We start from the raw sequence: 58,577 nt of genomic DNA on the forward strand, positions 1-58,577 counted from the left end.
ATATAGAAGGTAAAAAGCACATACACAGAAGAAGATGAGACAGAAATGGATTGAGCAGCAGTAAAAGGAAGAAGGGAACCCCAGGACAGGGGGCAGCGGTGGTTTTACAGTAGGCTGTAGATAGAGAGAGAGAGTAAGGAAAATCCTCAAATTCCTGGGGGAATTGTCTCAGTGCCTGAATTTGCGACTACAGACAATTATAATAATAGGGTTGTGGCAGGGAGGCTCCGTCATTCCAATAAGTGGTTCAGTGGCTGCCTTCCAAGCTTGAGACCCGAGGTCGATTCACAGTAAATACTCTTGACTAAAATCTTAGTCTTTCACTGTAATTAAACCATTTGTATTATTTTGCCTAGAAAGATACGGTCGCTAGGGTTTGTGTAAGATTGTTTAGGTTAAATTGAGAGACTAATTCATTCAAAAATAATAGCGAAGCGAATTTCGATGCAAGACGGTGGCTGTTGCCTAAATGATCTGCTTGAATAACGTATTGGGAATGGAGTCGTATTTAACCATGCTGGATCATAGAAGAGACAGTTACCTAAATCGAATGAATTCCAAATAACAACGAAGAGACAGATTTGTGTCCATTGAAATGTTCTTATAAATTTAGCAAAGTACATGGTACGTTTAAATTTTGTAATAGGGAAAGTTTGATTTTACTTTTACGATAGAATTAAAGCAAAACTCAATCCAAATAAGGGATATATCTTTACCAAGAGGTAGGTTGAAATGTTGCGTGATAACGTAAAACTGCGTCATTACGTTGGATATACAATAACGTTACTCAACTCAACTCTTTCAACTCTTTTCTGTACTTCTGGCAGTACAATTTTGATTGAGAGATGTTGAATGATGTTGTAAGTTCTATTCAAGATCCAACATTTGTGATAAATTGGCTTTGGTTTATCGAACCCAACTCGTTGAAAGTCGCTGCGGCTTGGGCACGGGTTGAGCGCCTGTTACTGACATCACTCACAGTGCACTCTTCCCGCCAGGCAATGATGTTGTGACTGAGGGTGACAGAGAAAATAGTTTGTGTTATTTAGAGGGAAAATGCATGCATTATAGCTTTGAGTCACTTTTTAGAAGTTGTTAAAAGTTCCAAATACATTTTTAAATGTAGCTGAATATCGTCAGGGTAGTCTGAAAAGATGCTAAAACTAGCAACAAAATTGCTAGGTGGCCATCATGGATTGGTGGTGTTCACTGGGCTATATTTGGCTTTACGAGAGGGAGGTCTGAATAGTTGAATCGTAAAAAGTTGTGGTAGTTCCCGGTTATTGATTTTTGGTTAGATTGTTTAGGTAACACCAGTGAATTTGAACAAGAAGTTGACGTATTCTAAACATTATCTGTTCTCATTACGGGGAACAATGAAAGGTCCGCAAAGTGGATTGCAGGCTGAGTTTATTTTATTTTAAAAGGGACAGTGCACGTTTATCACAGTTGTGTGGGTCTAATGGCAAGGTATTCCTATAAATCATTTTGGGGGAGACTATTTGGAGAAAGACTGAATGAAACATTGAGGAAATTTAAAACAAATGATTTGAAGGAGTACAATAGGATTATCATAATTATTAGGTTTTGTTTGTAGTAAACGTTTGGGTTTAAGGGGATTTCCATGTTTCCCAGAGACAATAAATCTTAAAGGGGTACACATATGTAATATTAGGAGTTTTATTTTATGAGTTTTAATTGAACAAGTGAATTCTTTAGATAAAGGGTTCTTTAATATGTCTAATATGATATGGAACATGACTATAAAAGGGTGGTAAAACATCTGACCTCTATCATGGCTTTCCCTTGTGGTCTGATCAGCCACAGGGGAGGGCCATTTGGACAATGAATTTGTGGTCATTTGGGATACTAGTTTTAAGGTAAATGAATTATAATGGAGTTTATAGCTCTTGGACATAATTATAGTTTGACCCACAGAGGAGAAAGTGGAATTGAGGCAGGACAAATTATGGGGAGCGGGGGAATAACCTCTTGAAACTCTAGGGGCGCTATATCATTTTTGGATAAAAAGACGTTCCCGTTTTAAGCGCAATATTTTGTCACAAAAAGATGCTCGACTATGCATATAATTGGTAGCTTTGGAAAGAAAACACTCTGACGTTTCCAGAACTGCAAAGATATTTTCTGTGCGTGCCCTAGAACGTGAGCTACAGGCAAAACCAAGATGAAACGGCATCCAGGAAATGAGCAGGATTTTTGAGGCTCCGTTTTCCATTGTCTCCTTATATGGCTATGAATGCGAGAGGAATGAGTCTGCCCTTTCTGTCGTTTCCCCAAGGTGTCTGCAGCATTGTGACGTATTTGTAGGCATATCATTGGAAGATTGACTATAAGAGACCACATTTACCAGGTGTCCGCCAGGTGTCCTGCGCCGAAATTGGTGCGCAAACCTCAGCTGCAAGTATTTTTCCATGGAATTCAGAGAAGAAAGCAGGCTTCCACGAACGATATATCAATGAAGAGATATGTGAAAAAACACCTTGAGGATTGATTCCAAACAACGTTTGCCATGTTTCGGTCGATATTATGGAGTTAATTCGGAAAAAGTTTGACGTTGTTGGTGACTGAATTTTCGGTTTGTTTCGGTAGCCAAATGTGATGTACAAAACGGAGCGATTTCTCCTAAACAAAGATGCTTTCAGGAAAAACTGAACATTTGCTATGTAACTGAGTCTCCTCATTGAAAACATCCGAAGCTCTTCAAAGGTAAATGATTTTATTTATTTGGTTATCTGGTTTTTGTGAAAATGTTGCGTGCTAAATGCTACTCAAAATGCTAAGCTAGCTTAGCATACTCTTACACAAATTAGTGAATAGCGATGGTTCAAAAGCATATTTTGAAAATCTGAGATGACAGTGTTGTTAAGAAAAGGCTAAGCTTTAGAGCAGGCGCATTATTTTCATTTTATTTGCGATTTTCAGAAATCGTTAACGTTACATTATGCTAATGAGCTTGAGGCTATAACTGTACACATGTTTTTTTCATAGCCAAACGTGAACAAAACGGAGCGATTTGTCCTACACAAATAATATTTTTTTGAAAAACTGAACATTTGCTATCTAACTGAGAGTCTCCTCATTGAAAACATCTGAAGTTCTTCAAAGGTAAATGATTTTATTTGAATTATTTTCTTGTTTTTGTGAAAATGTTGCTGGCTGAATTCTAGGCTTATAGCTATGTTAGCAATCAATACTCTTACACAAATGCTTGTTTAGCTATGGTTGAAAAGCATATTTTGAAAATCTGAGATGACAGTGTTGTTAACAAAAGTCTAAGCTTGAGAGCAAATATATTTATTTCATTTCATTTGCGATTTTCATGAATAGTTAACGTTGCGTTATGCTAATGAGCTTGAGGCTATAAATAGAATCCCGGATCCGGGATTGCAAGACGCAACAGGATAAACTCTAGTGAGGGAGAGGAAGAGGTTCAGGATTCTGTTCTTAAACATTGGCTGTGAAGGTTTCGAATAGGCTATTATTGATTTGGTATTACAACAGGAAAAAATCATATTTATTATCAATAAAAAATAGGGGAAGATATGGTACATTGAGGTTTGGACAGGAAATAGTTTAAGCCAATAGGGCTGGAAAATATATAGAAAAATAGTGATTTTATAAGCATTACAATTATTAATGAAAATAAATAAGTTTCAGTTCTTAGGGATGGTAAATTACTGTAGATAAGGTATCCCACACTATGCAACATATATTAAATTATTGATGAGACTGAGTTTAAGGTTAACCCATGTTATTGTCAGATGAAATACAGTGGACCCCTGAAGGAGAGAGCTTATTAGTACAGAAAGGATTTGATATGGTTAGCATTTGTTTTGGCTTTATTTGACCATTAGACATTTTTATTTTAAATAGTATTAAAGTCGATAAGGTTATATGAGATCTGTGGTGATTCAGGATTATTGATAGGATTGAGAAAGGTTGATTAAGGTTATGTAAGGACTTTAGAGATTGCCACCATAGACATGTTTTTTCTCAAATCCATGATTTTGGATAAAGCCAAACAGTGGGACACTGAGTTAATATTTGGAAACAATACATAATTGTTACTGACTGTTATGAGAAAAAGAGCTACAGACAGAGAGGGGAAAGGTAGACAGAGAAGCCCTCCCCGCACTGCTGAGACCTTGAAGGTTTAAGAAAAGAGAGGAGAAGGGGAGCCAGGAAATGAGCAAGATAGGATTTAAATAGATAAACATATATATATTTAAATGGAGCAATGGGAGGCTATGGAACATGGAGTTTTCAAAATAGAAGCCACTTCCTGGTTTGATTTTTCTCAGGGTTCCGCCTGCAATATCAGTTCTGTTATACTCACAGACAATATTTTGACAGTTTTGGAAACTTTAGAGTGTTTCCTATCATAATCTGTCAATTATATGCATATTCTAGAATCTGGTCCTGAGAAATAGGCTGTTTACTTTGGGAGCGTTATTTTTCCAAACATAAAAATAGTGCCCCCTAGCTTCGAGAGGTTAATTACATCTGGACCCATCCGAGAATTCAGCAGGTGGTAACTTGACACATTGTTAGACAATGAGCATTTTGTATTAACCAAGCATAAGAGATCACTTGATCTGGATAAACAGGAAGTGAGAGTGGGATTGGGAAGGATGTCTCAGTGGAGTTTTATGTAGACCAAATGGGGTCTCGGACTCCTTGGCAGTATAGGACTAAGAGCCATTATGGAAGACATCTGTGCAAGTCCCTGTGTAGTTCATGGAAACAGGTTATAGCTCACATCGAGAGTGAGGGCTACATAAATCCACATACCCAGTATGGAAGAAGATGGAGTGTAGTGAAAGTAAGGTTTCAGTTGATAACCTAGTGTCATTCCGGGTAGAAGAAGTTAGAGCAGATGATAGCTCTATAGTCAGCCAGAATACAAGCAGAGCCCCTACAAAGCAGATACTGACCATGGAGTTGTCCAGAGCCAAGGGCCGGTGTGGATAGTTCAGATGAAAGATCTCGAGGAAGTGATTGAGGAGGAAACTGGTTATGGGGATTCTAACCTATATGGTTAGAATGGATTCAGTATAAAGCCAGATCAGTAGCGAAAGATGAATGTTAGGCCTGCGTCTCAGCAAAACCTCAGTTGACAACCATTCTCTTTCCATTTGATGGAATTGATTTACCCAGGGGAATGGCCTGTATGTTAAAGCTGTTCATGAAGGCAGGGAAACCAGACAATGACAGTTACATAATCTGTATTCCCATGTGTTCATCCCATTCAGATTTCCCCCTTTCACAGTTACAGGAGGACATTATTATTGTATGGCTCACTATATCACACACGGAGGGGACGTAGGGGAGGTAAGGACATGCAATAGGACGGAGAATGTTACTACTGATGAGTGATCTGACAGGCTGGTTGAGCTCTGGGCATTTCAGTAAGAAGAAGTGGCCCAGGGCTGACATCTGGTGGTTGTGTAGGGGACTGACGTTATGGCCAAATGTACCTTCTAATTGGACAGGCCTATGTGCTCTAGTGCATTTGGGAATGCCTTTCACACTCATTCAACACCATGACATGAAGTTGGCCAAACGGGAGAAAATAGTTACTCCGTGTGGGTCTTTTGATGATAGAATATATGTTGATAACATTGGTGTTCCATGGGGGGGTGCCAGACGAGTTCAAAGCATGAAATCAGATCTTAGCAGGATTAGAGTCAAGTATTTTCTGGTGGTCCACTCTCAATAAGAATGTTGACTGGATCAATTATAATCAACAGCGTTTCATCAATGATATCAGAGATGCAATAAAAGGATTGGCAGAGCAAAATAAGCGACCAGCCCGATGTCTTGGCAGAATAGAATAGAATAGCCTTGGATATATTACTAGCTGAAAAGGGTGGGGGGGTGTATGAGGGTAATTTAATACCCGATGACACTGCTCCAGACGAATCAGTGACCAAGGCCCTGGCAGAGAACTCTCTTATTAACCTCTTATGGCTGCATCCCTTGTTCTCAATTTCCGCCTGAAGACATACCCTAATCTAACTGGATATGCATATTCTTGGTATCATTTGAATGGCAACATTCTGAAGTTTGTGGAAATGTTAATTGAATGTAGGAGAATATAAGACAGTAGATCTGGTGGAAGACAAGAGAAAGAAAGAGCATACGTTTTCTGTTTTTTATTGTTGTAGCATAATCTTTCACATGTACTAGAATAGCCACACAGTCAGAAAGGATGCTGGAGATCATTTTGATGGATAACACAAGAGGGCAACTGTAGGTGTGCAAAGTTTCAGACTGATACTTCAGGAATGGGTGAGCTACATGACATTTAGCATGTCATGTCCCACACAAGTTGCCCAAATGTACCCAAGTGGCTGAATTGGTGAAATGACCTATAACTATATACAACAGTGCAAATAACTATATACAACATATCAAAAAGCAATTCTAACACACACACACACACACACACACACACACACACACACACACACACACACACACACAAAAATATATATATATATTAGAAAAAAACTGTACACCCTTTGGAAGTCCTCTACACAATATTTTGCTACCTGTGCCATGTCCCATAGCAGTCTCTTTCTGATGTAAGGGAATACCCCCCCCCCCCTGAAATGGACAAAAATGAATGGGAAAACATTGGCATAGGACAAACCATATGCACGGTGTCCAATACCACCCAATTCGGCGTTGATTCATGCAAAATGTATTGCAAATGCCATATGGCAAATGCCATTTGTAACACTTTAAAAATCCAACAGGTGGCGTGTGCGCTCCACCTTGGTTTTTCATATTGGAAATGTACCCCAAGTCAACATCCAAAAGCAACATTTTTTAAAAATGATTTTTTTGTCAAAAACTTATCACCCCTTAAAAAAGTGCTTTCTGGACCGTTTTTCGAAATTCTTTCGCTTTTTTTTGTCAATTACACATGTGTAAGAACTGTATGAATATACTTTTGTCCAATTTTATTATCATAATTTTTTTTTATTACTTGCGCATATCACATATATGAAGTTTTGGAAAGATCTGATTTTTTAACCCCTCGAAACAGCCCCTGAGACACCAATTATGGCACTTCCGGTTGGCACAGGAAGCTATAAGTCAACACACATCCTCATTGGGGTATGCTTTTACAGAATCCTGAGTTTTAAGTCTTTACGTTAAGAATTGACTGATTTACACAGGGTTGAATGCACTATGTCTATCAAACTGCAGGCAGGGTATGGAAATACACTTTTAGGGTGATTTTAACCACTTCCGGTTGGTCCAGGAAGTTTAGAATCAACACAGGTAGACCTCATAGTGGCCTGATGGACTGTCATAGAAGACAGGTTCATACGGCATTCATAACCCATATAGGCTCCAGGTTGAATTTAGGGGTGCAGGCAATGTATTCCTATGGGGAGAGAAGTCAATGCAAACTGTTTGATGTAAACACCTTATTTTAACTGTGAAGGGTTAATGCCACACGGTCAAGGTTAGGCTTGCACGGATCGGGAGGACCTTAGGAACGCACCTGAGGTCGAATTGTGTTTCTCACCCCAACGGTTCTCTCACTGTCACCCAAAAGCAAATGACATTGTGGGCTTCATTTTGGGCCTACTTTTCTAATGGTCACTGTTCTTAGACCGAGCGAGCTACGGTCAAGCGGGATATCTCGTTGAACTCGGCATGGCCTAGGGATTAAGGTAATGCCATTGCCTGCTCTCTGTGTCTTTAAGTACCGCACTTTCTCACTCCATCCTTGCTGTGTGTGTGTGTGAGAGCTTTTCTTTGACATCTGTTGGGAGAAATGACTGATTTACAGTTCAGGAGGGTTACCTAGTCACACATATGAAGTTTTGGAAAGATGTGACTTTTTTAACCCTTCAAAACAGACAGTGTGAACCAATTAAAGGCACTTCCGGTTGGCACAGGAAGCTATAAATAAACTCATATCCTGATTGGGGTTTGCCTTTACAGAATCCTGAGTTTTATGTCTTTACGTTAAGAACTGAGTTATTTACGGAGGGTTTAGTGAGTGTGTGTTATTTCAGAAAATCATAGAAAATCACAGAAATCTCGCAGAGCTCCGCAGCACACTTTAAAAGGATTCGTATGAACACCCTGCATCTTTGAACATCACCAATCTGTCATTGTACGAGTTCTCTTAAATGACGATAGATAAATGGCTGATTTTTTTTATTGACACCGGAGGCTCCTTGACTTTGACGTGAAGTGGAAAAATAATTTCTCTATTTTCATTTTGGACCTTTAATCGCAGAGAAATGGCCATAACTCAAAAACCGTTGAGGCCTAGATGCCATCTTTTTCGGGGCCAACTGCCCCATTATTCCAAACCTACGCTCACCAAATTTCGGCTTTAAAATATTTTCCCTTTTCGAGATAAGGCCCCGTCGTGATTCGTGATGTTTTGTCCAATTGCAATATGATTGCTTATGCCCTCTGGTGGGATTTTCCGGTACAGCGGAAAACTGACCATAATTGGATTATTTTATAAAACGGAAACTGAATGTCCGACAAAGTTCATTTGATGACTTCCCGGTAGGTCCGGCCCTGCCGCTCGGCCCGACGCCGTCCGCGAATTTTACAAACGTTTTCGGACGTCTAGTAAGGGACCGTACATTTGCAATATGGACTTTCTCACTAACCATACAGCAAATGTCAAAATGTTCCCTTAAGGTATGTAAAGCAGAGGCAAACTGAACAAGTGGTGCAGTTCATGCGACACAGAACACAACGACGCCTCTATGCTGTGCCCTTTTGGCCCTGAGGCACAGTCATGCCTGCAGTAATGAACTGTGGCATATGAACACCACTTGGGGCAGAGGTTGAGCGGGCAGCTTGGCACCGGGGGCTCCCAGTCAGAGTCGCTATCACTGTGAAAGAAAACATAAAAAAATATTTGTATTGTATGAGCCTTTTATCATCACATAAAATAAACAGATATGTATTGTATAGAGCAGAGGGAACAGTCACTAAGGTGAAGTGCTGTTCCATTCAACTCCGGCCATTGTTGTGGGCCTGCCCTCCCCTGAACAGCACCCAATGGCTATTTCATATGGAAATGGAGAGGAGTAGCAGGCACAGTGGCCATGTGTGTGTTTGCTATTCTACTCCATTCTATTTGAATAAAAAAATTGAAAATATAATCTGATATGGAAAATATATATATAGAATATATATATATATATACATACATATATACACACACACACACACACACACACCCAAACAAACCAACACACACACACACACATACACACAAACAAACCACACATTTGATTGCAAAATATATATATATATTTTTTTGCAAAAATATATACATATATATATATTTATATTTCATAAAACGGCATTAGCACTTACCTGTCCAGAAGTACGTCCCGTCCTTGCAGAAACAGCTCCTCAGTTCCTGCTTGAATCATAACACTCAAAGATTCCTCAAACAAAAAAAATCTGTCTCACTTTCACTTTTTCACTTTCACTTTAGACTTTGACTTCGCTTTTCCTGATTTATTCGCCATGATATCTTCAATGAAATCGTTGAAAATAGAACTTTCCAAAATACTGCTGCACGTAACAAGCCTCACAGCAACTCCTCTGATAGTCAAGGCGAGAATGGAGTTCCTTACGCATGCATTTAAAAACAAGGAATGGTGGTCCAACCCAAAACCATTACATACTGGCGTTTACCTCAGCTCATCAGCTACCCCCCTACTTTTTTCAATTTCCACCTGAAGACATTCCCAAATCTAACTGCTTGTAGCTCAGGCTCAGAACCAAGGATATGCATATTCTTGATTTCATTTGAAAGAAAACACTCTGAAGTTTGTGTAAACGTGAATTGAATGTAGGAGAATATAACACAATAGATCTGGTTTAGATAATACAATGAAAAAAACATGTTTTTTCATTTTTATTGTTGTATCATCGTCTTTAAAATGAACAAGACAAAACAAACATTCAGATAGGATGATGGGGACAATTTCAGTGAAAAACACAAGATGGCAACAGTACTTGTGCGAAGTTTCAGAATGATACCTTCCAAAATGAGTGTGCTACATGACATGTATCATGAAGTCACCCAGGTGTCCCACACAAGTAGCCCAAATGTACCCAAGTGGACAAATTGGTGAAGTTATACATTTGGAATGGAATAACTATATACAAAATACCAAAATGGTATTCTAACACACTCCCCCCCCCCCAAAAATGGAGAAAAAACATGAAAATAAATATACACATTTACAAAATAACACTCAATATTTGGAAGACCCTCAGTCCTCTACACATATTGTGCTGCTGATGCCAGGTGCCATAGCAGTCTCTTTCTATTGTAAAGCAGAGGGTCACTAAGCATGTGGTGCAGGTGATGGGGGACTTCATTTTGCAAAGAACACAGCGACGCCTCCATGCTGTGCCCTTTTGGCCCTGAGGCACATCCATGCCTACAGAAATAAATTTGGGCAGATGAACACCACTTGTGGCAGGAGCTGGAATAACCAGTTTCAGTGGGGGATGGACACCTCGGCACTGGGGGCTCCCAATCGGAGTCAGTGTCACTGTGAAAGAAAATGTTCAGTTAGAATAGTTTCACATATGAGCCCTGTATAAACAGGTATAATAAACAGATACATATAGAGTACTGGGAACATACGGTTGAATATATTATTATAGACCTGCTTAGATCTAGTGTCTCATTTATATTATGACAGACCAGCTAGATCTACTGTCTTTATTATATTACAATAGACCAGCTGTATCTACTGTCTCCATTTCACTTTGGCCATTGTTGTGAGCCTGCCCTCCCCTCAATAACCTCAAATAGGCTATTTCATGTGGGGGTGGGGTGGGGCGGCAGACACACGCATCTCACATTTCATTACATTACATTTTTATATATTTCAAAAAAAAAAAATCACAAATAATATTTTATATTATTAATTTCAAACAACGGCATTAGCATGAGAAGAACTTACTAGTCCTCCAATTGGGAATCGCTAAATGAATCGTCCTCCAACAATCTCTGTCTCACTTTCCCGATCAATTTCTTCTAAAGTTGTGTGTACATCTGTATATCTAAACTTAGATAAGCATGCTCCATTCAAAAAATGCAGAACTAAGAACAGATGAACCCTTGGTTCACTCCAGACCTGACTGTCCTTGACCATCACAAAAACATCCTGTGGCGGACTGCAATAGCATCGAATAGTCCCAGCGATATGTAACTGCTCAGGGAAGTCAGGAACCAATACACACAGTCAGTCAGGAAAGCAAAGGCCAGCTTCTTCAGGCAGAAATTTGCATCCTGTAGCTCTAACTCCAAAAAGTTCTGGGACACTGTAAATTCCATGGAGAACAAGAGCCTCCTCCACTGAGGCTAGGTAACACGGTCACCACCGATAAATCCATGATTATCGAAAACTTCAACAAGCATTTCTCGACGGCTGGCCATGCCTTCCTTCTGGCTACTCCAACCTCGGCCAACAGCTCCCCCCCCCCCCCCCGCAGCTACTCGCCCAAGCCTCTCCAGGTTCTCCTTTACCCAAATCCAGATAGCAGATGTTCTGAAAGAGCTGCAAAACCTGGACCCGTACAAATCAGCTGGGCTTGACAATCTGGACCCTCTATTTCTAAACTATCCGCCGCCATTGTCGCAACCCCTATTACCAGCCTGTTCAACCTCTCTTTCATATCGTCTGAGATCCCCAAGGATTGGAAAGCTGCCGCAGTCATCAAAATTTTTATTTATGACCCTGTGTCCATGATGACGTGTACATGTCCAAATATGGGCCTCCGGCCAGGCCATCCTGTTCCTGTGGTCACGTGTTAGAGGGTGTGTCATTTTATATCTATATTGCATCCTTTGAAGTTGTCATGCTGATTGATGTCTAGGGACCTGGTTGAACTGGGGGGTTCCGTGTTTGAACTTTTGAAAGTGTATGCCTCCCCCCAGTTTTCTTGCCCTTATGGTTGTTATCTGATGAAGCAGGAATGTCCGGGGTATTGGCTGTGGCAGACACATTATAAATAAAAGTCCAGAACAAGGCATGCGGCCCCAGAACAGTAAACAAGATTTTTAAAATAAAGCCCAGAATATTAAACGTAAAAATATGTCGCCGAGGCCAATTCTCGGGGTGCTCTGCAGCTCATGTCATGAACCCAATGACAAAAGCCTGGAGGATGTTTTGCGTGAGGCTCCAGAATGTTTTAAAGTAGTTTTGGGTACGAGTGAGGGACATATGTCTTACATATTCCAACCTGAGGAATCTACGGTTAAGATATTCACAGACAGCGGCCACAAACCCCTTTATCGGGCAGAACCCGGGAGTTTTTCTCCAGGGATGAGAGAATGGCTTAAGATAAGACTCGCGCTGTGTCAAATTGAACAGGCCCTGAGTGCTTCAAGTCTACCCAGATATGCGTTGGAAGAACTGGTCTGCGGACGAAGTGATCTGATGGCCCTAAGAATCGCTTCAATGGCATATACCCCTGACTCCAGAGTGACAATTTTAGCATGTGAACAATTTGATAGTGCAAATGTGACGAAAACTGTCAGTTAATATGTATTTTCCAAAGCATGCAAGGATGTAAACTTCTTTATACCAGTGTTCAGTTTTAAATGGTGTGATTATCATATTTTCCGAACACTGATGAATATGCTGGACAGTCTTTTCGTAAATCGTAAACAATTATGGCGATGGCCGAGGTTATCGTTGAAACATACCCAGGACCCACAAGCCCGAAGGAGGATCTTTCCCTGGAGTGAAAACGTCCGGAGCTTCGATGGAGCGTGCAAGCGACTTTGCATTGATGAATTGGAAACGGATAATGGTCAGGGCTAACCGGACCCTTTTTTATTTCTTTTTTATTTTACCTTTATTTTACTAGGAAAGTCAGTTAAGAACAAATTCTTATTTACAATGACGGCCTAGGAACAGTGGGTTAACTGCCTGTTCAGGGGCAGAACGACAGATTTGTACCTTGTCAGCTCGGGGGTTTGTACTTGCAACCTTCCGGTTACTAGTCCAACGCTCTAAACACTAGGCTACCCTGCCGCCCCTTTATCTGTAAGAAATAGTAAAAATGTTGAATTATAACGTGTGTTAAAATGTATGTACTAAATATTTTGAATTAAATCATTGGTTTTGAAAATGTATCTCACCCTTTAACGAAAGGGGAAGCTGTCTTTTCAGGGTGTTGCATACGTGATATCTCCTGAAAAAAATGCCACCACGGCCCTGTAAACTCATTCCGTACTTTCGCTAGTTAGGGACAGAACGCGGAGCGAGTCTAGTGGAGCATATATTTTAATTAACACTAAAGCACAGTTTAGCGCAAACCCACAGCCCCGAATATTTAGCTGCCAGCCTCTTAGCACAGACACCGCCAGAACTCCTAGAAATTCTTAAACGTATGAACGAGGCAGGGGTAACAGACATAATACCGATAGATGGAAGCATATTATCACAGATTCCAGCCGAACTCCTAGAAATGATTAATCGTATGGACGAGTCAGGGATGCCCGATGAAAACCTGTTATCACAGATTCCCGAAGCCCTCATAACCCTAATTAATCGGATGAACGAGAGCCGGACCTTTTCAGCACCCGATACACCAACAGCGACATCCCAACCGTTAACGCCCATGTCCGTAGAGTCTGAAACGCCACATGATGTTTTTGGGGAATTGGAAAATTGTCTAATAACTCTGGAGGGAGATGGTATTGATAGACGTGTCCGGGTTGTGTACCGGAATAAATTCAACAATACAGAGATTCGACCGTTTTTCAATTTCCTATGGGTGAATCAGAATCTTGACTATGCTGTGTTTTACGTAATGATATTGGACACTCTGAACGATCTGTTAGACAGGGCAAGAGATTATGGTGAACCACGTGATGTCTTACAGTTGGAAATTTGTGGAGATAGCCTGCATAACACAGTATCTCTTATTTTACCCCATGGCGAAGCAGATCTTGAACAATTTATCGTACTGCTAGAACGCCTTGTTCAGTCAATTTTAGCCGTCATAGCAGATCGGACCCTCGAGCTTGTAGTGCAAATAATACATCAACTCCAGGGTAGTGGTGGGCAGAGAAGGAAGCTTGATAGCCTAATGCAGTCAGAAATCATAAGCAATACAAGGGCCTACCTCATAAACGTTCACAATCCAGGTAATAAGCTATGTTTTGCAATAGGCCTAGCGCATTTACTTAACCCTGGATGTACTGATCTGATGGCATTGCAAAAGGCAAGAGAGCTCCAAACGGCCGTGGTTCTCGGTATACAGGATGCTGTGGCTTTCTCTGATATAGTCAAATTTGAAAACTTTCAGAATATCAAGATTGTGGTTTTGTACCACAGTAGAGCTAATGCAGCTCTCTTGAAGTTCCAAAACAATCCCCAAACGCATCCTCAGATTCTGTACTTTTATGTACAAAACTAACAGTACTACGCCGTTACCAACATCACGGCGTTCATAGGGGCACCATATGTGTGTCCATCCTGCCATACCGGCTGCACCCAAAAGGGGGTGCAGGGCTGGGCTGAAACATGTTGGCCACCTTTGACCCAGCACTGGAAGTATTAGTGCTTCTGTCAGTTTATCCATTCCACGGTCTGAACTTTAGTGGCAGGTGCTAGGAGAAGTGGTTAGGGTGAGAAATGGAACCGTGTCCCATACCAACACACGCCACTCCCTTGGACCTCTGTAGTCTTGCTTTGTATGATTTTGTTTTTGATTCCTCATTTGCCTAGTTGACACATTACATTACTTCTTAAATCATCCTTATAAAGAGACATAACATCTTCAAAAGAAACTCCCCGGGCTCTTTGGCATAGGTAGAATACACAGTGGTGACCGCATGTAGTGGAAAGGTTATCTTGCACTTGCTGTAGTATATCTTTGAGCCATTTTTGGTCAAAAATTATTTAATAGATTTGGGGAAATGTTAAAAACCGGGGGGAAAGCCATAGGAATCAAAAAAAGTTTAGATTTTTCTTCCTCCTTCCTCTTCTAATGTCACAGCTAGCCAATGTTCACCCGGCATGTGTTTAGGATGGGTATTGACAATAAACATGGCAGGCCACACCGTCCATTTCTCCATAGGTAATTCACAACAAGCCAACACTCCGCAAAATTGTTTTCCAATCAGTCGGCTCATGAGCCCTTCCAACTCTTGGGTATTCATGTCTTTGCTCAACGATCCTTAATAATAATCTACTAAAACCTGTCTTCGGCTATTCACTTCCAAGATTGAATCAGAGCATGCATAAACAATCATGCTAACGGTACAGGCTAAAGGTGTACGGAAATGCATTTCCAGCCTGAGGTTACCTTGGGACACCACCATTACCTGAGGTGTCATCATCAGGTGATAAATTGAAAGCATACATTGTGTAACCCTCTGCAAAATAATTATTGTCAATAGGTAAAGAGAGATCTTTTAGATGCCTCCCGGTAGCCAGGAATAGATTGTAAAATTCTCGCACAGATATGTTGTTATTAAATTGCGGTTGGAAAGCCTTAGCAGGGACCTGACGTCCGTCCTGACACAGAGCTACATACTCTGCATTGAAGTGTTGAAAATGAAATGGGGTTTTATTTAAGCTGCCCGTATTGGAGGCGTGATCAACCAAACCTATAACCACGTATCGTGGTAAAGGGCCTAGAAATAGGTTTTCTTGACTGCAGATTCTGCTGCCCACAGGTATGCTAAAGGTTTTCATGGTAATTCTTTGGAGAGGGTAAAGGGCATTTCCTTTCATCAAAGCCTGTGAGTGACCCAGACGAACTGCCGGAGATACAGACACTTTTTTAATAAAAAGCATGGCTCCCAACACTTTTAAACTAAAGTCCCCGTCCTGGGCAGACATTAGGCAAAACTCATCCTTGGCCCTGGTTAATTTTAGTCTTAAATCAACCGCATTTAAGAGTAAACGTTCTTGAAAGAAAATGTCAGAGTGTATAGGGCCTAGCAGATGAAACTCTCGAGATTCGGCACAGTAGCGAGCGCGCGCCTCCAGTCCTTTGTTTGCACCGGTGGATGGGTTTGTCGATTCCATAGAGACTCCTGCAGTATCCTTGCTAAACAGCCCGGCGCTGAATTGTGTCTTGAGAGTGTTTTCAGCACTCCATGATGGCCCTATATGGGTATGTGGCACTGCTTTCACTGATTAGACATTCACCCAAAGTCACATCCACTTGGGAGAAGATGGTGGCCACTGGGTAATTAATGAGACTCACTTTGGCATCGTTTGCAATATTAGTACCATCTCTTTTGGTCACTTTTAGACGCAAATGCACCAAGGTGGTCCAGATAGTTGTCACCGTGGCCCAGATAGTTGTCACCGTGGCCTGGTATGAAAAACTCTATGGGACCATTGTCTGTAATGGCAGAGAGTGGCTATCTCCACATAACTGGACCTCTCTACTGAATGTTGGGTTAAGGGGGCCATGAAAAGATCGAGCTTTGTCTTTATAGCTTCAGAGGATGCGAGCCATGGTGCTTGTTCTTTTCGAAAATACTTCAGAGTATTCTTTTTACCGTTTTTGGTCCAGACCTCCTCACTTTACCCCGTCTTTGACTAACTGAGTTTCTTTTAACCGTTAAGGTCCGTTTTTTAGGCGCAAGCCTGCGCCTTATACCCGGAGGTCTCTTTTTTGGTCTTCGAGACAACATCATCAGCCCCGAGCCTTCTTGACGCTCGACATCTGGTGACGCCCATAGCATTGGTCATAGCATTGGCTACAACCTCACTTACTATATTTTTTGCTGCTGATTTTAAATGCGGTTTGGCTATGCTGTGGCCTCTCTTCATAAACGGTAAAACCATCCTAAAGAGGTTACGAAATATACCTCCTATCCTCGAACCGTACATGGTTGGGGATCCATAATAGCCGGGTAATCCATTACCCACTTGATCAACATAGTATGAGACATAACGGTTAGGGTCGAGATGTTGATGTTCCATAACCCTTTGTAATTTATTTGTAATATGTATATAAAATATATAAAATATATAAATATTATATATGTAGAGAGGTTTTGGTGGGTCTAAAGTGAATTTTTACAATCGTTTTAACATAAGTAAATTCAATGTTTTAGTTCTGATCTGTTTTAAGCTCAACAAGAATGTTTTCAATATATTTATTGCTTACAGGTACGTAGTGTGGCTTGTCGTAGGTGACAGTGACTATGTCCCCATCCTTTCCGTCTATATGAACCGTTCTCAGGAGTGGCACACAGCTGTCTCCGACCCTTTGATAGGATATGATGTCGGTATACACAAATATGTTGTAAAATCCTGCATGTATATCCGCGGGAAATGAGAATAATTTATCTTTCACATACGTCCATTTATTGGGAGCCATCCCCAACATGTAGGCTAAATTACCGCCGGTTTTATTCCCCAGGCAGCATCTCCTGAGATTTGTACACGTTTATGTATAGGGTTGTACATCAGGAATATTTCCATATTGTTCAGTGATAGGCGTTCATTCAACTCGGAGACGATCCTGTCGACGGTTCTATAGAACCCTTTTTTTAACCTTAATAAGTTTTGCAGGTTCCGATAACTTTTTTGCCTGCATGTCACATAGATCCGCCTGAAATTGGGACAATGGTTGGGTAGAAAAAACTCTATTTCTTGGAAATTGTTTTCTTAGGGGTTTATGTAGAGTGTGCGCATCCTGCTCTGATAACCTCTCATTCACTTTAGCATTGCTTAACCGGCTACCTGTTTCTTCTGCTATAGCTCTCTGTAAACGTTCCTTACCCCCATAAGACCCAGGGTTAGAGGGATTATAATCAATGTTTTTCAACATCTGCTCTGCCATCCTTCTTGCCTCTCTGAGGTACAATAACGTTAAGGAGCCACTTTCAAATAATGACAACATTTCATTTTCATTTTTTAAATTTTATTTTCAAGAAAACATTATGTATTACATATACAGACAATTCAGAATTCGTTGCAGGATACATGTCCCCGTTTTCTCAATGATCACATCATGCAACACCCTGTATATTTGGTTTAGATTAACAGGCTTGTGTCGCTGAATTTTTAAGACGAACACATCCGCTATATAAGTATATAAACAACAAATATGATACATGTTACAATTAAATGGTGTTTCAAACAAATAAAGTAAAATCTTAGACAAAGTTGTTTCAAGTTCTTCAGAATCATCCCCAAGACGGGATACCAATTGTGTCCATTGTAGACTCTCGCCCGCATGTCGTACATGATTCATGATTTGTTCCATTTTTAGCACACGCTCTACATTAGTCCAGGAATTGTGGGTTGTGTAGAACGATACATTGTTCACTTTATTTTCAATAATTTGATGCATTACATTTGTAAGTTCTCTCAAAAGAAAAAAATGATTTATTCTCTCTAACATCATATACACATAGTTACCCATTGCTTTACATCTAAATAACAAAATGTCACTCGGTCTCTTGGGGTTTATTGAGCCAGAAAGTCATCACATCAGCCACCACAGCTTCCCGGTATTTGTTATCGTCCACCAGGGTGTGTCGGATTTCTTTGAGTTTCTCGTGGATGTAGATCGCCTCCTTCAGTTCATGTAGGAAAGCCTCGGTTACCCCGTAAACTCTGGGGATAGACAGCACAAGACCCATAGACTCCAGGGCTCTGACTAGCGATGGTATAAACCTGCAGGACCAAAGTCTTTTCACCAGCGCCTCAAAATGGTTGAAGAAGTAGTATCTTGGGGGGTCGTATAGGCATGGATGCCTGCGCTGGCTGGGGTGATTGATCTCACAACCGATGCATTTTTCTCGTATATACTCTCCAATCACCATGTCTAAAAGCGTGGCTACAGAGGCCTTGATGGTGTCCACAAAAATAGTACTGACCACCCCATCAAACACATCCTCAGGCTGTGTGCATGTAGGGGTTGTTGTGGGTCTTGCCAGGGGGGAGTAGAATGTTGGGCTACAAGGCATACAATCCTTAGGGTCGGGCCCCCATGACGTTTCGGAGTCCTGGTATGTGGTAGGAATATCCATGGTTAATGCGTAAGTGAAGAACTGTAGGTTTTAAGGACCCTCCTTTTATTGTTGAACCAGCCCTCTGGGTATCAGGGCGTTAGTTTTCTTCGGGGGGTGACCCTTCTGACGATGTACCTTCTTGGGGCTCCTTTGAATCATAATCCTCGGGATTCGTATATATTATGCACTTCTTTAGCCGAACAATGCTCTGTCGCTGTTGGCTCTGTACAAACAGAGCGTCCAACAACAATTCAATTAAATCCCAACTTTTAAAAGGAATAAGCATGCGCAACCTAAAATCCCCAGTCAGGGCTCCATCACGAATGTTTTGGTTGCGGATTTCCTCGTTGCTGATATAGAACTCCACGCAGCCACATGGAAGTCCATTCTTTCTTTGTATTTTCACCCTGTGAAATACTCTTCCTGAGGAGTCAGGGGTACCTTCCCAACGGGTCTTGTAGCCTGTGAACAAGCTATACCCCTTGGTGATAAGTCTCAGTTCGGGACAGATACCCCCATTGTTGTCCATTAGACATCAGCACTTGATCTTGCAGCGCAGTTGCGGGCGGTATCTGAGTTCTATACACACTTAGAAACCGCTTTTTTGGGGCATCGTATATTGCGGCATTATACTTGGCCCTTTCTCTATGTTTCAGCCGCGGTCCTGCTTCCTTTGTTACAGTCATCACAGCTTTGCCACTGATCACAAAATCCATGTTTAAAAATCTTGTTTACTCTTCTGGGGTCGCATGCCTTGTTCTGGACCTTTATTTATAATGCATCTGCCACAGCCAATACCCCAGGCATTCCTGCTTCATCAGATAACAACCATAAGGGCAATAAAACTGGGGGTGGGGGGCCATACATTTTCAAAAGTTCAAACACTGAACCCCCCCCAGTTCAACCAGGTCCCTAGACATCAAACAGCATGACAACTTCAAAGGATGCAATATAGATATAAAATAACACACCCTCCAACACGTGACCACAGGAACAGGATGGCCTGGCTGGAGGCCCATATTTGGACATGTACACATCATCATGGACACAGGGTCATAAATCAAAATTTTGACCCATGCCGTCTACTTTATTCTCTCTACCCTGGACCCAAACTGTTACAGACCGATATCCATCCTGCCCTGCCTATCTAAGGTCTTTGAAAGCCAAGTCAACAAACAGGTCACTGACCATCTTGAATCCCACCGTACCTTCTCCGCTGTGCAATCTGGTTTCCGAGCCGGTCATGGGTGCACCTCAGCCACGCTCAAGGTACTAAACGATATCATAACCGCCATCGATAAAAGACAGTACTGTGCAGCCGTCTTCATCAACCTTGCCAAGGCTTTCGACTCTGTCAATCACCATATTCTTATCGGCAGACTCAGTAGCCTCGGTTTTTCTAATGACTGCCTTGCCTGGTTCACCAACTACTTTGCAGACAGAGTTCAGTGTGTCAAATTGGAAGGCATGTTGTCCGGTCCTCTGGCAGTCTCTATGGGGGTGCCACAGGGTTAAATTCTCGGGCCGACTCTTTTCTCTGTATATATCAATGATGTTGCTCTTGCTGCGGGCGATTCCCTGATCCACCTCTACGCAGACAACACCATTCTGTATACTTCCGGCCCTTCCTTGGACACTGTGCTATCTAACCTCCAAACGTGCTTCAATGCCATACAACACTCCTTCCGTTGCCTCCAACTGCTCTTAAACGCTAGTAAAGCCAAATGCATGCTTTTCAACCGATCGCTGACCACACCCGCCCACTTGACTAGCATCACTATTCTGGACGGTTCTGACTTAGAATATGTGGACAATTACGAATACCTAGGTGTCTGGCGAGACTGTAGTAAACTATCCTTCCAGACTCATATTAAAGATCTCCAATCCAAAATTAAATCTAGAATCGGCTTCCTATTTCGAAAACAAAGCATCCTTCACTCACGCCGCCAAACATACCCTCATAAAACTGACTATCCTACCGATCCTCGACTTCGGCGATGTCATTTACAAAATAGCTTCCAATACTCTACTCAGAAAACTGGATGCAGTCTATCACAGTGCCATCCATTTTGTCACCAAAGCCCCGTATACCACCCACCATTGCAACCTGTATGCTCTAGTCGGCTGGCCCTCTCTATGTATTCGTCGCCAGACACACTGGCTCCAGGTCATCTATAAGTCTATGCTAGGTAAAGCTCCACCTTATCTCAGCTCACTAGTCACGATAACAACACCCATCCTTGGAACGCGCTCCAGCAGGTCCCACTGACGCACACACATGCCACTGCGGAACTAAGAAAGGTACTCAGAGCTCAGAGGATAGGTTGTCAGAGAAGCCCTCTGAAACACTCAATAATTTGCTTTGTACAGTTAATCCATGAAAGTCTGTCGAACCCAGTCACTTTAACTATACATTCATGTACATACTACCTCAATTAGGCCGACCAACCAGTGCTCCCACATATTGGCTAACCGGGCTATCTGCATTGTGTCCCGCCACCCACCTCCCCCTCTTTTACGCTACTGCGACTCACTTTAACCATATCTACATGTACATGCTACCTCAATCAGCCTGATTAACCGGTGTCTGTATGTAGCCTCGCTACATTTATAGCCTCTAATGTATATAGCCTGTCTTTTTACTGTTGTTTTATTTCTTTAATTACCTATTATTCACCTAATACCTTTTTTTGCACTATTGGTTAGAGCCTGTAAGTAAACATTTCACTGTAAGGTCTACACCTGTTGTATTCGGCACACTTGACAAATAAACTTTGATTTGATCATTATGAATGGTCTGCTGTGACATAGACTGTGTCTGACATCTAGTGGTAAAAACTAGAACTTATAAAACTAGAACATCTAGTGGTAAAAACTAGAACTAGAACAGTATCGTTGGAGGAGTTTGTTGAGTAGGCCAAATTTGATCAGATGTAATGGTTTATCCGGCTTCCTTAGCAGCTGTATTTTTCTTATGTCATTTATTTGACAAGGCAGGTATTTGTTAGATCTGTCACAGGACTTGGACTGGATAGTGGTTTATGATCCTCCACCCTCAACATGATTAGACTCTATCTCCTGCCATGTTTGGCCACTGGAGGAGACCAGGGAAAACGGAGAGATGTGGAAACTTATGATCCCTATTACATCATTGTTGTTACTGTAATGTAACATTAATTTTACTTGGTTTAGCTTCCTTGACCTGTTGAGAGATACCTGACGGGGGAAAATTGTACGTAGCCTACATTTAAGCATGGTTTTAATTAATACGCTCAATGATAAAATTAATAGTAAAACTGTATGCATATTATCTGTTCTAAAATACTGAGATGGGAGACAAAGTTCTGAGTTAAATAAAACACAATAAATAATTGCTGCCAGCCAACAGTGGTGTAAAGTACTTAAGTAGATTTCTGGGGTATCTGTACTTTACTTGACTATTTATATTTTTGACAACTTTTACATCACTACATTCCTTAAGAAAATAATGTACTTTTTACTGCATACGACACCCAAAAGTACATGTTACATTTTGAATGCTTAGCAGGACAGGATAATTGTCTTATTCACACACTTATCAAGAGAACACCCTTGGTCATCCCTATTTCCACTGATCTGGCGGACTTCTGGCAGATATTTTAGCAATTACATTTACTTTTGATACTTAACTATATTTAAAACCAAATACTTTTAGACTTTTACTCAAGTAGTATTTTACTGGGTGACTTTCACTTTTACTTGAGTCATTTTTTATTAAGGTATCTTTACTTTATCTCAAGTATGAGAATTGTATACGTTTTCCACCATTTGAGTAAGATATTTAGGAGCCTCCTTTTGGACATCCATTGAGATTCAGAGGTCCTGTGTCAGGTAGCTGCCTTTTCTGATCAGTCTGCTCTGTAGCTCTAGTTGATTATGTACAGTATGGACACAGCAGTCGGATTGTGAGAGGCGGAGAGAGATAACGAATATTGGGAAAGACAATTCACAAAATGTATTGCATGGTGGGAAATGTAGGTTAGTTCAACCTACGTAGCCTATTGGCCTCAAAGTTTACTAACATATAGGCAAAATAGATACACACGGAATCTTTAAATGCTTGCAAAAGCCACACTGTAGATGTATGCTAAATTAAAACATGTCCGCTCCTTTGTGAGATACAGCACCCAATCACTTTCCATGGCTTTCTGGTGAGTGACGTAATGGACACCAACTCCCAGCGTCCTTTGAGAAGTACACTGATTTAATGAACAGTTCGTTGAGGCATAGACCTATCTTGGTAGTTGTAGTTTCCATACTAACATTATTTCCTTGTAGCTTTCATGAGGTGGATTCTGCTCAGCAGAGGGAAGTAGATATGAAAATAGTGTCCAGGTAACTCTGTTTAAATATTTATTCTACTTTAATAATCGTTTTACTACACTAGAGTATAGGCCTGCTGTAATTCAAGCCCTCCAGTGCGTCAACTTCGCCTGTTGCGTGCGCTATTGTAATGCAAATGTAAATACCGCAATGGTCGTTTTACTGTAGAACAGAGGTCAGTTTTATGTCACAAAACAACCTCACTGTAGCCTATACATGATTACATGACGTTGATTGTTACATCGACGTTGATGTCGCAAATAGGCACGCGCGCCTTTGGAAAAACAATTGTCAACATCTGAACAAAAATTACGAATGTGAAAAGCTACACCTCTGCTTACAGGATGGCTTCAACTTGATTATGTCTGTCGCCAGGTATATCTCTTGTCTAGTCCAGAAAAATCTAATTGCTACAATTTTTCGAAACTTGGTCGCAGCGAAATGACACTAGAGACGCGACATGATTGTATTAGAAATTGCACTGGCAGAAGTTGAAAGAGGTTATACAGCGAGAGGGAGGGCGACATTGTTGTTTGTTGACATCCGGTATGGCTACAATTTAACAACGCCTGTGGTCTACTCGCGGGAAACTACTAGGCTACATGGGTAAAATAATCAATCCTGTAGGACTACTTGTAGACTACATTGGTGGGTGTGGGTTTGTTGGTTGTGGGGGACAGCATAATTTACGTAACCATAATTATGCGATATGATAACACTGTAATTTAGGCAATATTGTTATGAGTGTCCAGAATCCCCAGGTAAATATGTGTGCCTTCTTCCTTTGTAACTTGAATATAGGTATTTCTGCTCCTCAAGACACTGTCCATGTGTTATCCATATAACCTAGTAAAATATAAACTCATAATCCAACACACAATACAATTGTATCAAGTTACTTTCTCAATATTGAGATTATTAGATGTTTTTGTGTTGTAAAATACACTCTTTGCCCTCTACCCACAGGATTGTGTGAATTTATGGAAATATGTCCAAGAAAAGGGGCAGGTAGGTTGAATCACTTGTTGGTTATTGTTGGTTACTGATATTCTAGTACTGTTTTGTGTGTTTCCTGGTTTGCTTGAACCCGAACTTGCCCACTGGGCATACAATGGTTGAATTAAACGTTGTTTCCACGTCATTTCAACAAAATTACGTTCAACCAACGTGGAATAGACTGTGAATTGACGTCTGTGCCCAGTGGATTGAATTTATTTTACCCATTTTACATTTACATTTGTCATTTAGCAGAAGCTCTTATCCATAGTGACTTAAATTTAGTGTAAAGATGGCTAAGTGAGACAACCCCATATCACAATCATAGTAAGTTTACCTCAATATAGTTATCAGCAAAGTGCTAGTATGAAAAAAGTAATGGCACTAGCCAACAAAAGACAGGGCAACAACTGATTAAGACAAATAACTGATACATAGCTACTCCTGGAGAGAGCAGAAGTCCTCTAGCAACAGATACAATTTTTTTTTATTAGGATCCCCATTAGCCAACGCCAATGGAGACAGCTAGTCTTACTGGGGTCTAAACACATAACGAAAAAGACATTACAGACATAGATGAAGAGTCTATATTCTTCTCTCCCTTCCCCTCAGAAAGCGTAGCAGCGGTGAGCTGAGTGAGAGTTCAGGTTCGTCTCTGTCATCGACCCCGGACCCTAACAACCTGCTGGGCATGCGGATTGAGCACATCTGGAGGGAGAAGGGCAACCTGACCAAGTGGAAAGGCACAGTGCTGGAGCGTCTCACTGTCAACACCTCCCTCTACATGGTCAAATACGACGGATTCGACTGCGTCTATGGCATTGAGCTGTTCAAGGATGAGCGAGTGTCCAACCTCCAGGTTTTAACAGAGAAAGTTGGTGGGTTGGCTTGCTATTTGAATATGTTGAAGCTTTTATTTAACCAGGTTGATCACAAGTAGGGCTATGGCGGGCACTAAATTTAGTCAGCCGGTGATTGTCAAGCAAATAACTTCCGATCTCACGGTAATTGACCGTTAATGAACATAAACACATTTAGCCTCTCCTGTCTTCCACACGTAGTCTACAAGCCACCGATGGAGAACTTTGAAACATCTATATTATAGAAAGTCTAATAAATTCTTGTAATATAGCCTACACCTTCACAATAAATCCATTATTTATTTTAGAATGGTCTAAAGTAACATGGTATGAAGAAATTTAGTCTATTTCAGAAGAACAGAACAGCATACTCTGAGTTGTCCTTATGTTAGGTCCTGATCTGGCAAAAAACTTTAATGTATACAGAAATTGGCTATTTAGGAAACAATAATCTGATGAAAACCTTTGAAATATACAGCTTACCGTGTTGCATCTTCCAAGCTTTGGAGATACAATTTACAACCAGGAATACAATTTTTTTGTAAATTGCCATTTAAAAAAAAATATTTTTTTAAATCCAGAATAGTTCCTGTTTTCTTTGCAACATTTTAGCAAACAGTATAGCTCTCAAATCATCATATACAGTACAATAAAATGTGCACTTCATTCTCAACCTCCCAAATCCCAGATAGTACATAGTCGCTCTTCTTCATCAATGGCATTGAACCTACGTACTTCAAATTGTCCGGGCCAGTATCCTGGTTCTCAACTGGGCACACAAGGACCTTTTGGTTTTTGGTTAGGTGAGAGGTGACATAAGGTCATAGATCGTAGCTGCTTTTGATCTGGCTGTAAATTCAGAGTTTTGGTTTAGCCATATGTCCGTTTACCAATTTTCATTGTAGCTAAGGTTTAACTTGTGTTTGATCATACTGCATCCTAACTTGTTTCTAAAGTGTTGTAGATCAGCTTCCTTAAATATGGCATCGAGTTCCGTTGTCCAAGGGTAGTTGTGTGTTTTATCCCAGTTGAAATACATTTTTGTTATTCTGTCCACTGGAATATTGATAAGGCTGTTTCATAACCTAATAATTTCACCCCTCTTGTCTTATTTCACAGAGCTCCCAACCCATGTCTCCTTGAATAGCAAGGCTTGGAGCAAACTTACACACTCCCAGAAAACATTGTATGGCTCTATTCTGAATAGTCTGCTGTTTTGGATTCTATAAAACCCCTGATTCCAGCAGCATAGTTCAGTATAGGACACACATGAACTAAAGAGCTGCAAATATGTACAATAGCCCAGGTCTTTACAGACTTTCAGTGTACTTACGACAGACCCCTACATGCTATCTGCAGAATCTAGTACATACTTTATACCCTCTTTAAAGGTCATACATTCATCAAAAGGAAACCAATATGAGTTAGTGTTTTTTGGGGGCATTGCTTCAAAAGAGAATATGAAAACCTCTTACTGTCTCATTAATCATTCATCTCCATTTGGTACACCAGAGATTGACTGTGTTCTGCATACATTGCAAATCAAACTCGCTTTCTGCAATGAGAACAATATCATCCGGGTACAATAGTAAAAGACAAAATAGAGTCTGCAGTAACCTAGTAGACCAGGACTTAATTTGGCAACTCTGCTATTCTTATTGCTTTTCTTATTTTGCTTTCTCAACAGCCTTCCTAACTTCCTCTAAAGTCAATTCAGGAGCACGTTTGAGGTGTATCCAGCCCTATTCAACTCAATTTCCAACCCATTCTTTAAGTTACATGTATAATTTATAATTAATCATCAAACACAGATGGAATATTATTGCCTGTAAATAGGTTAACAAAATCCTTCTCCCAGTTATCTAATACACAATTCTTCTTATGTTCAAGTTGATAATTTTCCAGTATGATTTCCATTGGAATTTTCACAACTCTTTTCGGACCCAGTTTATTGATTTCAGTCCAAAATTGCTGAGGGTTGTTACTTTGCAGTTGTTCAAGATGCAGTGCTTGGCCCCTTCTGAATTTACTCTTCTAGAACTTAGCTTGTTGTCAAAGATATGTTGACACTGTTTAAACTCTTCCCTTAAACCTCTTCTATTGATTGGTCGTTACATTTTAGAAACATTTTCTGCAACACTCATTACAAACCATAAATGACTTAACTCTTTATTCCAGTAACGGTTTACCAATTTCTTGAGGTCTCAGGCTTGGATGATACTGATTTTAACAGGTAAACACTTTTCCATTGCATCATGTAGTACATCACAGAACAGGCCATACCACTGATCAATATTATATTGTGTTTTCTGGCAAGCTTCCAGGTTATCAATAAGGTCCATAAGAACAGTACAGCACATGTCAGATGAAAGAAAATGGTCAGCTAGGTTTCTAGGCCTTCTTTTGGTCTGATTTGCACTTGACTTTGATAAGCCTACATCACCTTCCTCCCCAGTATAGTTTCAGAAACAACAATGAAGGATCAGGCCTCCAATCAGGCCAATACACTCAGGACCTTTACTTTCCACAAGCTCAGTTGAGGTAATCACATTCAACTCCACACATGAATTCAGACAGTCATGAGGTGTTATAATATAGTCGACGACTGCTTTTCACTTTGTTGACAAAATTATCATTTTGTGGTGATAATCTACCGTCTAGAATGCAGAATTTGGAATCCTTTTGAGAACTCATGCCTATTTAAACCTGTGTCTAATGCAACTTTAGGCGCAATAACATCAATGTCAATTAAACAATCTTTCAGATCACAGATACGACTGTTCAGGTCACCGAATATATACAGTACCTTCAGAAAGTATTCATACCCCTTGACTTATTCCACATTTTGTGTTACAGGCTGAATTCAAAATGTATTAAATATTTATTTTTCTCACCCATCTACCTCACAATGACAACATGAAAACATGTTTTAAAACATTTTGCCAATGTACTGAAAATGAAATATCTAATTTACATAAGTATTCACACCCCTGAGTCAATACATGTTAGAATCACCGTTGGCAGCGATTACAGTTAAGTCTTTCTGGGTAAGTCTCTAAGAGCTTTGCACACCTGGATTGTACAATATTTGCCCATTTTTTTATTTTTTGAAAATTCTTCAAGATCAGTCAAATTGGTTGTTGGTCATTGCCAGACAGCCATGTTTAAGTCTTGCCATAGATTTTCAAGCTGGTTTAAGTCAAAACTGTAACTCGGCCACTAATGACCATTCAATGTCATCTTAGTAAGCACCTACAGTATATATTTGGCCTTGTGTTTTAGGTTATTGTCCTGCTAAAAGGGGAATTTGTCTCATAGTGTCTGTTGGAAAGCAGACTGAACCAGGTTTTTCTCTAAGATTTTGCCTGTGCTTAGCTCTATTCTGTTTCTTTTTAATCCTAAGAAAAACTCCCTAGTCCTTGCCAATGACAAGCACATCCATAACATGATGCAGCCACCACCATGCTTGAAAATATGAAGAGGGTATTGTGTGTAGGCTCGTGGCACAAAATCCCAATTGAATCCATTTTAAATACAGGCTATAACACAAGAAATATTGGAAAAAGTCAAGGGTTGTGAACACTTTCAGTGTCCAGAGAATACACCTGCGCCAACAAGTGGAGAGTTCCCCTTGTAGAACCGTCCGGTGGTAAATAACAAGACAAAAATAACAAAATAATGTTTTTTATTTAACACAGTGTTCAAATCTTACACCAATTTTTCCATCCATTGACTTGTCCACAATGTTCACTCTATATTGTTCAATTTGTTCCTAAAAAAAGTCAAATGCCACCTGAAGCTTTAGGGGCTCTTGCTCTTATATGAACGTTTCGGTTGTGTCCAAACCAAGAATAACCATCCAAGTCAATAGTGGAGTCGCCAGACAAATGAGTTTCATTCAGATGAATAGTCAGGGTGTAGGGCCTGTAGTAGTAATGTTCTAAGAGTAGAATTTGAGGTCGTCCATCCATTAACGTTCCAGTTAATTAAATACAATTGTTAAGCCGGGACATGATCTGTTAGTCCCGGCGTCTGTGGTCGCCCTAGGGATCAGAAGAACTGCTTCATCATCCTCCCATTCCCTGAAATGTAGAAATCTTGAAGTTTTGAAGTTGATTTTGATTATTCCATTTGTGTGGACCGATGATGCTTTAGCCGGAGGACATCCCCTTTATCTTTAATGTGACCTTCACGACTCCTGGTCCCCAGCCTCTTGCTCTCATTCTTTCGGTGGCCACTAACTCTGGCACCCTCGGTGACAGCTCCCCTCCTTTCCTGCCGTGTCTTTGTTGTCCTTGTAAGGTTACTATTATAGACGCGTCTGGGTCAAACTGTTTAGTTGGGTTCTTGTTGTGTTAAATTTTTGTCCTCGATACTGCCCATTCTTGAACTCAGGAGCGCTATATCCAGGTCAATATCTTCACAGATTTATTTGGCTTTCTGCTCCAAAATCAGTTTATGAGATTTTGATTTTCTATGACCAGCTTCTCCATGTTGTCACGAAGGCTGTCGACCTTGCTGTTTATTTGCTTTTCAAGAGTCGTTTGCATTGTGACCATTTTCGCATTGAGCATCTTCAATTATTCCATTATACCGTCAGTCTCGTTTTTGTCAAAACAAATCTCCATCCGGGTTATTTTCTGCCTTAACGGTAGCGTAGCAGACGTCTCCCATATGGTTAAGATAGCCTGCTGAGTAATCAATGTAACTTTAGGAAGTCTAAAACAACGTATTTACATTTTCTTTTCAAAGTTTTGTCTCAGTTTGCTAAACACTGTTCACCAATTGGAAGTCCAGTCAGTCTATCTACAAAATACACAAGAGCTACTGTGTGTGCAGGTCTTTGCTCCAGACCAGCATGTACATAACAGATTAATTTTATCAAATCAAATGTATTTCTATAGCCCTTTCGTACATCAGCTTATATCTCAAAGTGCTGTACAGAAACCCAGCCTAAAACCCCAAACAGCAAGCAATGCAGGTGTAGAAGCACTGTGGCTAGGAAAAACTCCCTAGAAAAGGCCAAAACCTAGGAAGAAACCTAGAGAGGAACCAGGCTATATGGGGTGGCCAGACCTCTTCTGGCTGTGCCGGGTGGAGATTATAACAGAACATGGCCAAGATGTTCAAATGTTTATAAATGACCAGCATGGCAATAGGAGAAAGCCCTGCCTCCAGCTGTTTGCTTAGAAATTCTAGGGACAATTAGGAGGCCTGCGTCTTGTGACCGTAGCGTACGTGTAGGTATGTACGGCAGGAACAAATCAGAGAGATAGGTAGGAGCAAGCCCATGTAATGCTTTGTAGGTTAGTAGTAAAACCTTGAAATCAGCCCTTGTCTTGACAGGAAGCCAGTGTAGGGAGGTTAGCACTGGAGTAATATGATCAGATTTTTGGGTTCTTTTCAGGATTCTAGCAGCCGTATTTAGCACTAACTGAAGTTTATTTGGTGCTTTATCCGGGTAGCCGGAAAGTAGAGCATTGCAGTAGTCTAACCTAGAAGTGACAAAAGCATGGATTCATTTTTCTGCATCATTTTTGGACAGAAAGTTTCTGATTTTTGCAATGTTACATAGATGGAAAAAAGCTGTCCTTGAAACAGTCTTGATATGTTCTTCAAAAGAGAGATCAGGTTCCAGTGTAACGCCGAGGTCCTTCACAGTTTTATTTGAGACGACTGTACAACCATTAAGATTAGTTGTCAGATTCAACAGAAGATCTCTTTGTTTCTTGGGACCTAGAACAAGCATCTCTGTTTTGTCCGAGTTTAAAAGTAGAAAGTTTGCAGCCATCCACTTCCTTATGTCTGAAACACATGCTTCAAGACCTTAATGATTAGCATAATTGTATAGAAAAGCCTGTATAACCTTATCACCCTTTACTCTCCTTATCCCCAAGTTAATGTCCTACCATTGCCTTATCATGTGTAATTTCCCATCATTGATAATTGTATTCTTCTTCCGTACAGCAAACTCTGTGCAATATAATTGTACTCAATCCCATTATAAACCCTAGCACCTCGCTTCTACTGTATATGTGTCAATGTGGAAGGATTGTGTAGGATTGGACCTATACAGCTATCCATGCCATTCAGATCTACACAAGTGCTTAGGAGTGGTTTTGAAATTGAATATTTGTGTTTCCACCTCTAGTCACCCCCCAAAGTACACAAAAAAAGCAATGCTATTCCCTCTACCTTTCCCAACTTGGGGAACTATTTTAGTTACCTGGTGGAATCTGCCTTGTCTTGCGAAAGCTCACATTCTGTTTAATTTTAAACCAAAAGTGAGTGCAGCATTCGGTCTGCTTAACCATGTTGCTATTTGATTTATTTTCAACACTATAAAATCTGTGGTTTACCCCTATAGTAAATAACAAGATCAAGGTGCCCCATGATGCGCCAGAGCTGGTGGGGAAGGCTGTGGAGCACCTGTTTGAGAAGGAGGATGGTGAGAAGAACGAGTGGCGGGGCATGGTGCTGTCTCGCGCCCCCATCATGACCAACTGGTACTACATCACCTATGAGAAGGACCCTGTGCTCTACATGTACCAGCTCTGGGACGACTATAAGGACGGAGACCTCCGCATCCTCCCTGAAGCAGGTAAGCGCTTTTATTTGTTTTGGGGTATTTGTTTTAATTTTCTTTGGTTGGAATCAGCTAATTCCCTAGTCCTGTAAAACGAGGGAAGGGCAATACAGAGAGACAGAAATGGAGAGAGATAATCGGTCCACTGATAAATCTGGACTATACAAATGAAAGATTAAACATTCGAAGACACTGCCAGAGATAATTATCATTCCCTCTCAAATAGCCTATTATGATAATCTCAGGATTTATGCAATGTTAGTGCTGACCAAAGGGAAACCTCATTTAACATAGTAATGGGGATGGTGGTCCTTTTGATTGTCAAGGGTACACTCATGTTGGTATATCATTTTCGTCAAGATCCGCTGAATTGCAGAGCGCCAAATTCAAATTAAATTACTCAAAATATTACATTTTCATGAAATCACAAGTGCAATATAGCAAAACACAGCGTGTCAGATTTCAAAAAAGCTTTACAGCAAAAGCTATCCAAGAGTTTATGTTAAGACATTTCTCTCAGCAGACAAAACATTAAACAGCAAAGTAGATTGGTCACGAAAGTCAGAAAAGCAATAGAACAAATCACTTACCTTTGATGATCTTCGGATGTTTGCACTCACGATACTCCCAGTTACACAATAAATGTTCCCTTTGTTCCATAACGATTATTTTTATATCCAAAATACCTCCATTTGGTTAGCGCGCTTTGTTCTGAAATCCACAGGTTCGAGCGGTCACGACGGGGCAGATGAAAATTCCAAATAGTATCCGTAAAGTTCGTAGAAACATGTCAAACGTTTTTTATAATCAATCCTCAGGTTGTTTATAATCGATAATATTTCAACCGGACCGTAGCTTTTTCAATAGAGAGAGAGAAAATGGCTGCTCCAAGCTTTTGCGCATGTGATCCTTCTCACTCATATTTCAGAATAAAAGCCTGAAACTATGTCTAAAGACTGTTCACACCATGTGGAAGCCATAGAAAAAGGAATCTGGTTGATATCCCTTTTAATGTAGGGAATGGCATGCAATGGAACAGAGACGTTTCAGGAAAAACAGCACTTCCTGGTTGGATTTTCCTCAGGTTTTCGACCTGCAATATCAGTTCTGTTATACTTACAGACAATATGTTGACAGTTTTGGAAACTTTAGAGTGTTTTCTATCCTAATCTGATAATTATATGCATATTCTAGGTTCTGGGCCAGAGAAATAGGCAGTTTCATTTGGGTGTGTTTTTCATCCAAACATCAAAATACACTCAAGGTTTTAAGAAGGCATAGTACTGGAGTTTACTGCGTACAGCACTGAAGTTGTAATAGGGACATAGGAAGAGAACGACGTCGAGAGTACTATGACCACCCACCTGTGGTGAAGTAATTGTTGTGAAGCTAAAAGGAAGGCAGGTGACTGAAAGCATATGAAAATAGGAGGTCATGTAAATCTTGTGAGGCTACTGGGTGAAATAGACTTGAATTTTTAATTGAGCATGAGAACTGGAACACACATACATACCTTATGCTCATTCCCTGTTCAGGATGTTATTGTAAAATAGAGTGTGTTCTCAATTACTTACCTGGTTAAATAAAGACAAATAAATAGCTTAGCTTCTGAGCAGGCTACCTGAATGAGGAGGAAGTATATGTTTTGTTATGTGAAGTAAAAGGGCAGACGACAGCATATGCAAATTCTCTTTTTTTCATTCTCTCTCTTCTTTCTTCCTCATCTTATTATTTTCTTGTTTCCCAGAGAACAAACACCTACTGCCTGCAGACAGGAAGCCAGGCGAGGAGACAGAGAGCCTTGTGGGTAAGCAGGTGGAGTACGTCACGGATAAGGGCGTGAAAAGGACGGGGCTGGTTATCTACCAGGTTCCAGCCAAACCCTCTGTCTACTACATCAAATACGACGATGACTTCCACATCCACGTCTACGACCTGGTCAAAACCACCTAGAATACAACTCTACCCGGTCAAAGCCCCCTAGAAAGGACTAGGCCCCCCTGCCTCCGACCCTCACACCTGTACACTCATCTTAGGTTGAGGCCTATTTCAACTCAGTCAATTCAGGTAGAGAGTTGAAGTTCAGTATTCACCAAAATCGAAATATTGGGAAACTTAATTCATTATTGGAATGTCAATCCATTTCCTGAATTGACTGGATTTAAATAGAACTCTCTGCAACCATGACACTACCCTGCCATTATTGTGGACATATTCCCTGCCCTGTGTCTTGTCCAACGTCAGAAGTTTGCTAAAAGTGTGAACTCTGTGACTCATAGTGACTAGTGTTTTGTAAACAATGCAAAGCTTGCATGGATTTCCTTTGCTTTTAAGAAACAAGTGATTAAGCAGTTATGTTTGATTTTGTTTGGCTAAGAAGTACTAATTATAAATCGCTCTGGATGAGAGCGTCTGCTAAATGACTAAAATATAAATGTAAGGAAGTAGATATTATCAATGAAAATGACCTATGTTGATGTTCAAATGTGTTGCTAGAAAAAGTGCAATAAAAAAATTATTTAATAGAAATTATAAACAACTGCCAAGATTTGACTGCACATGTCTCAGAATAGCCAAACACCAGCTGAGGTCAAATTATTAGACCTACTAGTTTCATGAGTACAGAGAAGTCATGTTTATTTGAGCCAGACATTTAAACACTATTGGCTGTCACTGCAATACATTTTGGATTATAATCTACCCTTAGTCATGGTTGAATAATCAAATATTTCTGTCACGTTAGAACGCTGTGAATGTAACTGTACTTGCTTTTGTAAATACCTGTATTGTGAGGCATTCTTGAAAATACTGCAAAGATGCTTTGGTATGATTTGCTGTTAAATAATGCATGATTTAGAGAGTGCCACAATTGTTGGTTCATTATTGTTTGTTTCATTATGGTGGGTAACCACCCCAGTTGGTAAAGCAGCACAATATATACAAAACGACAGAAGGACAAATGGTTTCTCCATCATTTAATCCTCCCCCCTCCAACATTTTAAATAAACATTTAAAATCAAATCAAAGTTTATTAGTACAGAGATTAGCAGATGTTAAAGCAGGTGCCGCGCCAAAACAAAATAAAAATAAACAAGAAATTAAGAAACGAGCAATGTCAGAGTCCGGAATATTAATACAGGGTGTGTATAGACAATATCTACAATATACGGTGTAAGTAGTAAAAGGGTATGTACAGCAGTAGTTGTATAGGATGAGCTATGTCAAGAATACAGTATCCCACTAGGCACAAATGTCAATTCAACGTCTTCCACATTGGTTCAATGTAATTTCATTGAAATAATGTAGAAACAACACCTAAAGTGGACATTGCTCTTGGCTGCATGGAGTCGCATTAACTGTAATCCCATGCAGCCTTGTTTACAAGTTTGAACACTGGAAGATGACATTTCATTTACACCTCGATTAGGATGATAGAGCGTAATTATTTCTATATAGCTTATATTCTCGTTCTAAACTTCTAACGCAAGTGGGGCGGGTGTGGCTTCATGACAATGATGGCAAGAGCAGCTGCTCACCTATTTTACCTAATGCAGTTACACCGCCAAAACATCCGCTATGCGGGTGTCTGCTATCGCCAGTTAATGCTTGATCTGATTGAATCTAGGCCGGCTAGTGATGACTGTTTAACAGTCTGATGGCCTAGAGATAGAAGCTGCTTTTCAGACTCTTGGGGCCAGCTTTGATGTACCTGTACTGTCTCTACCTGCTAAATGGTCGCAGGGTGAACAGGCCATTGCTTGGATGGCTGAGGTCCTTGATGATCTTCTTTGCCTTCCTGTGATACCCGGTGCTGAAGGTGTCCTGGAGGGTAGGCATTGTGCCCCAGATGATGCGCTGGGCAAGACCGCACCACCCTCTGGAGAGCCCTGCGGTTGCGGGAGGTGCAGTTGCCGTACCTGGCGGTGATACAGCCCGACAGAATGGTGCTCAATGGTGCATCTGTAGAAGTTTGAGATGGTCAAACACGACTCCAAGCCAAATTTCTTCAGCCTCCTGTGGTTGAAGACGTGCTGTTGCCCCTTCATCACGGTATCAGTGTAGCCATTCCAGGTTTCTCTGGAGGAACTTTGCACTCCGTGGAACTTGAAGCTTTTGACCCTCTCCACTGTGGCCCCGTGGATGGAGGCGTACTCTCTTGGCTGTCTCCTGTAGTCCACAAACAACTCCTTCGATTTCTTGACATTGAGGGAGAGGTTATTTTCCTGGCACCACTTCGCCAGGGCTCTCACCTCCTCCTTGTAGGCTGTCTCGTCATAGTTGGTAATCAGGCCTACCACTGTGTCGTCAGCAAACTTGATGATAAAAGTTGGAGACATGCGTTGCCATGCAGTCGTGTGAATGGGGAGTACCTTCACCACCTGGAGTTGGCCCATCAGGAAGTCTAGTTGCACAGAGAGGGGTTCAGACCCAGGGTCCTGAGCTTAGTGATGAACTTGGAGGGCACTATGGTGTTGAATGCTGAGCTGAAGTTGATGAACAACATTCTCACATAGGTGTTCTTCTTGTTAAGGTTGGATAGGAAAGTATGCAGTGCAATGGCGATTTCGTCTTCCATGGATCTGTTGCGGCGATATGCAAATTGTAGTGGGTGTCGGGTAAGGTGGAGGTGATATTGTCCTTAAATAGCCTCGCAAAGCACTTCATGAGGCAGGGGTGAGGCTGTGGATGTTTGTATGTCAGCATGTTGTCATTTTTGTGTATGTTTTGTATTGTATAATAAAACTTCTTTTTTTTTGCAAAAAAGAGCACTTCATAATGACATTTAGATCAGTAACCTTTGCTTTCTTGGGTACAGGAACAATGGTGGACATCTTGAAGCAAGTGTGGACAACAGAAAACCATTTTGTAATATGATTCTAGCAGGTAATTACTGATTGTTAGAAATAGTTAAATTGAGCAAAAGCTTTAATAAACACATTAAACCACACTTTGAACAATTGTTGTAAAATTAGCATTTCCTTGTTTTAGCAATGACTGCGTGGCAAACACGACTCCAACACCATCATTAGGTTTGCTGACGACACAACAGTGGTAGGCCTGATCACCGACAACGATGAGACAGCCTATAAGGAGGAGGTCAGAGACCTGGCAGTGTGGTGCCAGGACAACAACCTCTCCCTCAATGTGAGCAAGACAAAGGAACTGATAGTGGACAACAGGAAAAGGCGGGCCGAACAGGCCCACATTAACATCGATGGGGCTGTAGTGGAGTGGGTTGAGAGTTAAGTTCCTTGTTGTCCACATCACCAACGAACTATCATGGTCCAAACATACCAAGACAGTCGTGAAGAGGGCACAACAAAACCTTTTCCCCCTCAGGAGACTAAAAAGATTTGGCTTGGGCTTGGATCCTCAAAAGGTTCTACAGCTGCACCATCGAGAGCATCCAGACCGGTTGCATCACCGCCAGGTATGGCAACTCCTTGGCATCTGACCGTAAGGCGCTACAGAGGGTAGTGCGAACGGCCCAGTCCATCACTGGGGCCAAGCTTCCTGCCATCCAGGACCTATATAATAGGCGGTGTCAGAGGAAAGCCTATTGTCAGAGACTCCAGTCACCCAAGTTATAAACTGTTTTCTCTTCTACCGCACGGCAAGCGGTACTGGAGCGCCAAGTCTGGGACCAAAAGGCTCCTCAACAGCTTCTACCCCCAAGCCATTGGATTGCTGAACAATTCATAAAACAGCCGCCACAGGACAATTTACATTGACCCCCCCCCCCCTTGCACACTGACTCGGTACCGGTGCCCCCTGTATAAAGCCTCTATTCTTATTCTTATTGTGTTACTTTTATTATTACTTTTATTTTAGCCTACTTGGTAAATATTTCCTTCTTCTTGAACTGCACTGTTGGTTAAGGGCTTGTAAGTCAGCATTTTACTGTAAAGTCTACACTTGTATTCGGCGCATGTGACAAAGTTTGATTTGATTTGACTTCTATAGTGGTTTTAGTCCATTCTTGTACAGTTCAAGTGATTGACTGTCAATGGGTTGTCATTAGAAATACAATTTCGAAGGAGATTTGTTGAAGAAAATCACTTGCGCTCTGTGGCCAGGTTCACTAATAAGGAATGAAACATAAAATGGTAATAAAAACGTTTAATGTTTCTAGCTTAGCTTTTGTTCTTCGTTCACCTCGGGAAATAACAGGTATAAAAATTGCACAGACCTTTCTAAAGCTGGACATTAGGTTTTAATGGGGTATTTTTCCACAGTAAGAGGTTGATGTTGAAATTGACTTTTGAAACTAGCTTTTGTTTAGAAAAGTTGAAGATAAATACCTTCTTTGTCATGTTCTCTCAAAATGCCATTTTTAATTTAACTCTGAAATTATACATCCCATTTTGAGACTTGTCATTTCTCTCCTCTTGTGTTCTGCTCTATTATTCTCGCTGTGTTTGCTAGCTATTGAAACCGTTGTTTCTGTCATTATGCCAGTCTATCAGTCAGTGGCATTCAAAATCTCTGTTTGGAATATTTTTTTTATTTGTAATGTTCTCTCCTCCCTCTCCTTCGTTGTTACAGTGTATATATAGTTTGCGAGCTTACAGGACTGTCAAGGGCTTCGGAGGAAATATATTTGCAATGTTATTTTGCAGCTTTCTACAAAAGTGTATTATTTAGTAAGCTTAGAAGTCTTGAATTCTCCGTCTTATCTGTTTGTGTAACAACACTATCATGGATAATTAAAAAAAAATTGCACAAGGCACATATGTTCCCAGCTCCTGGTACATAGCTCCCATTTCACTGTTCATGGAAATAGGGTGAGAGGAAGAAGTAGAATGGGAACACAATTACATAGTGTTTGTTTTATTTTTATTTATTTCACCTTTATTTAACCAGGTAGGCAAGTTGAGAACAAGTTCTCATTTACAATTGCGACCTGGCCAAGATAAAGCAAAGCAGTTCGACACATACAACGACTCAGAGTTACACATGGAGTAAAACAAACATACAGTCAATAATACAGTATCAACAAGTATACGATGTGAGCAAATGAGGTGAGATAAGGGAGATAAAGGCAAAAAAAAGGCCATGGTGGCAAAGTAAATACAATATAGCAAGTAAAACACTGGAATGGTAGATTTGCAATGGAAGAATGTTCAAAGTAGAAATAAAAATAATGGGGTGCAAAGGAGCAAAATAAATAAATTAAATTAAATACAGTAGTGAAAGAGGTAGTTGTTTGGGCTAAAATATAGGCGGGCTATGTACAGGTGCAGTAATCAGTGAGCTGCTCTGACAGTTGGTGCTTAAAGCTAGTGAGGGAGATAAGTGTTTCCAGTTTCAGAGATTTTTGTAGTTCGTTCCAATCATTGGCAGCAGAGAACTGGAAGGAGAGGCGGCCAAAGAAAGAATTGGTTTTGGGGGTGACTAGAGAAATATACCTGCTGGAGCGTGTGCTACAGGTGGGAGATGCTATGGTGACCAGCAGGCTGAGATAAGGGGGGACTTTACCCAGCAGGGTCTTGTAGATGACATGGAGCCAGTGGGTTTGGCGACGAGTATGAAGCGAGGGCCAGCCAACGAGAGCGTACAGGTCGCAATGGTGGGTAGTATATGGGGCTTTGGTGACAAAACGGATTGCACTGTGATAGACTACATGCAATTTGTTGAGTAGGGTATTGGAGGCTATTTTGTAAATGACATCGCCAAAGTCGAGGATTGGTAGGATGGTCAGTTTTACAAGGGTATGTTTGGCAGCATGAGTGAAGGATGCTTTGTTGCGAAATAGGAAGCCAATTCTAGATTTAACTTTGGATTGGAGATGTTTGATATTGGGTCTGGAAGGAGAGTTTACAGTCTAATCAGACACCTAAGTATTTGTAGTTGTCCACGTATTCTAAGTCAGAGCCGTCCAGAGTAGTGATGTTGGACAGGCGGGCAGGTGCGGGTAGCGATCGGTTGAAGAGCATGCATTTAGTTTTACTTGTATTTAAGAGCAATTGGAGGCCACGGAAGGAGAGTTGTAATGGCATTGAAGCTTGCCTGGAGGGTTGTTAACACAGTGTCCAAAGAAGGATCCAGAAGTATACAGAATGGTGTCGTCTGCGTAGAGGTGGATCAGAGACTCACCAGCAGCAAGAGCAACCTCATTGATGTATACAGAGAAGAGAGTCGGTCCAAGAATTGAACCCTGTGGCACCCCCATAGAGACTGCCAGAGGTCCGGACAGCAGACCCTCCGATTTGACACACTGAACTCTATCAGAGTTGGTGCCACAGGGTTCGCCTTGGTGAACCAGGCGAGGCAATCATTTGAGAAACCAAGGCTGTCGAGTCTGCCGATGAGGATGTGGTGATTGACAGAGTCGAAAGCCCTGGCCAGATCAATGAACACGGCTGCACAGTAATGTTTCTTATCGATGGCTGTTAAGATATCGTTTAGGACCTTGAGCGTGGCTGAGGTGCACCCCATGACCAGCTCTGAAACCAGATTGCATAGCAGAGAAGGTATGGTGAGATTCGAAATGGTCGGTAATCTGTTTGTTGACTTGGCTTTCGAAGACCTTAGAAAGGCATGGTAGGATAGATATAGGTCTGTAGCAGTTTGGGTCAAGAGTGTCCCCCCCTTTGAAGAGGGGGATGACCGCAGCTGCTTTCCGATCTTTGGGAATCTCAGACGACACGAAAGAGAGGTTGAACAGTCTAGTAATAGGGGTGGTAACAATTTCGGCAGATAATTTTAGAAAGAAAGGGTCCAGATTGTCTAGCCCGGCTGATTTGTAGTGTCCAGATTTTGCAGCTCTTTCAGAACATCAGCTGAACGGATTTGGGAGAAGGAGAAATGGGGAAGGCTTGGGCGAGTTGCTGTGGGGGGTGCAGTGCTGTTGACCGGGGTAGGAGTAGCCAGGTGGAAAGCATGGCCAGCCGTAGAAAAATGCTTATTGAAATTGTCAATTATGGTGGAGTGGTGACAGTGTTTCCTATCTTCAGTGCAGTGGGCAGCTGGGAGGAGGTGTTCTTATTCTCCATGGACTTTACAGTGTCCCAGAACTTTTTTGAGTTAGTGTTGCAGGAAGCAAATTTCTGCTTGAAAAAGCTAGCCTTGGCTTTTCTAACTGCCTGTGTATAATGGTTTCTAGCTTCCCTGAACAGCTGCATATCACGGGGGCTGTTCGATGCTAATGCAGAACGCCATAGGATGTTTTTGTGTTGGTTAAGGGCAGTCAGGTCTGGGGAGAACCAAGGGCTATATCTGTTCCTGGTTCTAAATTTCTTGAATGGGGCATGTTTATTTAAGATGGTTAGGAAGGCATTTAAAAAAAATATCCAGGCATCCTCTACTGACGGGATGAGATCAATATTCTTCCAGGATTACCCCGGCCAGGTCGATTAGAAAGGCCTGCTCGCTGAAGTGTTTCAGGGAGCGTTTTACAGTGATGAGTGGAGGTCGTTTGACCGCTGACCCATTACGGATGCAGGCAATGAGGCAGTGATCGCTGAGATCTTGGTTGAAGACAGCAGAGGTGTATTTAGAGGGCAAGTTGGATATCAATCTATGAGGGTGCCCGTATTTAATGCTTTGGGGAGGTACCTGGTAGATTCATTGATAATTTGTGTGAGATTGAGGGCATCAAGTTTAGATTGTAGGATGGCTGGGGTGTTAAGCATGTTCCAGTTTAGGTCGCCTCTGAAGATAGATGGGGGGCAATCAGTTCACATATGGTGTCCAGAGCACAGCTGGGGGCAGAGGATGGTCTATAGCAGGCGGCAACGGTGAGAGACTTGTTTTTATAGAGGTGGATTTTTAGAAGTAGAAGTTCAAATTGTTTTGGTACAGACCTGGATAGTAGGACAGAACTCTGCAGGCTATCTTTGCAGTAGATTGCAACACTGCCCCCTTTGGCAGTTCTATCTTGTCTGAAAATGTTGTAGTTTGGAATTAAAATTTCAGAATTTTTGTTAGTCTTCCTAAGCCAGGATTCAGAGACAGCTAGAATATCCGGGTTGGCAGAGTGTGCTGAAGCAGTGAATAGAACAAACTTGGGGAGGAGGCTTCTAATGTTAACATGCATGAAACCAAGGCTATTACGGTTACAGAGGTCGTCAAAAGAGAGCGCCTGGGGAATAGGAGTGGAGCTAGGCACTGCAGGGCCTGGATTCACCTCTACATCGCCAGAGGAACAGAGGAGGAGTAGAATAAGGGTGCGGCTAAAAGAAATACGAATTGGTCGTCTAGAACGTCTGGAACAGAGAGTAAAAGGAGGTTTCTGGGGGCGATAAAATAGCATCAAGGTATAATGTACAGACAAAGGTATGGTAGGATGTGAATACAGTGGAGGTAAACCTAGGTATTGAGTGATGAAGAGAGAGATATTGTCTCTAGAAACATCATTGAAACCAGGAGATGTCATTACATGTGTGGGTGGTGGAACTAATAGGTTGGTTAAGGTATAGTGAGCAGGACTAGAGGCTCTACAGTGAAATAAGCCAATAAACACTAACCAGAACAGCAATGGACAAGGCATATTGACATTAAGGAGAGGCATGCTTAGTCGAGTGATCAAAAGGGTCCGGTGAGTGGAGAGGTTGGTTGGGGGGTCACGGCGATTTAGACAGCTAGCCAGGCCATCGGTAGCAAGCTAGCATAGGATGGACATCTGTTATTAGCCACCTCTTGCGCTCCGTCAGTAGATTAGTGGGGTTCCGTGTGGTAGAGGGGATTAATCCAAATCACACAACAACAACAAAAATAAAAACAATAGATATTGTTAGAGGACCAAGCAGAACATTTTTTTTAAATAAAAATAAATAAATAAATTGTCCGATTGTCTATTCAGATAACAGCTAACGGTTAGCAGGCCGCAGATGGGCGTTCAGGTAACGTCGCGACGGAGGAGCCAGCCGGATAACTCCTTCGGGTAGATAACGTCGGCAGTCCAGTTATGAAGGCCCGGTGGGGCTCCGCGTAGGCAGTAAAACCGGTCCGGATAGGTGACTGCAGCCCAGGAGTGATTGATGGAACTCTTCAGCTGGCTAGCTCCGGAATAATTGATGTTTGCTCTGGAATCGACGAAAGCCGATAGTCACACGGATAGCAGCTAGCTAGCTGTGAGATCCAGATATGAATATCCAGAGTTAGCGGTAGAAATCCAGGGACATGGAGAGAAAAATTGGTCCGGTATGTTCTGTTCTGATCCGCGCTGCACCGTACAAAACTGGCGATATATTTTTGAGCTAAAGGATAGCTGATGACCACAAACCGTGGTTAGCTGAATACTAACGATTTGCCAGTAAAGAGGCTAACTAGCTTCTGACCTAGCTTCTGATTAGCTTCTGGATTAGCTTCTGGCTAGCTCCTGGCTAGCTTCTGGCTAGTTTCTGGCTGGCTTCTTGGAGTTTCTGGCTAGCTTCTTGGAGGATTACAGATTTGAGGTAAATAATAAATAATACTTTTTTATAAATATAAATTGGTGAGGCGGGTTGCAGGAGAGTGTTTTGAAGATGAGTTTATGGAAAATGTTTTAAAAAATGTATGAAAAAAAAAAGTTGTAAATATATAGATATACGGGACGGGACAAGACGAGGACAAAAGAACTGCTATGCCATCTTGGAATCAATCAATGTTTGTGTGTCCGTGCATGCCTATCTGATCTGAAAAATATACAGTACCAGTCAACTCATTCAAGCGTTTTTCTTTATTTTTTACTATTTTCTACATTGTAGAATAATGGTGAAGACATTAAAACTATGAAATAACACATGGAATCATGTAGTAACCAAAAAAGTGTTAAACAAATCAAAATGTAATTTATATTTGAAATTCTTCAAAGTAGCCACCCTATGCCTTGATGACAGCTTTGCACACTCTTGTCATTCTCTCAACCAGATTCATCTGGAATGCTTTTCCAACAGTCTTGAAGGTGTTTCCGCATATGCTTTTCCTTCACTCTGCGGTCCAACTCATCCCAAATCATGTCAATTGGGTTGAGGTTGTGTGATTGTGAAGAACAGGTCATCTGATGCAGCCCTCCATCCCTCTCCTTCCTGGTCAAATAGCCCTTACACAGCCTGGAGGTATGTTGGGTCAATGTCCTGTTAAAAACAAATGATAGTCCCACTAAGCGCAAACCAGATGGGATGGCGTAGTGCTGCAGAATACTGAGGTAGCAATGCTGGTTAAGTGTGCCTTGAATTAAAAGTAAATCACTGACAGTGTCACCAGCAAAGCAACCCCACACCATCACTCCTACATGCTAAACGGTGGGAACCACACATACAGAGATCTGTTCACCTACTCTGCATCTCACAAAGACTCAAATTTGGACTCAGACCAAAGGACAGATCTAATGTCCTTTGCTCGTATTTCTTGGCCCAAGAAAGTCTCTTCTTATTATTGGTGTCCTTAGTAGTAGTTTCTTTGCAGCAATTCAACAATGAAGGCCTGATTCATGCAGTCTCCTCTGAACAGTTGATGTTGAGATGTGTCTCTTACGAACTCTGTGATGCATTAATTTGTCCTGCAATCTGAGGTGCAGTTAACTCTAATGAACTTATCCTCTGCAGCAGAGGTAACCTGGGACGCAAACTGGTGAGGGCTAAAAAGGTGACACTTTTTTAATTTCCACCGAAGCATGCAAAAAATCCCTGCACTTGGGAAAAAAAAATCTTAAAGTACAAATAGAATGAAACTGTAATGGTTTTCCTCCTCTTCTGGGGAGGAGTAGGAAAGATCGGACCAATGCGCAGCGTGGTAAGTGTCCATATTTTAATGAAATATAAACGAACACTGAATACAAAAGAAATAAATGAAAACCGAAACAGTTCTGTATGGTAAAACACAGACACAGAAAACAACTACCGACAACCCATAGTGGGAAAACAGGCTGCCTAAGTAAGTTCTCAATCAGAGACAACGATCAACAGCTGCCTCTGATTGGGAACCATACCAGGCCAAACACAGAAATACAAAACCTAGAATATACAACATAGAATGCCCACCCCAACTCACGCCCTGACCAAACTAAAACAGAGACATAAAAAAGAACTAAGGTCAGGATGTGACAGAAACACACAGGCATTCTATTGTTGCTCTATTATTGTGTCCACTATGGTAGACATTGTTCAAGTGCACAAGGCTACACGTGTGCAAAAAATAACTTTCACAGAGTAAAACATTTAATTACACCCCCCCCCTCACTCACACACAAGTTGTACTGTGAAGTTCAACACAAAATCAATATCTTTGGGCTCCACTGCAGGTTATTACATTGTACAATTTCTGCCTGTAGACATCTGTTCTACAATGTGCCAGCCGCAGAGCATGAGACTCTTTGTTGACATAATTGATCTCTTTCAGGCAGAGTACAGCTGGCATACCCCTCTTTATCCACTTTATTGGAAAAGTGAGAAAGAGAGGAAGTGTGTGGTGTGTGGTGTTCCTTTCAACTCTATAGTGGCATCCAGCTTAAGCCAGGGCTGGCTACACTTTTTTTTAAACCTTTATTTAACTAGGCAAGTCAGTTAAGAAAATATTTTTATTTACAATGACAACTACACCGGCCAATCCCAGACAACACTGGGCCAATTGTGCACCACCCTATGGGACTCCCAATCACGGCTGGATGTGATACAGCCTGGATTCAAACCAGGGTGTCTGTAGTGACGCCTCTAGCACTGAAATGCAGTGCCTTAGACCGCTGTGCCACTCAGGAGCCCCAATCCACTTGTTTGTTTAACAAGCAACGCCTCATTTTTACCTAATTCTCTCATTCTGAACATTAACCACATATTGTAGAGGGAAAACATTAGTTCACAGATAGTAGTTAGTTAATTAGCTAGCTAACTAGTCAACATTTCACATAGATTGCTAGGGTCCCGTAAGCAACTAACACGTTATAACTTCAAGAATGGCAAGGAGTCATAACATTATACCAGTTAAGTTAATAATATAGCGAATTGGTTAGCTCATCTGATGTTAGCTCATCTGATGGTGTAATGTTAGCTAGCTAACGTTAGCTGACTGACTTTATTAGCCAGCTAATTTTCCCACCATAAACTAAATTATCAGTTAAATTGGATAATGTTGCTCAACTCTGGCTAGTTTATGGAGAATTAGTTCCAGCTAGCAAGATAACGTTACTAACAATAATAGTACTTGTTCCACCACATTTTCTCCTTCACCTTAAACTTTCCAAATGCCAGTTGTTTTTTGGTTACAGCTCATGAAGTATGCTTCATCACCTTCTCACCCCGTCTCCGTAGTCAGGCTTTTCACCTACCTCTTCGTTATTGTTTAGGAGACACACTGCTGTAAGTAGCAAACTGCCTTTCTACTCTCTGATGTCTTTCCAGAGCAGGCGCTGATGCTGTAACTAGCAAATTGGTTGTCTCTTCTCTCTTCAGTCGTGTGCTGCATTCTGCTGTTAAGTGAATGATATTTCCCAGACAGGTGACTAGTTTGCATCCCGGGGTAACTCTGGGTCTTCCTTTTCTGTGGCGGTCCTCAATTGAGCCAGTTTCATCATAACGCTTGATGGTTTTTGAAAAAACGTTCAAAATTCTTGAAATTTTCCAGATTGACTGACCTTCATGTCTTAAAGTAATGATGGACTGTCGTTTCTCTTTGCTTATTTGAGCTGTTATTGCTATAATATGGACTTGGTCTTTTACCAAATGGGCTACCTCTTGTATACCACCCCTACCTTGTCACAACTCAACTGATTGGCTCAAACGCAAATAAACTTTTAACAAGGCACATCTGTTAATTGAAATGCATTCCAGGTGATTTCAGATGACCTGGCCTTCACAATCACCCAACCTCAACCCAATTGAGATGGTTTGGGATGAGTTGGACTGCAGAGTGAAGGAAAAGTGAAGGAGTGAAGGAAAAGCATCCAACTCAGCATATTTGGGATCTCCTTCATGACTGTTGGAAAATAATTCCAGGTGAAGCTGGTTGAGAGAATGCCAAGAGTGTGCAAAGCTGTCATCAAGGCTACTTTGAAGAATCTCAAATATGAAATATATTTTGATTTCTTGAACACTTTTTTGACTAAGACATGATTCCATGTGTTATTTCATAGTTTTGATGTCTTCACTATTATTCTACAATGTAGAAAAGAGCAACAAATTAAGAAAAACCCTGGAATGAGGAGGTGTGTCCAAACTTTTGACTGGTACAGTATATTAAATCCAATTTTATTTCATATGCTTTGTAAATAACAGGTGTAGACTAACAGTGAAATGCTTATTTGCCCTTCCCGTCAATGCAAAGAGAAAAATAATAGAAGAAAAACACAAGGAAGTAACAATAACTTGGCTATTTTCACTGGGTACCAGTACCGAGTTGATGTGCAGGGGTACAAGGTAATTGAGGTAGATATGTACATATACTGTATGTAGTAGAGGTCGACCGATTAATCGGAATGGCCGATTAATTAGGGCCGATTTCAAGTTTTCATAACAATCGAAAATCGGTAATTTTGGACGCCAATTTTGCCGATTTTACACCTCTTTTACACCTTTATTTAATCTTCAGTTAAGAATAATTTCTTACTTTCAATGACGGCCTAGGAACGGTGGGTTAACTGCCTTGTTCAGGTGCAGAACAACAGATTTTTACCTTGTCAGTTTAGGGATTCAATCTTGCAACCTTACAGTTAACTAGTCCAACACTCTAACCCCCTGCCTCACGAGGAGCCCGCCTGTTACGCGGATACAGTAAGAAGCCAAGGTATGTTGCTAGCTAGAATTAAACTTAATCAATCATAATTGCTAGTTATAACTACACATGGTTGATGATATTACTAGTTTATCTAGCGTGTCCTGCGTTGCATATAATCGATGCAGTGCGCATTCGCGAAAAAGGACTGTCATTGCTCCAAAGTGTACCTAACCATAAACACCAATGCCTTTCTTAAAATCAATACACAGAAGTATATCTTTTTAAAACTGCATATTTAGCTAAAATAAATCCAGGTTAGCAGGCAATATTAACCAGGTGAAATTGTGTCACTTCTCTTGCGTTCATTGCACGCAGAGTCAGGGTATATGCAACAGTTTGGGCCGCCTGGCTCATTGCGAACTAATTTGCTAGAATTTTACGTAATTATGACATAACATTGAAGGTTGTGCAATGTAACAGGAATATTTAGACTGATGGATGCCACCCGTTAGATAAAATATGGAACGGTTCCGTATTTCACTGAAAGAATAACCGTCTTGTTTTCGAGATGATAGTTTCCGGATTCGACCATATTAATGACCTAAGGCTCGTATTTCTGTGTGTTATTCTGTTATAATTAAGTCTATGATTTGATAGAGCAGTCTGACGATGGTCGGCACCAACGGGCTTCTAAGCATTCATTCAAACAGCACTTTCGTGCGTTTGCCAGCAGCTCTCCTGTTTATGACTTCAGACCTATCAACTCCCGAGATTAGGCTGGTGTAACGATGTGATGTGAAATGGCTAGCTAGTTAGCGGGGTGCGCGCTAATAGCGTTTCAAACGTCACCCCCTTATCCACATCGATGGAACAGTAGTGGAGAGGGTAGTAAGTTTTAAGTTCCTCAGCGTACACATCACAGACAAACTGAATTGGTCCACCCTCACAGACAGCATCGTGAAGAAAGCGCAGCAGCGCCTCTTCAACCTCAGGAGGCTGAAGAAATTCGGCTTGTCACCAAAAGCACTCACAAACTTCTACAGATGCACAATCGAGAGCATCCTGGCGGGCTGTATCACCGCCTGGTACGGCAACTGCTCCGCCCACAACCGTAAGGCTCTCCAGAGGGTAGTGAGGTCTGCACAACGCATCACCGGGGGAAAACTACCTGCCCTCCAGGACACCTACACCACCCGATGTTACAGGAAGGCCATAAAGATCATCAAGGACAACAACCACCCGAGCCACTGCCTGTTCACCCCGCTATCATCCAGAAGGCGAGGTCAGTACAGGTGCATCAAAGCTGGGACCGAGAGACTGAAAAACAGCTTCTATCTCAAGGCCATCAGACTGTTAAACAGCAACCACTAACATTGAGTGGCTGCTGCCAACACACTGACTCAACTCCAGCCACTTTAATAATGGGAATTGATGGGAAATGATGTAAAATATATCACTAGCCACTTTAAACAATGCTACCTAATATAATGTTTACATACCCTACATTATTAATCTCATATGTATACGTATATACTGTACTCGATACCATCTACTGTATCTTGCCTATGCTGCTCTGTACAATCACTCATTCATATATCTTTATGTACATATTCTTTATCCCCTTACACTTGTGTATAAGACAGTAGTTTTGTAATTGTTAGTTAGATTGCTTGGTGGTTATTACTGCATTGTCGGAACTAGAAGCACAAGCATTTCGCTACACTCGCATTAACATCTGCTAACCATGTGTATGTGACAAATACAATTTGATTTGATGACAGCCTCTTTACCAGTGTGTCATTGCTCCCTCTGTCCTGTAGGTGGCAGAGAACAGCACAAGCCTGGGGGCCCAGAAGGCTCTGTATGTGATAGGAGATGTGTGGCAAGCCTCAGATCCAGAGGGAGTGGTGAGGATGGCTGGGTAAGAACTGATCACTTAGATTAACTTCAGTCATGTTAAAGATTCATAAGGCACATTAGTTTACATTTTCAAACTGTCTTTTTGTTCTGCAGAATGTCTTGACATCCTAGTTTTGAATCACATTGGATCCTCCCCATTCGGGAGACAGGGAGCACGTCAGGGAACTAATGCAGATACGCTTCATTTTTTTCCCTTTATATTAGGCTATACTTAGCCTTGCACCTAGCCAAGTAAGACAAGGCTATGCTATAGTAGTTTTTAATGTGTTGCTGTTTTCCAAAGGTGAATTTCCTCAGCTACGTGAACATTGCTTCTGCAGCTTTGTCAGTGTTGGAGTATAGGGTCTGTGATCGTAGTATCCTCTCTGTTGGGTGAGTACACAACACACGGTCTTATTCATATACAGTCTTATACAGATGCACACTACACTAGTACTCCTTCTACTGTATTTTTAGAGGGGAATAAAACCAAGATCTGTCCTTCTGTCTGAACTCACCAACTTTCTTTTCACCCCGTCTCTCCTTCTCTCCCCTACAGGTAGGATGACTACTCCGTGGAGCCCTATGCTTCCAACGGTTTCTTGTAGTGAATGTTTTCTTTGGCACCATACAGCATGAGCTAGCCATCTATGTATCTCTGACCATCACCACCTTGGGCCTGATAGACACAGAATCAGGTCAGACACACAATCCATTTCCAGTTCTTTTTTCAACAATACATTTCTGTTTATGTGTTCTAGAGGTTTTGTCTTTTCCTACTGAATAAATGGCATTATGACTGGGTAGTGTACGTGGTTGTGCTGGTGATGTTGAATCACTGGCCATGTAAAATAAACATTTTCAACTGTCACCATAACTTTACATGCATGAGTTGTATTGACTGCTTGTGTAGCAGTAGTTGGGTATTTATGAAGGTACAATACCTGCTACATTTATAGTAGGCCTTAGATAAAGTAGAATGAAGTAGAAAACATTACAGTAGGTATCATGTAGGTCTTATCAAGGTGTCCTTATTCTATTATTTAACCTTTATTAAACCAGGAAGTTCAATTGAGATGAAACCTGATCAAAACATTTAAACACATCCTGCATGTAGCATGCATTACAGTACCCTTAATGTCTTAGGCCACACCAATATGATGGCCTACCCAGCCTGCGATGCTGCCCTCCACCTCATCACCCGCCAGAAGAAGTCATTCTGCCCTGTCTACATTTACCTCGCCTGCCTGTGCAGAGACAGGTTCCTCTTCTTCAGAAGCATTGTCATTGAGAACTCCTTCACATACTGAAGGAGCCTCAAACCCCTAGTGAATGAAGCCCCTACTACACAGAGTGGGGCAGGGTAAGGGTCAGGGGGAACTTTTTTTAGGATAGGATAGAAATATAGAGGAGAGAGGGTGCTAGAGCAGTGGGTCAGATTCAAACCCATGCTCGCAGATGTTCACAGCACATATGATCCAGAGACAGCGACTTTCAGACAGCTAGAACTCCCAGGCCACATGCTTCACCTACTTAAAAAGGGAACCCTCATAGTTGTATGGAATGAGCTCACCTACTACTGTGACCACACAGGAAGCCCAACTCCACCTATGGTTGGATGTTGTATCTATATGAGGCGCTCTCATGTCTTCAAAATGCTTTCGATTGTAATAATGGTGGTGAATGCTCCTTATCCACTACCCAAGGTGCAGCACCCATTGTGACCAATCAGACTAATCTGGAGGGAGGAGGTGGGTGGTTAAATGGAAAGCATATCAGGGCGTAGAGTGACCATAGTGGCTATATCTCATTATGTATGGTCACTAGTGTGCAATTGAGATCTGCTTTAATGATTTCACAGGCCCTCCTTAAGCCCCCTTCAGGTGCTACATGTGGGGACATCAAAGGATTTGAGTTCTAGCCACCGGTTCTTATAACCCATTCCTTTAATTAACATGCAATATTCTGTGTCTAGAGAATAAGGTGCACAATAAACTATGGTGCTAAGTGGAAGGTTGAAGTAGGGCTGTAACGTGAAGACCTCTGAAGTGTTGTGTGTGTGATGACACGCTCGACAGCAACGCTAACTGTGTGCAGTCATATGAATACAATTAATAGAACAGACACAAGTCTGGGTAGGCTATGTGTTCTCATGACTCATTGGGTCAAATGGAACACAGAGGGGAATGCTAAATTGAATAGAAGTATTCCATCTTGGTAACGGAGCACTTCAAAATGGCTTCTTTTGTACAAATCCATTACCAATGTCCTTTGTCTCCGTAGTCATATAAATGCTGCCTGTACATTGTCTGTAGGTTAAAATCTGTAATGTGTTAGTTGGTCTAGGCTTTCTGCAAATGTTGATGAGGTCTGTTGATGTCAGATAAAGCAATTATAGAGGTGTTTTTATCTACAAAGTAGAGTCATATACCGTTGGTCTCCTGCCCTAGTTCAACTGTACCAGTTTTAAATGCAAGTCACATGCGATTACTAGGGGAAAATGGCTGCTTCTCCCTTTTACCAGCTTGCCTGGGAAACTGATCAAAGCATGTTTGCGATGAGGTTCCAAATTTCAAATGCATTTTCTGATTGTATGAATGTGACCATTTGTACATGTTTTGTATTTTATCAATGTTCCAGTCTTAAATTAAATATCTATGTTATTTCAGTTTCCACATCATGATGGTTTTATTTGCATTTATAGTCATGCATGTTTACGTTGCAATTCCACCTCGAAACAGCGCGCGCACACACACACACACACACACACACACACACACACACACACACACACACACACACACACACACACACACACACACACACACACACACACACACACACACACACACACACACACACACACTAGTATGCAGCAGACTGTAGGGAAGTGCCCTGTGCTGAGAGGCAGACTGGGACTTGTTGTTATTCTCATTGCTCAGCATCACAACAAAATCACTAGTCTTCCACACTGCACTAGGACCATGTCTCTCTCTCCATCCTCCATCCATCCATCTGTCTGGTGTTTTTTCATCCCTTGCTTCAGCTGAAAGAGAATAATGATAAAAAATGTGATAGCACAAAGCCTTGACACAGATTCTGATGGTAAAAACTCACATTCCACTTGACATTTCACGTATGTACCCACCTAACATTTGTATTCCCGCTCCACACATCCACATTTATACAGTATGCACTCAACATGTAAATACCACACTCTCCTATGCATACTCACACTGCATTTGGGAGCTGTAGTGGAACTCTAGTGGAAGATATAAAAAGTGAAAAGGGATGTAGGGGCTAGAGGTTGATTTCGTACTGTCCTTTACTAATTCCTGTGTTTTCTCTCTCTCTTTCTCCCTCTCTCTCTCTCTCTCTCTCTCTCTCTCTCTTTCTCTCCCCCCATCTCTCTCCGTTCTCTCTGCCTATTTCTCTCTGAAGCCTGTTGACATTCCATCCTGCCTTTGTTGTTCTAATGCCAACCTTTCAGCTCTTCTCAAAGAGGCAGAGGAGAGGAGAGCAGGATGAGGGGAGGTGGAGGAGAATAGGGGGAGGGGAACATAGCACTCATAATAAACCTTATTTGCTAAAGCACTGCTACTGCATGGGGGCAGCACTGCTACTGCATGGGGGCTATCTTTTCTAGTCAAATTCTAATATTAAAGAAATGGAGATGGCCTTCATTAGTATGCCCAATCTACATATGTATTTATTAAAATGGTTCTATGATTTCATAATGTAAATATTATGTTACATTATCTAGACACTAGTCACCTCCACTAATGACAGTAAAAAATAAACTTCACTGCACTTCCACAGCAGATAAATCAGATTATTGTTGGCTTTTGACTTAATTTTCTTTAACATCTTATATTTTTATTTTTCAACATATGCCATGCTTGCATGCACACACACAGCTATAATCTTTGTCTTCCATCTCCAGTGTTTCACGGGCAGAGCTGGTAGCTATGCAACAGGACTGGGAGCAACTGGGAGAGGGGGATGGGGTGGGGGTGACAGTTTAGCAAAGGAAGAGAAGGGAAGGATGGGGGGAAGGGGCCTTGACAGTCGTTGTTGGCAACCATGGTTGGTAGAGAGGTTGGCTGATCACGAGCAGAGAAAGCCCTTTCTTAGGAGAACAGATTGACTAGAGGAGATTTGTCATCTTGTGTGGAAAAGTAAATTCCTCTTTTGCATAGTTATATTTGCCAAGACCTGCCTTGACTTGATTTTCTGTTGGCAATACAATTTTAGAGTGAAAATTACATTGAAAAGTAAAATGAAACATAAACATATCAATGGCTCTTTTTGACATGAATTTCATGAACCTTTACACTTGAAAGTAAATGGTGATTTCATTTTTTTTAATGTCCAGATGAATTAAGGGTATTGTGTATATATTCTGAGGCAAAAGCCTACTAGTTATATATAATTACATGGTGTGATGTAGTTGCTAACAAGACCAACAAACACATTTAAAATCTGGTGGCTAATTTAAAAGAAACAACCTTTGTATATTGATTGACCCACATAAATAGGCGAATAGACATTGTGAACGTAGGAGCTGTCCGGTGTCTCGGGCTGAATGACGCCCTACTTCATCTCTCTCCCATCCTCAGCATCAGACTCGCCTTTCCCTACTCCGGCCCGGAAAAAAACCTGCCACCTGTTGCACGAAAGTTTCCCATCTAAAGCTGATTTGTATTTTTTATGATATTCAACGTAAATGAAGATAAACTACGTAAATAGGCTACTGCAAGTTAACGGCTGCTCAAAACATTTTGCGATTTGTTATAAAAAAAAAAAACAGCAACCGGTGAGGGAATATTTTTTCTCGAGGCTCGAGTTATATCGCGGCAGACGAGAGAGAGAATTACAATATATTTCAGAATCACTCCTGTAAAGATGGAGTCTATTCTTAATTTGTCAATGATAGATCACGATTTATTGTTTTCTCACACTGACCGTTTTCTTCTTTGGGACACGTCCTGTACCATTAAACCATAATTGTGTGAACATCAAAATATATCTCTACAATGACCACGTCGACGAAATGTTCTTAACAACTCGTTTTAAATATATTTACCTGTCTAACATGTGAAATTGAGAAAGTCTGACTTACCATCATGTAGCGTAGCCTATACGGATCAACAGGGGTCTCCTTATGGCAGCACATCTCTCTCTCCGGCTGCCATTGAAACACACGTCAATCTCAGCTGTAAGCCCTCCCCATTTGAGGTCCACGTATTGGTTATTATGATGTTACTAGGTAGCTCAGAGAGAGAGAGATTCTGTCTGTTTATATACTGTCCAAACACCAGAAAGGAGGTTGGATCAATGCAGATGACGACTACAGGAAGAGACCAATTGAGATTCGATTATTTTTTTCTAGTGCTGTAGTAGAAAATCAAGGGTGCGGCCCTAACAAATTGTGACATGAAATTACAAATAAAAGCCAATGGAGTTACACATTAATGATGTAAAACGCAAATAGGCCTACAAGCACATGCTATAATGTATAACATTTATTCATGATGATCATATACAAGGCTGTTTGCAATTGGATTAAATCTACTATCATGAGAAAAGGTGAAATGCATTGGGCAATTATTCTTTACAGAGTATGGTCACTTTACACACAGGTGTAAGCCTGGAAACCACAAGATGATTGATCATAGTCATGTGTGGATACTGTCTTTTCCTAGCCAGTTGCAATTACCTGAACAAATAATTGAAATAGGAAATAATATGCAAAGGATTTCAACTCTTCAAATAAATTGTCAAACCTTCAATAACCACCTAAGGCCTACTTATATGTGCCTTAATATTGGTGAAAGTGCTCATCTCACCCCTCTTCCACATAAACATATTTGTAAAAGCAAAACCTACTTGGAAAATCCAAGTGGTGCTACTTTGCAATTCAACCCTAATTTTGACATGGTCCATACCTCACCCCTGATACCGCACAATAACCATTCACTAAACATTTTTAAAGACATTTCATAGCCAGTGGATAAATGAATGAATACAATTACGCAGGAGCATTGTCTGTAAAGGTCGCTCATAATTGTGAAGTCCCACTCGCGCCTCAAGAGAGCCCTGAGCCATGCAAACTCAAGTAGATGGCCGCAAGTCTGCAATGACTGAGGATGCTGTGGGCGACGCTACAATCCTATACGGACACAACCTATTAGTAGGGACGTCAAACATTTAGCTTGCTGCACAGACCATGTGGACACTCTAGTCTAGGTGGTGGTTTTTCTGTGTTCGTTTTAACAGGACGTGCAAACTCATCTCTCCCCTTTTGCGCAATTGATTTAAACTTATTTATCGATAGGAGTGATTGACAAAACAGTGTTGTGTGTCTCTTTCTGTGTGGTGAGCCCAGTGGTTATTTTGGCATTAATATGTGTCCCATATCAGTGTGAAAACTCATTGACTTAATAAAGCTGCATACAAACATGGTCTCTTTTTAGTTTTCTTGATTAAGGCAGCTCGTAAATGCAGGTGTTTCAGCCTAGCTCAATGCTTTCTGTGGTGGCGTGGCAGCCAGTGGAAAATACGGAGCGCAGGGGTTGGCAATTTCTCAGTTGAGCTGTGATTGGCTTAGTATTCTGTCATTCATGGGGACACCTTGAGTAGAGCTAGAAAATGCAAGCCCCTTGGATGCTGCCACATTAGAAATGCCCTCAAGGTCATTGTCCACAGATAAAATAATGTCAAATCACATTTTATCTACCACAGCTTTAATTGGACTGTCAATGTCATACTTTCAAAAATCTTCAAAAAAAGTCATCATCATGAATCAAGTCGACAATCTACTGGCAAATCCTTTTGAATCCTTGTCACAATGAGAGAAATGTTGAAGAGAAATTATAGATAAAACGTATCATATCGGCCATTGGACATAAACATTACACAACAAGTTGGAAATCGCAAATTCAACAGTGAGTGGTTTGGATGGAATCAGTGGAGTGGGTGTGTGGTCCAAGTGTGGGTTTAAGGGTCTCTTTTCCAAGCTTAAAATAATAAACATTCAACACCATGGGCCATAAAAGGTTGAAGACATTGACCATGCTGACAAACCAGCATGACTTCTGCCGCGTTCAAAACAACTGGAAACTCGGAACTGGGAAATTTTCAGACATCAGGGAGTTCAAGACAACTGGGAACTAGCTCCGACTGGGAAATATGTTTTGAAAAGTCATCCATCTCAGAATACCAAATCAAGAATTTGGGCCTCTTTCTAGAGCTCCAACCTGAAGATCACTGACATCATGATTCAACCTTGTTTTTTTACGAGTTGTCTTGAAAGCACTATAAATCCAGAGAATGCCAGACTTTGATGACAAAGTTTGATGATAGAATTTGCCCACAAGAAGAACCACCTTCCTGTTCAAGTGAGCACAACACAACAAGGTGAGTCCAAAAATGTATTCTATGCTGCTACACAAATTATGTAATTTGCCAGGGAGATATGTATACTCTAGCTAAGAAAGTCATACTAAGTGTATGTTGTGTAGTAAGCTGTTAGTAGCCCATATGCCTCACCTTAATAATTTGGTCCCTTTTCCCCTCGTAACTTCTGTTCTGATTTCGTGGTGCATATGTAGCCTATAGCCTGTTTTAGAGAAATTTAATCATTGAATATTGTGAGAGCTTTTATTGTCTGGTTATATGCCACCTTTATTTATCCTACGGTTCTGACTTGGTGGTGCACACGTAGCCTATACATGTTTTATAGAAATGTAATCATTGAATATTGTAAGAGTTTCCATTCTCTGCTTATAGGCACCCTTTATTTATCCTACCGTTCTGACTTGGTGTACAGGGAGACCACTGTAAGAATAACCAAATGTTCTGAGTTCTGTTGCTCTACATTTCAAATGCGCTAAACAAATAGTTACATTGACTACATCCATCCTAGCTCTTTCATTAATGTCTTAATCAAAATTACAGATTGCCTCTCATTTAAGCAAGTCAGCCATATCAGCTATGTTTTTTTTAAAGGCAGTAAGTGAGGCTGAATTAACTGTTTCGCTACCAAACAAGTCTCCGCTAATAGCAAGGTGGTATAGTATAGTAAGTGGTAAGGATTTACTCCATGGTGCTGAAAAAAGCTCTGCTGTTGGGATAGCTTTATGTAGGCCCTAACAGGTTGTTTTGCTGACATGCATCTAAAAAAACAAAGTTTGAGTTTGCCCCACCAAGATTTACATGCTAAAATCACCACTAAGTGACCCCATGTATTGAAATTGACCCCTGAAACATTCCAAAGTGTAGCTGAATGTGTTTTGCAGGTTGTCCTCTAACCAGTGATGTAAAAACATATCCAGTTTGCATGTGGTTTTTGGTGCCTGTGCAGTTTACAAGTGCTCATTTAAAAAAAGTGATATGATTACTATTGTTGCACATGTACAGTGCCTTTGTCACGCCTTGGTCTTAGTATTGTGTGTTTTAGTTTATTAGTTAGTCAGACCAGGGTGTGACATGGGGTTATTATGTATTGTAGTTTCATATTGGGGTTTGTAGTAGTTGGGATTGTAGTTGATTAGGGGTGTGTGTGTGTGTGTGTTAATTAGGTTGGCTGCCTGAAGCGGTTCTCAATCGGAGTCAGGTGCTTCTCGTTGTCGCTGATTGGGAACCGTATTTAGGTAGCCTGATTTCGCTTTGCATTTCGTGGGTGATTGTCCCTGTCTCTGTGTAGGTTGCACCAGTCAGGCTGTATTAGGTTTCGTTCTGTTTGTTGTTTTTTTGTATTTATTTAGTTATTCTTGTTAGTTCGTTCGTTTTGTCTTCTTTAAATAAACATGAGTAACTTACACGCTGCATTTCGGTCCGACTCTCCTTCAACAACAAAAGAACGCCGTTACAGCCTTCAGAAATTATTCACTCACAACCCTTGAATTTTTCCACATTTTGTTGTGTTACAGCCTGAATTTAAAATCAATTTTAATGTAGATGTTTTTAGGTACTGGCCTACACACAATACACCATAATGTCAAAGTGGAATTATATTTGTCAAAATTTTTACAAATTAATAAAACATGAAAAGCTGAAATGTCTTGAGTCAATAATTATTCCACCCCTTTGTCATGGCAAGCCAAAATAAGTTCAGGAGTAAAATGTTGCTTAACAAGTCACAAGATAAGTTGCATAGACTCAGCCTGTGTGCAATAATAGTGTTTAACACTATTTT

The 58,577-nt window shown here is 41.1% G+C and overlaps 1 protein-coding gene across 2 annotated transcripts; it reads left to right on the plus strand.

Annotated features, from left to right (window-relative positions):
• The first annotated feature begins 23,292 nt into the window (after positions 1-23,292).
• LOC135558920 (spindlin-1-like) lies at positions 23,293-34,802 on the plus strand. Of its 2 annotated transcripts, none has more exons than XM_064993147.1 (5): positions 23,293-23,419; positions 24,374-24,415; positions 25,016-25,281; positions 31,631-31,864; positions 33,597-34,802. In XM_064993147.1, exons 2-5 carry the CDS (start codon positions 24,396-24,398, stop codon positions 33,800-33,802), a joined length of 726 nt encoding a protein of 241 aa, XP_064849219.1. In that variant the 5' UTR covers positions 23,293-23,419; positions 24,374-24,395; the 3' UTR covers positions 33,803-34,802. The 2 variants fall into 2 exon arrangements, with proteins under 2 accessions (XP_064849219.1, XP_064849220.1); XM_064993148.1 differs by lacking the exon at positions 23,293-23,419 and adding an exon at positions 23,939-24,013.
• Positions 34,803-58,577: the final 23,775 nt, after the last annotated feature.

The sequence above is a fragment of the Oncorhynchus masou genome, chromosome 17, assembly GCF_036934945.1.
Source record: "Oncorhynchus masou masou isolate Uvic2021 chromosome 17, UVic_Omas_1.1, whole genome shotgun sequence".
Lineage (NCBI taxonomy): Eukaryota > Metazoa > Chordata > Actinopteri > Salmoniformes > Salmonidae > Oncorhynchus > Oncorhynchus masou.

Coding starts and splice junctions, on each gene's coding strand:
- LOC135558920 (XM_064993147.1), top strand. CDS start 24,396: ATGTCCAAGAAAAGGGGCAG. Junction 24,416..25,015: donor ATGTCCAAGAAAAGGGGCAG/GTAGGTTGAATC, acceptor CCTTCCCCTCAG/AAAGCGTAGCAGCGGTGAGC. Junction 25,282..31,630: donor GGTTTTAACAGAGAAAGTTG/GTGGGTTGGCTT, acceptor TTACCCCTATAG/TAAATAACAAGATCAAGGTG.